The sequence below is a fragment of the Periophthalmus magnuspinnatus genome, chromosome 18, assembly GCF_009829125.3.
Source record: "Periophthalmus magnuspinnatus isolate fPerMag1 chromosome 18, fPerMag1.2.pri, whole genome shotgun sequence".
Taxonomy (NCBI): Eukaryota; Metazoa; Chordata; class Actinopteri; order Gobiiformes; family Gobiidae; genus Periophthalmus; species Periophthalmus magnuspinnatus.
In genome coordinates, this window is record NC_047143.1 from 9,852,767 (window position 1) to 9,924,855 (window position 72,089).

General features: G+C 39.0%; 3 protein-coding genes across 3 annotated transcripts in view; all 3 read right to left on the reverse strand.

The window, feature by feature from the left end:
* Positions 1-9,268: 9,268 nt before the first annotated feature.
* Positions 9,269-10,537, reverse strand: LOC129457093 (uncharacterized). Its single transcript, XM_055228958.1, has 4 exons — positions 10,015-10,537; positions 9,765-9,917; positions 9,656-9,687; positions 9,269-9,571 (listed from the first exon to the last, which is right to left on the reverse strand). The coding sequence occupies exons 1-4, from the start codon at positions 10,490-10,492 to the stop codon at positions 9,440-9,442; spliced, it is 795 nt and encodes a 264-aa protein (XP_055084933.1). The 5' UTR covers positions 10,493-10,537; the 3' UTR covers positions 9,269-9,439.
* Positions 10,538-29,966: 19,429 nt separating this feature from the next.
* On the reverse strand, positions 29,967-52,061 carry LOC117386452 (uncharacterized). Its single transcript, XM_055229250.1, has 5 exons — positions 51,991-52,061; positions 51,226-51,915; positions 49,710-49,817; positions 30,177-30,199; positions 29,967-30,077 (listed from the first exon to the last, which is right to left on the reverse strand). Exons 1-5 carry the CDS (start codon positions 52,043-52,045, stop codon positions 29,967-29,969), a joined length of 987 nt encoding a protein of 328 aa, XP_055085225.1. The 5' UTR covers positions 52,046-52,061.
* A 15,720-nt stretch (positions 52,062-67,781) lies between these two features.
* The window catches only part of LOC129457146 (uncharacterized), a 10,115-nt gene continuing 5,807 nt past the window's right edge, over positions 67,782-72,089 (reverse strand). The window contains exons 5-6 of the mRNA XM_055229251.1: positions 68,283-68,386; positions 67,782-67,901 (exon numbers count right to left, since the gene is read on the reverse strand). Of these exons, the coding sequence (XP_055085226.1) occupies positions 67,782-67,901; positions 68,283-68,386 (224 nt within the window). The remainder of the gene's footprint in view (positions 67,902-68,282; positions 68,387-72,089) is intronic.

Here is a 72,089-nt window from a genome sequence, read left to right on the forward strand (position 1 = left end):
CCATTTTTTTTTTGTTTTTCCTTGCTGAGAAGGAGGGTCTAAAAACAGGGAATGTTCTGGAAAAGTTGTCCATTTGCTTGTTTTGTCTGTTTCACAGTTGATTTTCTAACTTTCTCTTGGTTAAATAAATTATCTTGCTCAGCTCTAAGGGCCAACTGCTGTTGTGATTTTGGGCTTTACAAAATTAAATTCAATTGAATTGAACTACCCTTATATTGCACAGATTCATATTGCACTGGTTCCTGCTGCATAGTTAAGGTGCTCAAGTTGATAAATTAATAAATTGAGTGTTGCACATGTCCAGCTCGTAAACAATTTAGGTTACACATGAACATGTTTCACATGTTTCTTCAATCACAGCTGTACATGCTTTAAGCTGGGAAACTAGTGTTTTCCCTGACTGAGAGTGGAATACTATTCTAGAAGGTTACCCTAATATTAATGTCAAAAAGACTCTTTTAATGGTAAAATAAATTCATGTTAACTTGTTCTTACTGTACAGGTGGATTTTGGTTCCTCTGCCCTGCAGTGTGTGTCCACAGGCAGTCACTTCACAGAGGTAGGTCTCATCTTCAGCAGAATTGAGGTCCGTCCAGATAAGGGTCAGATCATTAACACATGAAGTTCCTCCAGTGCTGATTTGGTTCTCACAGACAATATTCTTGGTTCCATAGCCCCATGAAATAATTTTTGAAGCTGAGTTCCTTTTCTTCCATCTGACACTGATGTGGTCTTTTGCACAGTGGCTGGTGTTAAATGAACAGCTGAGAGTCACAGAATCTCCTGGCTGCACTTTGATATAGTCTGGACTCTGGAACACAGACTGAAGGAGTGAAGGAGGAACAGACGGCAGGAGTGAAGGACGAACAGACGGCAGGAGTGAAGGACGAACAGACGGCAGGAGTGAAGGAGGAGGTTTGGACTTTCCATCAACCACCACCTCAGTTCCTGGTTCAAAAATGACATCGTTCTCATTTATAACTCCACAGTGGTACATGCCAGCATCCTCCCAGGTCACATTTGACACTGTCAAAGTACTGCTACTTTCAGAAGACTTCACTAAGTATCGGGAATCTATGTAGAAAATTTGACCTTTATGGCTATTTGCCGATGCCATCAGTTGTAGTCTCCTGCTGGTGTCCAGTTTATACCAGACCAGCGTTCTGGAACCACGATAGACTTGACAGTTTATATTTAATGTGGCTCCTGGAGTTGTGGTTTGGGAGAATGCAGGTTGAGATTGTGCCTTAGCTGGAATAAAAAACGTTTATGTATTTGTATGAAGGAAAAGATAAAGACCAAATGTAGCAGTGTTGTAACTTACCCTGAGTCCAGATCAGGATCACACCTAGGACCCTCAGAATGATTGTCATTTTCTCAGCAGACATGATTATGATCTGAAGAAGGCAGGGGATGAAATTTAAGGTAGAAATCCGGAGCATCTGATTGGACAACTGCATCCACATAAATCCACCTGATTGGTGCCTTTGTTATGTCACTGACAGCTGCAGACTGTTCATTGTTTTAATGGACTGTAAAACACTTTGTTGTTGAGTTCAACAAAAGTATGTAAATACATTTTATAAAGACTAAATTCTTCTTTACTGTGCACAATACTAAGTCTGGTCACCACATACATTATGATTTAAGTCAGTGGTATGTATAAAATCAGAAAACCCCAAACTATGGACAGTTTGTTTTCAAAAGCAGTCATTTAGTATTACTCACCTTCATGCTAATCATGAGAAAAGCTTTGACCATGATGCTCTGCAGGGAGAAACATGTTGTGTGGTTTAAGACGCTGTAGCAAAGCATGCACTTGAAAAACTTTTCTTGATAGCCCTTAAAATACTTATACACATGCTTATATTACTATTTTGACTGGTATAGGTGTATTCAGGGCTGGATTAAGGGTTTTACAAGCCCTAGGCTACTCAAATTTGAGGCCCCTCTCAAACCTTCAGCACCTTTTGACATTATTACAGGCTACTCAGTAGGTTGCCGACTTTCTTTCTTAGGGCTTAAGGCAAAAAGTAAATAAATACATTAATCTATTATAAGTTGACTGAACATTTTTACAGGTAAAAATGAATCTGATGTATCACCACTTAAGAAATTACAATTGAAAAACAAAGTAAGTAGAGAGTAGTGGGTGTATAATGCTATGGAAAAGGATTGATTGGAGTAATGACGTTTTGAATACAGTATAAATATTACTCAAACATTCTTGAAACACTAAATACAACTTCAAGTGGGTAATTGAGAAGGAAAAACTATAACATGTATAAAAAGTATAACATGGTTAAATGTCTATTTCGCATAATAAGTCCACTTTAAAAGTTTGTGGGTTCTGGCCCTACAGATTTGAACTCTACAAACTGATGCGTATTAGTCCTGCACAGATCTGCCTTTTTTTTTGTTTTTTTTCCTTGCTGATAAGGATGGTCTACAGACAGAAAATGTTCTGGGACAGTTATCCATTTGCTTGTTTTGACTGTTATACTATTGATGGCTCTTTCTCTTGGTTAAATCAATTATCTTGCACAGCCCTAAGAGGTAACTGTGGTTGTGATTTTGGGTTTTATAAAAATAAAATGAATTGAAGTGTATGGCACAGACCCTTACATTGCACAGATTCATATTGCACTGATTCCTGCTGCGTTGTTAACAAGGTAATTGAGTTAATAAATTATGTGAGTGCAAGTCCAGCTCTTCAATCAGATGCCCATCTTACTGAACAAGTGCATCCTCATAACTCCACCTGATTGGCTGCCGTTGCAGACTGTTGGTCGTTTTTAAAGAAAGCTTCATGCTAACCATGAGAAGAACTTTTGCCGTGATGCTCTGCACGGGAGACAGATTGAAACCGGTTGTGTGGTTGAAGATGCTATAGTAATGCATGCACTTAAAAGGCTTTTCTTGATAGCCCTTAAAATATTTCTACTCATGCTTATACCAGTGTAGGTGTATTCAGGGACCTAGGCTACTACATTTCGAGTCTGTGTGGTTTACAGCAAGTATAACAAAACCCTCAGCCCCTTTAGACATTATTATAGGTTACTCTGTTATATTGAACCAGTTTGTTTTGTAAAGTTAGGTTTATAAAATAAAGTGATACATTGATAGAAAATTTAATTATATTCAAGCACCAAATCATGCAGTATACTATAAACCAGGTACTTCAAACTGAAAAAGTCTGGCTCATCTCATGCTACATGAAAAGGTGTCCACCATTTTTCCATTCTGAGAATCCACAGTCACATATCTGTGAAGAACCCACCCCTAACAAAAGGTTTTGTTAAGGGTAGGTTATTCAGTAGAAGTCAACTTTTTCTCCATGTGTTGAAGTTTATAAACCTGCTCTGATGCAGATAGAGACACAATTTGTACTTTTTACACTGTAGGGATGTCTCGCACACTGTCTTGCTTGCAACACCAGTAATTTCTTTTAAAAATTTATTATTATTTATTATTTATTATTTATTTTCCATTTTATATTGATGTTTCTCTGCTGATATTGCTGACTATGTGTGTACATTTCATACTTTCATACTGTGGCCATTGTGAGCAAATGTGTTTTGTTTTTGTAGGTATCGTTCTCTGATATATATACTTGAGAAAAAACGAGATATGATGATTGTATTTATCAATTATTTCAAAGAAACACAATACATAAATAGTGTCAAAAAGAATCAGAATCTTAAAATTCTCTTCCATAAAAATAATTGCTAATATACAAAGTTACAATAAAAATAATTTAAGTTCATTCACTGTGACCACGGTACCACACTTGAGAGTAAATCTCTGGGTGTCGTCTGTGTTTCATTGTTGTCAGTCGGCAAGAAGCCACCAGGCTCCCATCTGTGAGGGTGTCATCCTGAAATTAGAAAATGGAAAAAACAAAGGGAAAAAAAAAAAAAAGAAGAAATTACAAGATTTATTTAAAGCCATATTATCTTTATATTGGTTATAACATAAGTCAACTCTCATTTAAAATTTTGGTCTTTGAAAACTGCAGTATTGATCTAAAACTGCTTTATAATAGCACTGTGAAGTGTTAATCGCTTGACAGAAGCATTTCATTGTAACAAACTGCAGATATAAACATCTAGATTATTTATTTTTTCTTTTATGTGGTAATATGATGTTCACTCGAAGTTTTAGCTAAAGGTAGTCCCTCAAAATATTATATATATATATATATATATATATATATATATATATATATATATATATATATATATATATATATATATATATATATATATATATATATATATATATATATATATATATATATATATATATATTTTATTTTTTGTTCAAAAGTGCAATAATTAAACAAGAAGAAGTTCCGATTTGCTTGGTTATTTGCACAAATGAGTAGTAGAATAGTAGTCTGACCTGACTGTTGTAAGAAGATCTTCGATCATAAGAGTCCTTTTCTGTCAAAATAACATACTTTTTGTAGTAATTATTTTAAGTGTAAAAACAGGTATCTCCCTTGAAATTCTACAGGACTAAAGGGCAGTACCTTTAGTACCTTTGCTGGTTCTCCAAATCCCCCACAGAAGTGCAAACACCACCAGTCCAACCACAGTGTATGACCAAATCAGAGCGATGGCATTTGGATAGAAGGAATCTGAAAAAGTGAATGTGAAACATTTTTTATAGACTTGGAAAACAAGCATTTCTGCAAATTGGAATTATGTTGAATTTTATACACCAACAACAAAAATGTAAACAAAAAAACAAAAACAAAAAATGAGTTGAATGTTGCATTTGTGTCACTGTCTACTTCTTACCTTTACTAATCATATATCTACATAGTGAACTTACATGTTGCGATGTTGTGCAGATAAATCCTTGTCCCAGTGCCCTGCAGTGTGTGTCCACACACAGTCACCACACAGAAGTACGTCTCATCTTCAGCAGAACTGAGCTCCTTCCAGGTCAGGGTCAGGTTATGAGCACATGAAGTTTCTCCAATTTTGAGTTGGTTCTCACAGACAATATTGTTGGTTCCATTGCTCCATGAAAGTATTTCTGAAGTAAAACTCTTTTTCTTCCACCTGACACTGACGTGGTCTTTCGTACAGAGGCTGATGTGAAATGAACAGTTGAGAGTCACAGATTCATTTGGCTGCACTCTGATATAGTCTGGACTCTGGACCACAGACTGCAGGGGTGAAGGTGTAGGTTTGGACTTTCCTTCAACCACCACCTCAGTCCCTGGTCCAAAGCTGACATCGTCCTCGTTTATGACTCCACAGTAGTACGTGCCAGCATCCTCCCAGGTCACATTGGATACACTCAAAATACTACTAGTTTCAGAAGACTGCACCGAGTAGCACTCTTCAGTGTAGAGAGTTTTCCTTTTATTGGTAATTACTGATGCCATGTGTTGTAGTTTCCTGCTGTTGTCCAGTTTGTACCAGACCAGTGTTTTCAGACTGCTGAAGACTTTGCAGTTTACATATAATGTGGCCCCAGGAGTTGTTGATAGTAAGATATCCGACTGACGAGCCTTAACTGAGAAACATGTTGTCAGTAAGACAAGGTTTGTCAAAAGTATTGATTATGTTACTTACCCAAAGGCCCGAGCAGGACCACAGCTAGAAAGACAATCATCGTTTCTCAACAAGAGTCTGATCTATAATTAACTGTGGATGAAATTTAAGGTCTGGGCATAGCAATCTGATTGGCCAATACGTCCGAGTGCCATAACCTGATTGGTTCCTCATTTACAGATGGGATGCATATTTTGATGAAATATAAACCATGTCTCATACTGTGTTATATCTATATTATGAAAATAGTTTAATCCTAATTAACCATGATAAATGTTTCCATTTTACCTCCCTCCAACAAGATGTGTGTTGTATTTAATCTTTTTTACCACTAAGGTCTAGGGTTGTGAGATGGGTTGTTGAGATAAAGTGCCATTGTTTCATATCTCATTCTATGTTCATATATATTCTTGTCATAGCACAAAAATAAAGCAAACCTCACAGAGTTGATATAGTTTCAAACCCACAAAGTTTCAAGGCCCTGGCCCCAGGGTGCTCTAGTATGATATATTTGTTGGCTTGTGGTGTGTAGTATGTCACACAATGAGTGATCTTTTCCCATCATCTCAAGCTGATGAGAAACTTTCAAATGTTGATTATACCAGGAGTAGAGTACTTGTTATTACGTAAAACCATAACTAAATCACTCAAAATACATGGCAATACCATGCATGTTTCTGAGTACAAATCTGAAGTATGCTTACAGATATGGATGTTTTTATGGATATTACAGTGGTTTTGTGTTGTTTTAAATATTTATTTTCTCTGTTGGTTTAATTTGAAAAAGGTGCACTATGTAACTTTTCTTTTGTAGGGTCTGCCAATTGTTTGTCACCATGGAGATGTCATAGCTTTGTCTGGATTGCTGAACAGTGTGCATTAGTTATATATCTCCACGGAGACAAGCAGGTTACACCATTAGGCCAAATTACAGGTCAGATACGTGGAGAGGGCACCAACTACAAAAAAATGTAAAGAAAAAAAAAATTGTGCCACTGTGTAGGTACTTATTATCTTTGCTAATCATATATCTACATACTGAACTTACGTGTTGTAATGTTGTGCTGATAAATCATGGTCCCAGTGTCCTGCAGTGTGTGTCCACAGGCAGTCACCTCGGTCTCATCTTCAGCAGATATTCCAGATCAGGTTATGAACACATGGAGTTTCTCCAGTTTCGAGTTGGTTCTAACAGAAGATATTGTTGGTTTCATTGCTCCATGAAAGTATTTCTGAAGTAAAACTCTTTTTCTTCCACCTGACACTGATGTGGTATTCCCTACAGAGTCTGATGTATAATGCATAGCTGAGAGTCCTGGCTGCATATAGTCTGGACTCTGGACTATAGGCTGAATTGTCCATTCAGATGCCCACGTGATTGAACACATACTGCATCCACATAAGTCCACCTGATTGGTTGCCTTTGTAATGTCACTGACAACTGTGGACTGTTGGTCATTTTTAATGGACAGTATAGCACTTTATTGTCGAGTGATTTTTGGACAAAAGTATGTAAATAGTTAAAATTCTCCTTAACTGTGAGCAATACTAAGTGTGATCACCACATACATTATCATTTAAATCAGTAGTGTATATCAAATCAGAAAATATATCTAGACTGAAAACCCCAAACTGTAGACCAGTTGTTTTCAAAAGTAGTAGTTTAGTGGTACTCATCTTCATGCTAACCATGAGAAGAACTTTTGCCGTGATGCTCTGCAGGCGAGACAGATTGAAACTGACTGTGTGGTTGAAAATGCTCTAGCAATGCATGCACTTAAAAGGCTTTTCTTGATAGCCCTTAAAATATTTATACTCAGGCTTATATTAGTATTCTGAGTGGTGTACATGTATTTAAGGCCCTAGGCTAATACATTTTTAGACCCCTCTCTGTAGTTTAAAGCAAGTAAAACAAAACCCTCAGCACCTTTAAGCATTGTTATAGGCTACTCAATAATATTGAAGCATTTTGTTTTGTAAAGTTATGTTTATAATATAAAATTATTACATTCATAGAAAATGTTATTAAATTTAAGCACCAAATCATGCAGTCCAGTAAAAAACAAGGTAATTCAAACTGACAACGTCTGGCTCATCTCATGCTCCTTGAAAAGCTTTCCATAATTTTTCCAATCTGAGAATCCACAGTCATATCTGTGAAGAACCTACCTCTAACAAAAGGTTTTGTTAAGGGTAGGTTATTCAGTAGAAGGAGAAAAGAACATTCTCTGTTTTTCTCCATGTGTTGATTTTTACAAACCTGCTATGACGCAGATAAAGACACACTTTGTACTTTTTACACAGTAGGAATATCTCGCACATTGTCTTGTTTGCAGCACCAGCGATTTCTTATACAAGAGCAGCAGCGAAGTTTGGTCCACTAAGGTCTAGGGTTGTGAGATGGGTTGTTGAGATAAATTGTTTCATATCTCATTCTATGTTCATATATATTCTTGTCATAGCACAAAAATAAAGTAAACCTCCAAGAATTGATATAGTTTCAAACCCACAAAGTTTCAAGGCCCTGGGCCCAGGGCGCTCTAGTATGATATATTTGTTGTCTTGTGGTGTGTAGTATGTCACATAATGAGTGACCTTTTCCGACCATCTCAACAAGTTGATGAGAAACCTTCAGATGTCGATTATTTTAGTCGTAGTAACTTATTGTCACATAAAGCGTCTAAAACTAAATCACTCAAAATATACGGCAATACCATGCATGTTTCTGAGTACAGATCTGAAGTATGCTCACAGATATGAATGTTTTATGGACATCACAGCGGTTTTGTGTTATTTTTTGGTTTATTCTGCAAAAGGTACACCATGGAACTTTTCTGTTATAGGGTCTGCCAATTGTTTGTTTGTCACCATGGCGATGTCATTGCTTTGCTCGTGCTGTCCCTCTGAGCCCTCAAGAACTTTACAAACAGGCCATGAGGGGACAGACCAGGAGCATTCTTTCAGACCCGACACATGTGTTGTACCCTGAGTATGAACTGTTGAGTTCGGGGAGGAGGTACAGGGTACCACGGTGGAAATATAACAGATATAGACATTCATTTGTGCCTGTTTTGGTGGAACTGTTAAATGATAAATGAGGTAGAAATGAGTGTGTGTGTTGAGAGAGATATACAGCACCCTGGGTATGGTTTTGTTTTTGTTTTTTTGTGGTGTGAGCAGCCCATTGGTCCAAGAAAAAATTCTCCTAAGGGAGACAAATAAAGAAATCTTGAATCTTGAATCTTGAATCTTGAATCTTGATTGCTGAACAGTATGCCTTAGTTATATATCTCCATGGAGACGAGCAGGTTACACCACCAGGCCAAATTACAAGTCAGATATGTGGAGAGGGCCCTGCTCACAGCAAGAATGCACATTTTCAATATAATTTTAGTCATCTGTCAGAGCTGCTGTTACTTCCTGAAGTGTGGTCAGCCTGAGGAACTTGACAGGTTGTGCAGACTTACCATGTCCCTAGAAGTAACAACAGACATGTCACCAACAAGACAGTTACATTTTTGAAGATGGCTCGTAGCTAGCAGCTCAAAAAAGGTAAAAGAAAAGGTTAAAAAAAATAGCTGTAAATACAAGCCACTACAAGTTGTATTATGCAGTTTGGTACAGAGTCAGGTTTTTAGAGGATTGTTTATTGATAATCAAATAATAATCAACAATCAAAACATTTTATAACAGGCACTTATCATATGCAAGATAATGGTTTTCACTTAGCTCACTCGCTTTAGTACTTCTAAGAGGGAGAGAGAGAGTTTGCAACTACAGAACAAAAAAAAAGTGCATAGCATATTGGAATACATTGAGCTTCTGTAAATGTGCTGTGTAAGGCGGATGAATTATTATCTAAGTAAATTCTACTTATGTGATGTTGTATCTTTTGGACGAATCTTCACTTGAGAGTAAAGTGATGCCTCCTCGTCAGGTGTCTCTTCAGTGGCTCTGATGGGACCTACATTCACGCGTGCATACATGATTTCATCTTCACCCTATAAAGGAGCAAAAACAATCAATCCCTATACATGCAGACGAGAGTAAACAATATCAAAATATAGACCACAAATTATTTTGACCTTGATGTCCTGATTAGCTCCACGGCCAATATCTATCAGCACAAAGAATTCATTTTCACAGTGCAATTCTGAAATGATTAAAACAGGGCAACTACATTAAAGTTAATACCTGGGTCTTGTTTTCTGTGGTTGCTGCACACCACCAGCACAAGCACAAGCACAAGCACGGACACTCCGAAAGCAATGTTCAACCCCATCAGAGCTATAGCTGTTGGGCTCAGACTAAACACATCAAATGATCCTTTTGTACAAGGTTCTCCATCTACAGAAATAATATGGGTTAAATCTGCTGCTAATTACTAATATCCTCTTAATGGTAAACTAAACTACTAAAGCTGTTATTGTTAACTTGTTCTTACTGTACAGGTGGACTTTAGTTCCTCTGCCCTGCAGTGTGTGTCCACAGGCAGTCACTTCACAGAGGTAGGTCTCATCTCCAGCAGAACTGAGGTCCATCCAGATCATAGTCAGGTCAGTAACACATGAAGTTCCTCCAGTGCTCATTTGGTTCTCACAGACAATATTCTTGGTTCCATTGCCCCATGAAATAATTTTTGAAGTTGAGTTCCTTTTCTTCCATATGACACTGATGTGGTCTTTTGCACAGTGGCTGGTGTTAAATGAACAGCTGAGAGTCACAGAATCTCCTGGCTGCACTTTGATATAGTCTGGACTCTGGACCACAGACTGAAGGAGTGAAGGAGGAACAGATGGCAGGAGTGAAGGAGGAACAGATGGCAGGAGTGAAGGTGGAGGTTTGGACTTTCCATCAACCACCACCTCAGTCCCTGGTCCAAAGCTGACATCGTACTCATTCATGACTCCACAGTGGTACATGCCAGCATCCTCCCAGGTCACATTTGACACTGTCAAAGTACTGCTACCTTCAGAAGACTTCACTAAGTATCGGGAATCTTTGTAGAAAATTTGACCTTTATGGCTATTTGCCGATGCCATCAGTTGTAGTCTCCTGCTGGTGTCCAGTTTGTACCAGACCAGCGTTCTGGAACCACGATAGACTTGACAGTTTATATTTAATGTGGCTCCTGGAGTTGTGGTTTGGGAGAATGGAGGTTGAGATTGTGCCTTAGCTGGAATAAAAACGTTTATGTATTTGTATGAAGGAAAAGATAAAGACCAAATGTAGCAGTGTTGTAACTTACCCTGAGTCCAGATCAGGATCACACCTAGAACCCTCAGAATGATCGTCATTTTGTCAGCGTATATGATTATGATCTGAAGAAAGCAGGGGACAAAATTTAAGGTTGACAGCTGGAGCACCTGATTGGACAACTGCATCCACATAACTCCACTTTATTGGTTGCCTTTGTTACGTCACTGACAGCTGCAGACTGTTCATCACAGACACTCAAATAGGATGAAAGTCATATCATCATCATATTAACATTTTGTACTCAGCCTCATGTTCTTTATTTTAGCACATGTTAAAATCATGGGGGTAGAGGGGTTCAATGGAAGGGAATGTCATATTATTTTGAATAGACTGTAACGCATTTGACAAAAGTATATAAATAGATTTCAAAAAAGTTAAATTTCTCCTTAACTGTGCACAAAACTAAGTCTGGTCAAACTCCACAAACTCCAGACTATTTGTTTTCAAAAGTAGTAGTTTTGTGGTACTCACTTTCACGCTTTGTATGAGAAGAGTTTTGGATATTATTCTCTACTGAAGCGATAGATTAAAACCATTTGTGTCGGTGAGACTCTACAGCAATATATATGTAGCACTAGAAAGGTTTTTTTGATAACACTTAAAATATTTATACTCATGCTCACATTATTGATAGTGTAGGTGTACTAAACAATTTGGTGAAATTTGGTCAAAGGTTACAGCCCCTTCACCAAACAAGACATACAAATATTATGCACTTCTAAGCACTTTTTAGTACTATTAAAGAGGGTGTATTACGCTTCTATGGGGTATTAATTGCTAACACATGACATATTTTGATCACCTCACTCCCCCTTCAGAACGCTATCACATTACAGTTGGCATGAATTCCCACAAATGAAACCACTGTACTTCGCATCAATTTTGTGAAGTTATAGTGCACTGTTTTCTATTCTGCTTTTGTATATTTATAGAAAAATGCTGAGTAGGTGCATGGGTGATGTAGGTTTGTGGACTGAGGATCCCACTGCTAAGAGAGTTTGAATAGGCCCCAGCACAGACTACTCAAACATGCATGGAAAACACATAAAACCTGTTGAGACATTTTTATTTTTCATAAGGGAACAACATTATAACATGGCTGAAAGCTACAAAAAGTCCCCAAAAAAAACAAAAGTAAAATGTGAATGCACAAATACATCCTGACATACGTTATTCATAATGTCGAGTGGAATTGTAGTTGCATTATAAGAGCGTTTCTCAATGTTTAGAGGCCAGAGCACAGTTTTTTTTTTGCCAAGGCAACGCTAACAACAAGTAGCATTCTAACTGCAAGCTTTTACCGTTACTGTTGCTTGGACAATAAAACACATCCACTGTCTTGTAGCAGTTCATTTTGCTCTGGAGGTTCTCACTTCAGAGTACAAAGGGTGATCTGCTGGAGCCTGTATGGGCCCTACTTCAGAGTACAAGGGGTGAACTGCTCGAGCGTGCACAGGTCCTGTGCGGGGCCTTGTAGACACTTGTGCATATGCGACACTATCTTCAGCCTGGACACAACACAATTCATCATTTAAAAACAGTGGAGATGTCTGTTATAGCTTAGTTATTTTGTTATCAGCACATCTTACAACTTTCACACTGAAAATTTATGGGCAAATGTTTCCAAATGTTAATGAATATATTTGAATAAACTAAACAGAAAATAGTGCAATTAATTTCCAACCTGATCATCTTCAGGAGATCCGTGACTGCTTTGCTCCACTTCTGTAAATTAAACACATATGTTTCTGTTATGGAGTTGATGTTATTAAACATTTATGGCAAGATACTTCATGAGGTGATTTGAAAGAAAAAGGGTTTTTCTGTTATCAATTTTTTTAAAAAAGTATATTTTTTTATATCTTAATTAAATGTGTGCTGTATTGAAATAATGCAATATTTAAAACATTTATTTGAGCCTTTTCAGTAAATTAAGTGTCAGGTACTCTAGTCTCACAACAAGAAGGTTGCAGTGCCTCCCGGGACAGTCCGGACCCTCTGCTTTCCCCTATCAACCCAAAACATGCACAATAGTAAAAAAATCTCCAGCTATGGTCGTCCTGACCAAGGCTAGATCGAGCTCTGGAGATCCCACTGACAAGTGTCCCCAGCAGCACTGGAGGATGGGTCAAATGCAGAGCACAAATTTGTCCTATGGACCAATACAGTATACCTCAAATCTTAATATGTAAATATGTATAAGTTAAATTTTCACTTGTTCTCGGGACGCTGAAAGCATCACAAGTCAGGGTAGAATTTTTTTATGAAGAAACTTCAAACTATCCATAGAAATAAATTAAGTAAACGGAAACAGAAATATGTTATGGAATCATAAATGTGACCAGTACCTGTAGTTTGCTTCTTATTTTTTCTCATCAGTCGCACCAGGACCAGAACAGTGACGGCAAATGCGACACACACAACAATCAGGACCACACCCGCCGGGCTTAAGCTCTGTGGATCATTTCCTTAAAACAGAAAATAAATCATTCACATATTAATATGTTATTATTTAGCCAACAAAATACTTAGGATGGCAATATGTCTAATTTTACTGTTATATGAAATAACATTGCGACTATAAACATGTGGATGCCAGAACATTCCTTTACTTTTATTCACATAGCTTGATTAATGTGAATGTGACAGTAGCTGCTGCTTGATTCTATGGAGATGTTATTGTTTTGTCAGGAATGTTGTACAGTATGACATTTGATGTACACTTCCATATAGAAAAGACATTTGCGGTGCATCATTATTTTGAATGCACAAATTATGTTCAGTTTAATCAGATATTTCTCCTAGATTCTACAGTCTTTTGTGGGATGTGTAAGGTATTCAAAACTGAATTTGGCCACATGTGTACAGAGCATTTAAACTGAATTTGCCTTGCTTCTGCATACACCTGGAAAATGCATTTGACCATTCTTTACCATGTTTAATCCTGGTCCCAGTGCCCTGCAGCGTGCGTCCACACACAGTCACCACACAGAAGTAGGTCTCATCTTCAGCAGAACTGATGTCCTTCCAGATCAGGGGTAAGTTACTAACACATGAAATTTCTCCAGTGTCTCTCTTCTCACAGGACGTACTCGTAATCCCTGTGTTCCATGAAGCCATTTGAGAAGCAGAACCATTTTTAACCCAGGTGACACTGGTGTTTTCTTTAGGACAGAGGTTTGTGTTAAATGAACAGTTGAGGGTCACAGAGTCTCCTGGCTGCACTTTGATATAGTCTGGACTCTGGACCACAGACTGCATGGACCTGGACTCTCCTTCAACCACCACAACCGTCCCTGCACTAAAGTCCAAATAATGGGCATTTTTATTAATTCCACAGTAGTACGTACCGGTGTGTTCCGATGTTACATCCGGCACAGTCAAAGTACTGCCAGTATCATAAGACTCCACTTTGTATTGATTACTGTTGATTGAAAGACCTGAAGCACTAAATTCTAAGGCTAACATTTGTAGCCTCCAGTTGGTGTCTAATTTGTACCAGACCAGACTGTTCCAACCTTTGTCAACTTTACATTTCACTTGTAGTGTGTCTCCAAGTCTCACTTTTTGGTAAGATCCAAACTGAAACTGAGCTGCAACTGCAAAAACAAAACATATACATATAGTATTTTTTTCAAGTTATAGGGCAGAAATGTGTTAGTTTTCATCCTCACCCTGAGCCCAAAGAAGAATTACAGCCACAAACTTAGAGAGCATCTTGTATCTTATGATGTGAAGTGGGCTAAGGTTAAATATATAGAAGATTTGTGAGGTGCTGATTGGACAACAGCAGCCGCGTAGCTCCACCTGATTGGATGCTTTTTTAATACCACTGACAAACGCATAGAGCCCAGAGTGACGCATACACATGGTCCTAATAATGATAAAAGCAGATACCTTAAATACGTCTTTGACTTTAAATATTTTTCACTCGTGTGGTTGAATTTTTCTGACATCCAGGTTTATCCACTCGAGTGTAGTCTACTTGTAAAAGTGTCTGTGGTAACAATGAAACTGAGTTTAAAGTGACAAAGTTTTGACTTTGTCAGAGGTTCACTAATGGCATAATTTTCAAATGTTTTTATGACATTTGAACATTGTAAATTTAAAGTGTCAATGCTGATTTGTTGTGAGGCATGTTAAATTGTTTGTTAAATCTTTATAATGGGAAAACTGGCAATGCACATGAATGGAAACAGCAAAACTCAATGTCATTTATGTGTATTAAAATATGTGTAATTTAAAAGTAGCTTTGTGTGCTTTGGATACCGTCTTACTTTCTTAGCGGTTTAGGCAAAAAATAAATAAATACATTAATAAATTATAAGTTGACTGAACATTTTACAGGTAAAATGAATCCCATTGTCCTAACGACTGACAGGGGGACCAAAGATACAAAACTCAGGGAACTGTTTAAAAAATGTGACATATTGAAATGTGCAAATGAAGGTAGATGAATCAGACAATTGAGAGCAGGGTTGTTTACAGTAGTCCTTGGGCGGATCGTGGGCAGCGGGGCCAGAGACGAGGTAATCCCTACTGGTTGAAGTGAACCGGGTTGGAGGGTGTGAGGTTTGTACCCGTCGTGGAGGGCTGGGTCGCATTAGAGTGCATGGGGTGTGTGCATGGGAGGAGCCAAAATCTCCGCCCAGCTCCAGGCTCTGACACAGAAGGAAGGAGGAAAACAGCAGAAAAAAGACTGGGATCTTGACACCTACATATATATAAGAAAATAAAACTGAAAATAAAGTAAATACAGAGTAGTAGGCATGTACGGCTGTGAAATCAAGGATTGAAGCAATGACATCTTGAATATAGTATAAAGATTACTCAAACATACATGTATCACTCTACATACAACTTCAAGTGGGTAAAGGAAAAACAAGTATAACATGGTTAAAACCTCTAAAATGTTGATTTTGCATAATAGATCTGCTTTAAACATTTTTGGGCTCTGGTCCTACAGTCTTGAACTCGCTCTACAAATGGATGCGCATTAGCCCTGGACGCATCACATCCTTTTTCTTGTTTTCTCTTTTTTCACTGTTGGTTGGCTTTTTGTTGGTTAAATCAATTATCATGTTAAGCCCTAACAGGCAACTGCTGTTGTGATTTTGGGCTTCACAGAAACTACTGAATTTAACGGTACTGCACATACCCTTGTACTGCAATGTTGAGGGTAGGTTATTCAGTTTCTGTTTAAGGTCGAGAGCCGAGGCATCTGATTGAACAACTGCATCCACATAACTCCATCTTATTGCTTCCCTTCGTTACGCCACTGACATCTGCAGACTAATCATCACAGACATTCAAATAGAATGAAAGTTGACACATATTAAACATTTTGTACGTTCAGTATTTTAGCACATGTTAAAATCATGGGGGTAGGGGGTTGAGGTGAAGGGCATGTGTGATTGTTTTTAATGTAACGCATTCGACAAAAGTATATAATTGGATTTAAAAACAATTTATGTGATGTTCTGTCTTTGACAAATCTTCACTTGAGAGTAAAGTGATGCTTCCTCGACAGGTGTCTCTTGAGTGGCCCTGAAGGGACCTACATTCATTCGTGCATACATGATTTCATCTTCAGCCTATAAAGGAGCGCAAACAATCAATCCATATACATGCAGACGAGAGTAAACAATATCAAAATATGGACCAGAAATTACTTTGAACTGGAGGTCCTGATTAGCACAAAGAATTCATTTTCACAATGCAATTCTGAAATGATTGAAACAGGGCAACTAAATTCAAGTTAATACCTGGGTCTTGTTTTCTGTGGTTGCTGCACACCATTAGCACAAGCACAAGCACAGACACTCCGAGAGCAATGTTCAACCCCATCAGAGCTATAACTGTTGGGCTCAGACTAAACACATCAAATGATCCTTTTGTGCAGGAGTATCATCTACAGAAAAAAAAAAAAAAAAAGGGTTAATTCTGCTGCTAATTACTAATATCTAACTATACTTCTGATGTTCAAGTAAGACTCTTAATGGTAAAATAAACTACAGCTGTTATTGTTAACTTGTTCTTACTGTACAGGTGGACTTTGGTCCTGCAGTGTGAGTCCCCACGCAGTCACTTCACTGAGGTAGGTCTCATCTTCTGTAGAATTGAGGTCCGTCCAGATCAGGGGCAGGTCATTAACACATGGAGTTCCTCTGGTGCTGATTTGGTTCTCACACGTTATATTCTTGGTTCCATTGCTCTAGGTATTGCTCCATGGCTCCAGGTATTGTGATTTGGAACAATGCAGGTTGAAATTGTACCTTAGCTGGAATAATTTTTTTGTATAAAAGGAAAATTTAAAGATCAAATGTAGCAGTGTTGTATCTTACCCTGAATTCAGATCAGGATCACACCTAAAACCCTTAGAATGATCATCATTTTGTCAGCGTATATGATTATGATCTGAAGAAAGCAGGAGACAAAATTTAAAGTCGAGAGCCGGAGCATCTGATTGGACAACTGCATCCACATAACTCCACTTTATTGGTGCCTTTGTTACGTCACTGACAGCTGCAGACTGTTCATCACAGACATTCAAATAGGATGAAAGTTGAAGCTTATTAATATTTTGTACTCAGCCTCATGTTCTTTATTTTAGCACATGTAAAAATCATAGGGGTAAAGGGGTTGAGTGGAAGGGAATGTAGGATTGTTTTTAATAGACATTTGACACAAGTATATAAATAGATTTTTTTTTAAAGTAAAATTTCTCCTTAACTGTGCACAAAACTAAGTCTGGTCACCACATATACTGTGATTTAAGTCGATAGTGTATATAAAATCTGAAAATGTATTTAGACTGAAAACCCCAAACTCTAGACTATTTGTTTTCAAAAGTAGTAGTTTTGTGGTACTCACTTTCACGTTTCGTATGAGAAGAGCTTCGGATATGAATCTGTACTGGAGCGATGGATTAAAACCAGTTCTTTGGGTGAGGCTCTAAAGCAACATAGACTGCCTGGACAAAAAAAAAGTCTGCACCTGGATCTAACTAAGCAAATAGGTACGAGTCAGGTCTAGGTTCAGTAACAGTCTGTGCTCAAAGAATGACGTCAGCTGACACCTGAATATACTGAATGTCCAGTCTATTCCTTCAATGGATTTTTTCTTCCCTGATGGTTCAGACATATTCCAAAATGACAATGCCAGTGTAGCACACATGTAGCACACGTGACTCAGAAAGGGGTGAATTGATATTTTGGATTTGGATGTTGAGTTGGGTTCAATTCAATTCATTTTATTTTTGTAACGCCCAAAATCACAACAACAGTTGTCTCGAAGGGCGTTCATATTTTGGTTGATGGGGGAAACCGAAGTACCCGGAGGAAACCCATCCAGACACGGGGAGAAACATGAAAAACTCCACACAGAAAGGCCTGGCGACCCGGGGATCGAACCAAACCTTCTTGCTGTGAGGCATGAGTGTTGCCACTCAGCCACTGTGCTGGTTAGATCAGTAGAATTAGATATCGGCCCACTGGGAGGTGGGAGAGCAGTATAATACAAGAGGACAGAGATTTACTTTTTAGTAGCTGGTGCCATATATTGAAAGTGAAAGGACATACAAACAAATACCCAAAATGAATAGAATGCCAAGCTTGAAAAGGATTTTACCTCAATATCTGACCTTTGAGTTAAGGCAAATTAAGTGCACTTCTGGAGCTAGAGCTTGTTTCACAGCAACACAGTGCAACACTTTAAGTAATATCTCCCCAAAACAAGAGGTACACAATCGAAAATATAACAACAAACGGAAATGATTTGCCTCAGATTGTCCATGTATTGATGAAGGGGTCCTTGAGGCTATGGATGTGTGAGTGTGTTGGAGTATTTGGGAGTGACAGGCTGCAGCAGCCTCCTACCAGACCGCAGAAGTTGGGGAGTTGAATGTGTGATGTTCTGGTTCTTTGTAGGGCTCCTAGATTGCCATCGGATATGGTACCTTACCCGGGCACACCTGGCCTGCATTGGACTGACAGGACCGACTTTTAGCAGAAGGCTATTGCTAATATTTAGCATTAGCTTGCTTAGTTTAGGTTAGCAGTCAGTGTACACAAAGTTTTCAAGTAAAATACTGTTTGCATAAATATAATAATAGGCAGTTTATAATTCAACTACAGTGCATTGGATAAACTGTTGAAACAAGAATAACCACTAGGCTTTAAGTTGCTTTAGCCAAGGAATGACTACATTATCTTACAATGAATGTATAAAATGGTCACATTAGCACAACAATTCACCGCGATAAATTAACAGGTGAACCCAAGGTGTAAGAAGGCGTATTGTAATGCTAATGGTCTGTCGCAAACAAACAACAAGCAGACTCAACAAATCCCATTTGTATCGGTACCAGCAGTCTCTACTCCAGCATCAGTGGTAGTGGTAAACGCTCCTACAAGTTTAGAACACATAGCGGAGGTTTTAGGACATGGATTTCATTATTTATTGCAAAAATAGTGAACACTAAATACCTGTGTAGCTGTCCTGTTGCACTTTCCTCCCAGTTCTGGGAGGAGAGGAGCGCAGCTGCATTGTATGGAGAGCTATTAACACGCAATTGGTTGAGGTGGTCATGACATGTAAAAAATGGGAATTTATATAGATGACTATAGGTGAGTGTATTTTACACCTGGGTTACACCAGGATTCATCAGGCTCAAATTGTGAAAGAGTGGTTCAGGGAACATGAGACATCATTTTCACACATGGATTGTCCACCACAGAGTCCAGACCTTAACCCATTTGAGAATCTTTGGGATGTGCTGGAGAAGGCTTTGTGCAGCGGTCAGACTCTAACATCATCAATGCAATATCTTGATGAAAAATTTATGCAACACTGGATGGAAATAAATCTTGTGACATTGCAGAAGCAAAATCGAAACAATGCCACAGTGAATGTGTGATGTCAAAGCTAAAGGCGGTCTAATGAAATATTAGAGTGTGTGACCTTTTTTTTGGCCAAGCAGTGTATATATAGCACTAGAAAGGTTTTTTTGATAACACTGAAAATATTTCTACTTAGTGATAGTGTAGGTGTACTAAATGATTTGATGAAATCTGATGATATGGAACAGGTCAAAGGTTACAGCCTCTACACCAAACAACAAGACATACAGACGAATATTATGCATTTCTAAGCACATTTAATTTTTTTTTATTACAGTTAAAGAGGCTTTATTACACTTCTATGGGGTATTAATTGCTAACACATGACATATTTTGTTCACGACGCGCTAAAAAGCTTGTCCGTAGATGTATAATGAAAATCCTGATAGGAAATCGCCACAGAAATCTATTTGATGTAGAAACAAGTTTATTATATCTGTGATATATCTGCTCTTGTCTCCGCAATGACATATCACGTATAACACATCAGACACATCACCCAAAAGTAGAGCCACAAACGAGTGAAAATGAGCCAAAACAAAAGTCTGTGGAGAGCTTTTTAACAAAGGAGAAAAGGCCAACTGAGGAGCCAGAAGAGGAGACTACGACCTCCAAGAAAAAGGAAGATAAATTTAAGAGACAATATCAGGAGTCCTACTTAAATATGGGTTTGTCGCTACAGGTGATTCTCACGCGCAGTCCGCTCTACGTAACATGCGGAAAAAGCAAATGAGGCAATGAAACCTTCAAAACTGCTTTGGCACATGGTGACTACGGTAAGTACCTAGGATTAAAAGATAAGAAACTGTGGAGCAGACTAGACATAATCACACTGCGGGTGTCATTGTCTCTCATCACTCCTCGATGGGTCCACCTCATCCCAAAGAAACAAGTGCAGGGCTCTCTCTGATGCAACGGTTTGGTGAGTTGTATTTTTTATGCACTTAACTATATTTACCATATTTATCTGCCATGTGTAGAAGGCTGTCCGTGAAAATAAAACCTACATTATTCCGTTGCATTATTATTATAATTATATACTATGTTATCTTCATTTTAGATGTCAAAAAGTATTTGCGGCTCCCAGTGTTTTATTTTCCGTGGAAACTGGGTCCAAATGGCCTTTTTGCGTGTTAAAGGTTGCCGACCCTGTAGCGTGATGGAAATTAGGTGATGGGTGTGTGTTAAAATGTTAAAAATAATAAATAGCATAAATACAATAAGTTCATTATTGAAATACATAAGGTTAAAAATTTTAATAATTTCAGTGTGCTTAAAAAGGTCATGTCTTTGTAAAAAGGTATATATGTAATTTTTTGTGAGTTCATGCAATTTATTGGTTTTATTATTTGAACACAGTGATGTTAATGCACGGTTCATTTTGTGCACCAGTAAAACATCCACATGTCTTGAATTTGAAAAAAAAAAAAAAAAAAAAAAATATATATCTATATATATATATATATATATATATATATATATATATATATATATATATATATATATATATATATATATATACACACATTTTTCAATAAACAAGGGTTCGGTGAATGTGCATATGAAACCGGTGGGGTTCAGTACCTCCAACAAGGCTAAGAACCACTGACATAAAATGACATAAATGACATAAAACCTGTTCAGACATGTAGTTGTAGTTGCATTATAAGAGCGTTTTGCAATGTTGAGAGGTCACTGTTTAGAGGTTTGTTGCCAAAGTAAAGCTAACAACAAGTAGCATTCTAAATGCAAGCTTACTGTTACTTGGACAATAAAACACATCCACTGTCTTGTAGCAGTTCATTTTGCTCTGGAGGTTCTCACTTCAGAGTACAAGGGGTGATCTGCTGGAGCCTGTATGGGCCCTACTTCAGAGTACAAGGGGTGATCTGCTCGAGCGTGCACAGGTCCTGTGCGGGGCCTTGTAGACACTTGTGCATATGCAACACTATCTGCAGCCTGGACACAACACAAATCATCATTTAAAAACAGTGGAGACATCTGTTTTAGCTTAGTTATTTTACAACTTTCTTACAACTTTCACACTGAAAATCTGAGGGCAAATGTTAACATGTTTCCAAATGTTAATGAATATATTTGAATAAACCAAAGACAAAATAGTACTATTGATTTCCAACCTGATCATCTTCAGGAGATCCGTGACTGCCTCTCTCCACTTCTGTGAATTAAACACATATGTTTCTGTTATGGATTTGATGTTATTAATCACTTATGTCAAGATACTTCATGAGGTGATTTGAAAGAAAAAAAACGTTTTCTATTATCAAATTGAAAAAAAAATAAAATTTTTTAATCTTAATTAAAATGTGTGCTGTATTGAAATGATGCAATATTTATAATATCTACTTGAGCCTTTTCAGTAAATTAAGTGTCAGGTATTCTCGTCTCACAACAAGAAGGTTACAGTGTCTCCCGGGAAAGTCCGGACCCTCTGCTTTCCCCTATCAACCCAAAACCCGCACAATAATGCTCCTGACAGGTTGCCCCAGCAGCAAGGATGGGTCAAATGCAGAACACAAATTTGTCCTACGGGCCAATACAGTGTCCCTAAAATCTTAATATGTAAATATGTATAAGTTAAATTTTCACTTGTTCTGGGGATGTTAAAAGCATCACATGTCAGGATAGGATTTTTCATGGAGAAACTTCAAACTGTCCATAGAAATAAATGAAGCAAACAGAAATATGTTATGAAGTCATGAATGTGACCAGTACCTGTAGTTTGCTTCTTACTTTTTCTCATCAGTAGCACCAGGACCAGAACAGTGACGGCAAATGCAACACACACAACAATCAGGACCGCACCCGCCGGGCTTAAGCTCTGTGGATCATTTCCTTCAAACAGAAAATAAATCATACACATATTAAAATGTTATTATTTAGCCACAAAATACTTATGATGGCAATGTGTCTAATTTTACTGTTGCAATTATTATATGAAATAACATTGTGATTATAAACGTGTGGATGCCAGAACATTCCTTTTACTTTTATTCACATAGCTTGATTAATGTGAATGTGTCAGTAGCTGCTGCTTGATTCTATGGAGATGTTATTGTTTTGTCAGGAATGTTGTACAGTATGACATTTGACGTACATTGCCATACAGAGGTATGTCATTATTTTGAATGCACAAATTATGTTCAGTTCAATCACATATTTTTCATAAATTCTACAGCCTTTTGTGAAATGTGTAAGACATTCGAAACTGAATTTGGCCACATGTGTAAAGAGCATTTAAACTGAATTTGGCTTGCTTCTGCATACACTTGTAAAATACCTTTGACCATTTCTTACCTTGTTCAATCCTGGTCCCAGTGCCCTGCAGCGTGCGTCCACACACAGTCACCACACAGAAATAGGTCTCATCTTCAGCAGAACTGATGTCCTTCCAGATCAGGGGTAGGTTACAAACATGTGAAGTTTCTGCAGTGTCTCTCTTCTCACAGGACGTACTCGTAATCCTGGTGTTCCATGAAGCCATTTGAGAAGCAGAACCACTTTTAATCCAGGTGATACTGGGGTTTTCTTTAGGACAGAGGTTTGTGTTAAATGAACAGTTGAGGGTCACAGAGTCTCCTGGCTGCACTCTGATATAGTCTGGACTCTGGACCACAGACTGCATGGACCTGGACTCTCCTTCAACCACCACAACCGTCCCTGCACTAAAGTCCAAATAATGGGCGCCCAAATATTCATCTTTATTTTTTCCACAGTAGTACGTGCCGGCGTCTTCCCATTTTACATCCGGCACAGTCAAAGTACTGCCAGTATCATAAGACTCCACTGTGTATTGATTATCGTTGATTGAAAGACCTGAAAGACTAAATTCTAAGGCTATCTTTTGTAGCCTCCAGTTGGTGTCCAGTTTGTACCAGACCAAAGTGTTCCAACCTTCGTCGACTTTACATTTCACTTGTAGCTTGTCTCCAAGTCTCACTTTTTGGTAAGATCCAAACTGAAACTGAGCTGCAACTGCAAAAAATAAACAATAAATAAAACATATATAGTATTTTTTCTTTCAAGTTATAGGGCAGAAATGTGTTAGTTTTCATCCTCACCCTGAGCCCACAGAAGAATCACAGCCACAAACTTAGAGAGCATCTTGTATCTTATGATGTGAAGTGGGCTAAGGTTAAATATATATAAGATTTGTGAGGTGCTGATTGGACAACAGCAGCTGCGTAGCTCCACCTGATTGGATGCTTTTGTTAATACCACTGACAAACGCATAGGGCCCATAGTGAGACACACACATGGTCCTTATAATGATAATCACAGATAGGTACTTCTTTGATCCTAAATATTTCTCGCTCATGTGGTAGAACTTTTCTAACATCCAGGTTTATCCACTCGAGTGTAGTCTACTTGTAAAAGTGTCTGTGGTAACAATGAAACTGAGTTTAAAGTGACAAAGTTTTCACATTGTCAGAGGTTCACTCACGGCTGCATTTTCAAATATTTTTTATGTTGTTTGAATTTTGTCAATTTCAAGTATCCTTACTGATTTGTTGTGAAGCATCTTAAAAGGTCAGTTAAATCTTTATAATGGTAGAAGTAGAAATGCACAAGAATTGAAACTGCACAACTCAGAGACTTTTATGTGTATTGAAGTATGTGTAATTTTAAAGTAGCTTTGGGTCGGGTGCCGTCTTACTTTCTTAGGGCTTAAGGCAATAAATAAATAAATACATTAATACATTATAAGTTGACTGAACTTTTTACAGGTAAAAATGAATACTACGTGTATCAGCAATTAAGAAAATAAAATTGAAAAAAAAAAAAAAACCCAAAAAACAGTAAATACACAGTAGTGGGCGTGTACTGCTGTGAAAACAAGGACTGATTGGAGCAATGATGTCTTGAATACAGTATAAAGATAAGTCAAACTCTAAATATAACTTCAAGTGGGTAAATGACAAGGAAAAACAAGTATAACATTGTTAAAACCTTTAAAAAGTTGATTTTGCATAATAGGTCCACTTTAAAAGTTTGTGGATGCAGGTCCTACAGTCTTGAACTCTCTCTACAAATGGATGCGCATTAGCCCTGGACACATTATATCCATTTGCTCATTTTGTCTGTTTCACTGTTGATTTTCTAACTTTCTGTTGGTTAAATCAATTATCATGTTCAGCCCCAAGAGGCACCTGCTGTTGTGATTTTGGGCTTTACAGAAAAAGTTGAATTTACTTGAACTGTACTGCACATACACTATAGGGACGTCTCTCGCACACTGTCTTGCTTGCAGCACAAGTGATTTATATACAAGATAGTGGCCCTTGGCCATCAATAGGCAGCCGTCAACAGATGTTGGATCTCCTCTTCAGTCTCCGTTGTGGCCCTGAGAGCCTGGTGTCATCTTAAGGGTAATCTCTTCATTTTCTGTTTTACATTGATGTTTCTCTGCTGATATTGCTGCCTATGTGTGCAAATATTTTCATATTGTGGTCACTCTGAGCAAGTGTGTTTTGTTTTTGTAGGTATTATGCTGTTAAGAAGAAAACTTTTACATATTTGGGGAAAAAAAGAGAGTTGATCTTTTTTTTAATCAATCATTTCAAAGATACACAGAAAACAGGAATAGTTTGATTTGGAAACAAAGAATCAGAATCTTAAAATTATCTTCCATAACAACAATTTTTAATATACAATGTTACAAATAAAAATGACTTTACATTTGATCCCACTTCATTTACTGTGACCACGGTACCACACTTGAGAGTAAATCTCTGGGTCTCTGTGTTTCATTGTTGTCAGTCGGCAAAAAGCCACCAGGCTCCCATCTGTGAGGGTGTCATCCTGAAATTAGAAAATGAAAATGAGTATACTGAGGGGGAAAAAGAAATACCAAATTTATTTAAAGGCATCTTATCCTTATATTGATTATAATAAGTCACTTTTCATTTTATATTTTGTTCATTGAAAACTGCTACATTGATTTAAAATTGCTTTATAATAGCACGGTGAAGTGTTAACCACTTCACAGAGGCATTTCATTAAAAAAAAAATCCAGATATAAATATTTACATGTCTTTTTTTAAAACATGGTAATATGATGTTCTAAAACAGGGGTGGGCAAACGACGGTCCAGGGGCCACACACTGTTGGGCTTATTAATCTGGCTAGCAGAACGTAACCAAATTATACTAAAATTGGTAAGCGTAAACCCTGTTCAATTTACCTTTCTCCTGTAATGCTAATGTTTCCCCAAAAGATGACTCACTTCAGCTACATTAACCTTGTTTGTGTGTGTTACTTATTCTCTTATCAGCCTTTCTGCAAAATTTTTTTTAACAAAGAAAAGAAAAGTGCATAGTGAGCACCGGGTGTTTAATAGGGAGTGGACAACAAAATATGTTTTGACTGAAGTCTGATCAAAGGCTGTATGCCTAATATGCTACGAAACGGTTTTTAAAAGAGAACAATATTAACCGTCACTTTGTTATGAAACACGCCAACTGTGCTAGCAAGCAGTCAACACAGGAACAGGTGGTGACAGCTCAGAGGTTAGCAGCCAATTTACAGACTCAGCAACATTTTTTTCACCGACCGTCAAGTACCAAGGCTAGTTTTTTGCTGGCATTCAAATTAGCAAAAGCTAGCAAGCCTTTCTCTGAAGGCAAGTTGAAGACAGTGAAGACATCTGCAAATGTTAACATGTTCCCAAATGTTAATGAATATATTTGAATAAAACAGTACTATTAGTGTCTAACCTGATCATCTTCAGGAGATCCGTGACTGCCTCGCACCACTTCTGTGAATTAAACACATATGTTTCTGTTATGGATTTGATGTCATTAAGCAAGATATTTCATGAGGTGATTAAAAAAAAGAAAAAAAAAAGTTTTCCTGTTATCAAATTAAAAATTGTGTATTGTGTTTTACTTTTTTTTTTTTTTTTTAGCTCAAGCTCTGGAGATCCCAAAGCGTAGCACCTACTGCTCCTGACAGGTTGCCCCAGCAGCATTGAAGGATGGGTCACATGCAGAGCACAAATTTGTTCTACAGGGGCCAATACAATATACCTTAAATCTCAATATGTAAATGTAGAAGTTACATTTTCAATTGTTCTGGGGATGATGAAAGCATCACAAGTCAGGATAGGATTGTTCATGGATAAACATCAAACTGTCCATAGAAATAAATTAAGTAAACAAAAATATGTTATGAAGTAATGAATGTAACTTGTACCTCTAGTTTGCTTCTTATTTTTTCTCATCAGTCGCACCAGGACCAGAACAGTGACGACAAATGCAACAGACACAACAATCAGGACCGCACCCGCCGGGCTTAAGCTCTGTGGATCATTTCCTTCAAACAGAAAATAAATCATACACATATTTATATGTTATTATTATATCATACATTTGATTTTTAGCTCACAAAATACTTAAGTTTTCAATATGTCTAATTTTGCTGTTACAATTATAATATGAAATAACATTGTGATGATAGAAATGTGGATGGCAAATTCAAAATTGAATTTGGCCACATGTGCAAAGAGCATTAAAATTGCATTTGCCTTGCTTCTGCATACATCTGGAAAATGCATTTGACCATTCTTTGCCGTGTTTAATCCTGGTCCCAGTGCCCTGCAGCGTGCGGCCACACACAGTCACCACACAGAAGTAGGTCTCATCTTCAGCAGAACTGATGTCCTTCCAGATCAGGGGTAAGTTACTAACACATGAAATTTCTCCAGTGTCTCTCTTCTCACAGGACGTACTCATAATCCCTGTGTTCCATGAAGCCATTTGAGAAGCAGAACCATTTTTAACCCAGGTGACACTGGTGTTTTCTTTAGGACAGAGGTTTGTGTTAAATGAACAGTTGAGGGTCACAGAGTCTCCTGGCTGCACTTTGATATAGTCTGGACTCTGGACCACAGACTGCATGGACCTGGACTCTCCTTCAACCACCACAACCGTCCCTGCACTAAAGTCCAAATAATGGGCGTTTTTATTAATTCCACAGTAGTACATGCCGGTGTGTTCCGATGTTACATCCGGCACAGTCAAAGTACTGCCAGTATCATAAGACTCCACTGTGTATTGATTATTTTTGATTGAAAGACCTGAAGCACTAAATTCTAAGGCTAACATTTGTAGCCTCCAGTTGGTGTCCAGTTTGTACCAGACCAAAGTGTTCCAACCTTCGTCGACTTTACATTTCACTTGTAGCTTGTCTCCAAGTCTCACTTTTTGGTAAGATCCAAACTGAAACTGAGCTGCAACTGCAAAAAATAAACAAAAAATTAATTGTATATAGTATTTTTTTTTAAAGTTATAGAGCAGAAATGTGTTAGTTTTCATCCTCACCCTGAGCCCACAGAAGAATCACAGCCACAAACTTAGAGAACATCTTGTACCTTATGATGTGTAGTGGGCTAAGGTTAAATATATATAAGATTTGTGAGGTGCTGATTGGACAACAGCAGCTGCGTAGCTCCACCTGATTGGATGCTTTTGTTAATACCACTGACAACTGCATAGGGCCCATAATGACGCATACACATGGTCCTTATAATGATAATCGCAGATAGGTACTTCTTTGATCTTAAATATTTCTCGCTCATGTGGTTGAACTTTTCTGACATCCAGGTTTATCCACTCGAGTGTAGTCTACTTGTTAAAGTGTCTGTGGTAACAATGAAACTGAGTTTAAAGTGATAAAGTTTTGACGTTGTCAGAGATGCACTAATGGCAGCATTTTCAAATATTTTTTTATGTTGTTTGAATTTTATCACTTTAAAGTATCACTACTTTTTTTTTTTGTGCGAGGCATCTCAAATGTTTAAATAAATCTTTACAATGGGAGGACTGGCCATACACATGAATTGAAAACAGTAAAACTTTATGTGTATTGAAATATGAGTAAATTAAAAGTAGCTTTGGGTCAGATACTGTCTTACTTTCTTAGGGGTAAAGGCAAAAAATAACATTAATACATTGTAAGTTGACTGAACATTTTACAGGTAAAAATGTATCTAACGTATATCGACAATTAAGAAAATAAAATTGAAAAACAAAGTAAGTACAGAGTAGTGGGCGTGTACTACTGTGAAAACAAGGACTGATTGAATACAGTATAAAGATTAGTCAATCATGCATGTATCACTCTAAATACAACTTCAAGTGGGTAAATGAGAAGGAAAAACAAGTATAACATGGTTCAAACCTCTAAAAAGTCAAATCCACTTCTTTTTTTTGTGTGTGTGTGTGTGTTTTTGAGGAATTCGGTTTAATCTAAATGACAGTGAGTGATTACATCTTACTATTGTTACGGACTAGTCCTGTGTTGGCCTTGCCCCAATTTGTGCAGATCCACCTACTTAGATCCACCCACCGCCTAGTCGCACCTGGAGCGGCTCAACAATCAACGCTGGAATAAAAGCCCGGAGCTGCACACCGCACCAGCAACCAGTGGGTCCTCCACTGCAGCATCTTTGAGTTATTTGTATTTTATTTTTGTATTATCTAGTTGTTTGATTTGTACATCCATTTGAGCACAATTTTTTGTAACAATAAATTTACTTTATAATTTTTTGACCACGTCTCCATGCTCTCGTTTTTGTTCTACGCCCGGCTGTAACATCTTTTCGTTGCGTGCCACCACCCCTGGACCAACTGACAGGTAACACTATGATGAACCAGAGCCGTAAGGACAGGAGGAAAATACGATGTAGTCTTTTTTTTATATTTTATTTAATATCATTATGTGAAAGTGATGAGCTATTAAAATTCACCTTAGGAGCTGAATAATATTAGGCATATAGAGCTTCAATTTTAGAATATAACAATAACAATGCTACATATTCCGCTGGGGTCGCTGAGTTTGTACCAAATGCTGGTTCTCAAATTGTTTAAAATGTGGCACCTAATTTCCACTGTATCTCCAAATTCGCTTTCAAAAATATCACTTGAAAAAAACAGTTTGAATAGTTTGAAGAATGAAATATGTATTATCATTCTATTTAAAAAGAAATAACAAGGATTAGCTACTAGGAGTCAAAGCAGGACAATACTAAAAGCATTCAGGATCGGCATTGTAACAGCTAGCGAACGACAAAGATTCTTAAGTCAGTGGAGGTAATATGAAAGTGATAGAGGAGCTTTCTGATTGAATAAAAAGTTTTGTTTTATTTTTTATTTTATAGAAATGTATAGTACATAAAGATTTTGTTCACAATTATTCAGATAAGTAATGTCAGTTTCTACAGTTGAACACCAGAGTAGACACATTCAGTGTTGATGCTGTCGGCGTGACTTCTTGGTCTGCTGAAAGTGCGATGCTTTAAGGCTGCATAATGGATGACCTCTTCATTCTGACACAAATACAAATAAATAAATAAATAAATAAATAAAACTTTCATTTAAAAATAAAACAGTACTATACAAAAGTCAATCCACAACATATGTCCTACCTCTGTGGTCACTGTAGGTTGTGCTGCAAAGAAATGCATCAGAATTTAGGTATAGAACAGAAATTTTGAAATGTATTTATGAAATCACAACCACTCACATTTCCTCTTGTAAATCACCATTGAAAGTAACACAGACAAGATTAAAGTCCCCACCAAAGCTCCACTCAAGACATGTACCAGTACTGAGGGCATGTCCTTGTCTGAAATATGAAAGTAAACAATGCAGTAAGTACAAGAGCAACAGAATGAAAGTTCTTGTCTTCATGGAGACGTTATTACTTTGCCTGTGAAGTTTTGCCCTATGGCAAAAGACTTGTCCATCTCCATGAAGACAGTAATTGAACTGATGTTAGATGTGTTACATGCCATACTGAGGAACATTCCAGGCAAATACATTCATGTCTAAGTGCAGCTTTAATATGATTTCCCTAATCGGCATTGCAAATGTTACAGAAATGACTCCACAACCACATATCTCTAACCACACTAAAACAGCAATAAATGTATCTATACAGAGGGGCAAAAAAAAAAAAAAAAAATTAGTAAACTAGATCCACATTTTTGCAGGTGTGGATTCTTTGAATGTCAATGCCAAACCCTTTCAAAAGTAGTAATGTTAAATTAAAAAACTGCATTAATTCTGTGTTTAAATAGCAGAGCAAAGTGTTTAATATGTGTGTAATAATGTGAGATTAAGTATCTTGTAATTCAACTGAAGCCTAAAAATGGGCTCTGTGCACAAGGGCAGCTGGAGGGCCTGCGAAGAAATTTTATAAATCCTGACTGATTAGTGTCAGGGAGGACACATCTGTGTTTAGAAAGGAATGTCTTAGTGTTTCAATGCCAACGCTAACATCTCTTGAAAAGGTAATCTAACATAACAAAAAAATGACATTTGTGGTAAAGACTCACAAAGATGTATCTTTCTAAAAGTGCAATTGTTCTTTGGTGATGTTTTCCCTGTATTTGTAAAGTGTTTAATGTATGACATCCTCCGTGTCCACTGCCTGATCTGTCAGGACTTTATTTAATTTAGATTGACTCAAAAACCTCATAGATATTACAGTGATGGTTTTACGCACCCTCCCTCTGACCAAAAGTAGCCAATTACTGTTACACACAGAGCCACTTTATTATGTTAGATTATTTTGAGACTGTTAAACAAATTCAAATGGTATTTGGGCAAAGGTGTAAACTTAACTAAAGGTAAACAGTACACAATAAAGATTGTTATAGCTCCACTTCTTAACTATTATACATGAATGTTATTTGTATTTCAAAGCAGATCCTATAATACTACAATTATAAACTTAAAGTCCATATGACTAGTTCACATGTTTTTCTAATTATGACATTGTTTTACATCACTTAAGTAGCAGTTTATGTGGAAAAAGTTGAAGAAAAGTAAACAAAATACAGGAAGTAGCGGTGAGTTCTAAAATGGAATGAGGAAGGTATTTTTTTTGACTGTTTAAACCTTCATTTAACAAAATAACAAAACAAAATTATTTGCTTTAGTCTAATCATAACAATTGAGTAATTTAGAATTATTGTTGCTAGGTAACATTTATATAATTACCTCTGCTGCTTGTCAAAACCAAAAAATTTAAATTATTGCTCTACCCAACATAGAACATAGCATTTCATTTGATTTGCTGAGACTAACCAAACACTAGAAGAGAAAAATATGGACTTGGACTGGGCTTCAGTAGAACAGGATTTGACTGATTCTTTCAAACCTATGATATTTTAACACAAAGAGAATAAGCAACAGAATCCTACATAAAAACTTACAAAATTGGTACGGCTGGAGGTTCATAAAAATGCATCCCACGTGTCTAAAAATATGTTTATGGCGTAATACTAGAATCAAAATTGTTAAACAACCAATATTTTGGACACAATGGTTACTGAAAGGTATTTGTCGTATTGAAAGGGGCATCCTAATGTCTGATAATACTGTCAAGGAAGAAACGCATGGTCACTTTTGGATATATCTTCAGATTATGGACTGTTTAAATGGAAATGTAAAGGTGTCTGATTGAAGAAATCTGGTGAAGACATTTCTGCTACTACCTCGTTACTCAACAAAGCCTCAAAGTAGTACATTCTGTGCCCATCAGTTCTAAAACATGGCATATGGGAGTCAATTCTTACAAATAACGGTGGTTTCTCAGTGAGGCCAAGTGTCAATTTGTTCAATATGAAATTCAACCTGCAAAATGTGGGGACAGGGAACTATCTCCAGACCTTGAGGTAGACTTGGTCTGGAAGACGCTGAAATCTGGACAAAATATTGGACGTCATGCAGGGCTGGTTGCCATGTTACCTGCCCAAGTTGTTCAAGCTGTGTCTATTTGGGGACAAAAGACAGGGACCTTGTCTAAAAAAGCCTGGTGACCTGTGCAAGACTGATTTTAAGAATGCAGAAAAAATTCTGCATGCAAAAAATGAAAGTGTTAAAGGATAGAATGGAGTTAAATGTGTGTGAAGGAAAAGGAGGGATTGAGTGGTGGAAAGGGGGCCGAGCAGTGCCATAATTTTAATTCTTACATTAAGTCTACAACTGTCTGACTCTTCAGTGTTTTTTTCTTTAATTTTTATTTTGTATTTATTTTTGCAGCTTATTTTTAGTTTGTTCATTTGTTAAATTGTTAAAAGCAGCGAATATTTAAGTTGCAAAAAAGAAGAAAAAACCCTCTTCACATCATTTAATGCAAGAGTAATCAGAAATGCTTTTGGCCATCAGGTGTATGGTCAAAAACACGGGGAAGTCGGTTGATTATTTCCTTTATTTATTGGGTTAGCCTATATTGATAGTAGGTTAGGCCAAATCACCCATTTGATCTTCAATACACTTCCATAGTTCCACTTGTGTGTTAATGACAAATAAGAGACTTAACTTACTGTACATTTCTATCGTTGTTCCTGTACCAAGCACTGTGTTTCCACATGCAGTCACCACACAAAGGTAGGTCCCAGCTTCAGCAGGACCAACTTTTATCAGAGTCAGGTTATGTACACATGAAGTTTCTCCAGTGTCGTTTCTCACCTCACAGCTCATATTGGTGTTCTCAAAGATCCTTGAAAAAGCTTGAGAACCACTTTTAGTCCAAATGACACTGGTATGTTCTTGTGGACAGAGGCCGGTGTTAAATGAACAGTTGAGAGTCACAGAGTCTCCTGGCTGCACTCTGATATAGTCTGGACTCTGGAGCACAGACTGCATGGTCTTAGACTCTCCCTCAAGCTCCAGAACAGTGCCTGATGCAAATTTAATATTTTCCAGACTCAAAACTCCACAGTAGTACGTACCAGCATCCCCCCACTCTGTAGCCAATATCTTCAAAATACTGACAGCAGGGGATAGCTGAACAGAGTATCGATTTCTAAACTCATCACTGATTGTACTGTGACTCAATAAGATATCAGTTGATACAAGCAGCTCCAATCTTCTGTTCTTGCTCAGTTTGTACCACACGCTGGTTCTTAAATTGCTATAAATGTGGCACTTAATTTCCACTGTATCTCCAAATTTCACTTTTTGAAAAAAATTAGTTTGACGGACTTCACGCTCCCAAGCTGTGCCTGGGAAGGTAAAAAAAACTATGATCATTATGTTTAAAAGTGAGTCAATCTTTTAGCAACAAAATTTTAGCTAAAATTGATTAGTTACTTACATAGGGACCAAAGCAGGAAAACATTGAAAGCATTCAGAATCATCATTGTGTTTGTTGGTGACTGACAACGATTCTGACTGGCCGATGTCAGTGGAGGTTATATGAAGGGGATAGAGGGGCTTTCTGATTGGATAAGAAGACCCATCATCTGATAGGTTGACTGTAAAATTTCCACTGGTTTGCTAAAAATAGTTTCTGCAGCACACTGTGAAATGTTTGAATATAGCTACAGTTTACTGTACTGTACCTTCAATTATTTCACCATGCAACCACTTTTTTGGAGGGGTTAATGTATTTACATAGACATTTAGAAGATAATTAAAATTATGTTGAAATAGCCTGGTCATAGTTATTCATATGTTGATAACCTCTAATTAATACACTCAGGTAAGTCATGTTATGAATCAGAGAATAGAGTTTGAGTTTAATGCTCAAAACCACACAGCGTGATGTAGTCTTGGGTCTACTACACCAGACTAAGACTGTATCTAATCTTTTCTGTGAGACTAGTTGCCTGTATGACATGGACACTTTCTGTAGTTGTATGTATATATATATATATATATATATATATATATATATATATATATATATATATATATATATATATATATATATATATATATATATATATATATATATATATATATATATATATATATATATATATATGAAATATTTAAACTTCATCTTTTGCAATGCTGATTATGGCTGAAACCTCCCTTTGTTACATCTGCTAGACGAAAGAATGACCTGTGAATGACTTCGGAATTTGTTGTGAATGCTCATTAATAAGGATGCATCGATACCACTTTTTGCAAAACAAGTGCGAGTACTTCATTTTGAGTACTCTCCGATACCAAGTATTGTTACCAGACATTTTTTTTTCCAGGTGTTTGATTATGGTTGTAAATCTAATTCATTTTATGGGATTTTTATAGTATAGCCTACTTTTTTCCAATCTGCAATCTGACCAGAACTGAAACTGAAGAAGCGGCTTGGATGAGCAGTGAAATGTCTTCACTCCTTCAAAGTTTTGTCTAGTTGACAGATTTAACTTTGGCTTTTACTGCTCACTCAGTTTTAAAATATTAAAAATATTACCGTAATCTTCTTAAAATCTTAAGGGATTTGCTACTTATAAAGAGACCAAAGCAGGAACACGTTGAAAGCATTTAGAAGCATCATTGTAATAGTTGATGATCGACAAAGATTCTGACTGGGCGAAGTTAGTGGAGGCAATATGAAGAAGAGTGTTTTCCTTTTGTTTTGTTTTTACTCTGACTTAAATGTAAGCACAATGCAACCACACCACACTTTTTTTTTGTTTTGTATATACATTTTGTATAAAGTCATTTGAAAGATATTTAAACTAAAGATGTGACTGATTACAATACCTTGGGCATACTGATTTATTATAACAATAAGTATAGTATAAACAAAAGTAATAACCTTGAATTACTGCACTGATATTATGAATTAGAGAGGATGAAATAGTGTAGTGTAGGGTGCTCCAAACCACAAAGCGAGATGTAATCTTTCGTCTGCTAAACTAGACTATGTTTGTGTCAAAGCAGCTTGATCTAATCTTGTCTGTAAGACTAGTGGTCTGTATGACATGGAAACTTTCTGTAGCCATAGAAAATATTTTCATGAGACATTGCTGGGCTTATAAAAAACATTTTTCAATATGAAAAAGTCCATTCAGTGACAACGTATTGACGTTACTAAAAAACATGGCTATAACATTCAGTTCTATTGAAAAAAATGCAAGCAGCATATTGAAAAATTGATAAATTCCAAAGGGACTTAAAGCCACAAGCAGTGTTAAAAACCTTCATCTCAGCATGCACCTTTCTCCCTTGCAAACGCCTCTGCCTTGCCATCATTCCTACAACGCAACTACAAACATAGTCAGGTTTAACATGACAACACTGACAAGGATCATTCCAGGGTCATTCAGAGTTTAAGTGAATAATTTATGTCACTGACGAGGGATTTTACTTAGTGACGCCCACATTATATATTTTTTGTTCAGTTTAATGTGAAGAATGTATCTGCTAAATTAAGTGCATATCATCTAATAAACCAATTTTCAAAGTATAGGTAGGTGGCGCTATAGTAATGACTACATCATAAATATTGATGCATGTTTTTTTTGTTTTTTTTTAATAATGCTACGTAAATAACGTAAAGTGTATCGAAAAACCCACAATGATTATTAATGCTCTATGTCTCAAGATGGTGTGGACTAAGTTTGGATCAAAACCCTGGTACTAGTTTGTTAAAATATTTGCAGAGTTAAATCTGTCTTGAAATTTCAACTTGGTCAGAGGATGGAGCTACAATTATAGTTTAGGCTTGTCTCAGGGACATACCCGGAACACCTCCCTAGGGAGCCGTCCAGGAAGCATCTTGAACAGATGTCCAAGCCACCTCAGCTGGCTCCTCTCGACGTATAGGAGCAGCAGCTCTTGTCCTGTCAGTCATTACCGAAAGTTCATGACCATAGATGAGGCTAGGAACATAGACTGACCAGTAAAACAGTCCAATACAGCGACTGCATCACTGCGGACTCTGCACCGATCTGCCTGTCAAACTCACTCATCCTTCCCTCACTTGTGAACAAGACCCCAAGATACTCCTCCACTTGAGGCAGGGACTCCCCACCCACCTGGAGAGGGCAAGCCACCTTTTTCTGATCTGATCAAAATCTGAACCATGGCCTCAGATTTTGAGGAGCTGATTCACATCCCAGCCGCTTCACACTCGGCTGCAAAACACCCTACCTGCTGCAGGTCCTGCCTCGATGAAACCATTAGGACAACATCATCTGCAAACAGCAGAGAGTCCCTGGCTGCACCTAGAAATTCTGGTCATAAATACAAAGAACAGAACAAAGGGCAGCCCTGACGGAGTTCCACATGCACCGGAAACAGGCCTAACTTACTACCGGCAATGCAAACACAGCTCCTGTTCTGATCATACAGGGAGCGGACAGCCCTAGCAAAGCGCCCCCGACCCCATACTCCCGGAGCACCCCCCTAAAGGGCATCACAAGAAACTCGGTGGAATGCCTTCTTCAGATCCACAAAACACATGTGCACTAGCTGGGAAAACTTGTATGAACCCTCGAGACCCCGATGGAGAGTATAGAGCTGGTCCAGTGTTCCACGACAGGGACAAAAGTCACATTACTCCTCCTGAATCCAAGGTTCAACTACTGGTCAGATTCTCCTCTCCAGTACCCTGGAATAGACCTTACCAGGAAGGCTGAGGAGTGTGATACTAATGTAGCTGGAAGACGAGGAGGAAGCAGAGATCCTCAAAGTATTCCTTCCACCATCTGACAACATCTCCAGTTAAGGTCAAAACAGTGTTGGTGAAGCACTGCTTCCCCCTCCTGAAGTGTCGGACGGTTTGCCAGAATCTCTTTGAGGCTGACCAATACTCCTCCATGACCTCCCCAAACTCCTCCCAAACTTTGCCTCCGCACGAGCCATGGCATGTTTGGCTTGCTGGTACTCGTTAGCTGCCTCTGAAGTCCCACAACCCAACGAGGCTCGATAGAACTCCTTCTTCAGCCTGATAGCATGCCTTACTTCCAGTGTCTACCATTGGGGACGGGAATTGCCGCCCTGACAAGCACCGCAGACCTCACGGCCACAGCTACAAGCAGCCGCATTGACAATAGAGGTGGAGAACATTGCCCACGCGGAATTGATGTCTCCAGCCTCCCCGGGGATCTGAGAGAAGTTCTCCCAGAGGTGCGAATTAAAGACCCCACTGACAATGGGCTCCGCCAGATGTTCCCACAGTACGCTTGGGTCTGCCAGGTCTGTCCAGGTTCCTCCTGTGCTAGCGGATCCAACTCTTCACTAGATGATTGATTGACAGTTCTGCCCCTCTCTTCACCCGAGTGCCCAAGACATGTGGCCAGATGTCAGATGACAAGACAACAAAGTCGATCATCAACGTCTGACCCACCACAAGGTTGTCCATCAGTGCATATGGCAAGAGGACATCCTTGTGCTTGAACATGGTGTTCGTTATGAACAAACTGTGGCTAGCACAGAAGTCCAATAACAAACAACCATCTGAGTTCAGATCAGGGAGGCCTTTCTTCCCCGTCACCCTCTCCAGGTGTTACTGTCGTTGCCCATGTGGGCGTTCCCCAGTAGAACAACAAAGTCCCCAATTGGCACACTATCTAGTATCCCTCCCGGGCAATCCAAGAAGGCCGGGTACTCTGCACTGCTGTTCGGCCCAAAGGCTGACACAACAGTGAGAGACCTGTCCTGATCCCAAGGCGCAGGGACGCGACCCTCTTGTTCACCAGGGTGGCGGCTGAGCTGTGGGGTAATAAGCAAGTTTTCTGTGGGCAAAGCCAGAGAAATGGAGAGACCAGCCCCCCTCAAGGAATTGGGTTCTAGAGCCCAAGCTATGGGTGGAGGTGAGGGTCATGGGGAGCTTGCTGTTGAGCACTCACCCCAGGCCTGGCTCTTGGGTGGGGCCCCAATAACGTCTAGCCACGTGACATAATTGGCCTTGTTTTCCTCCTCACTATAAAGGGCTTCTGCATGTCATTTTTCATTTGGCAACATCTATGGAGGTTTGTCAATGTCTGAGGATCACAAACATGTGGGATAGGACAGATGGTATGTCATGGTGGTAAACATATTGACATTGGGACACACTGGAGTGTCTCTGAGCTTGTAGAGGATCCCTTATTTTTCCATTTTTGGATGTCCATTTCCTATTGTTCCTCCATCTCGTCTATTATTTCCATCCTCATCTTCAGATGAATTTGAGTTGGTCAAGCTGGTCATTCTCCAAATCCGTATCGCCATCTGTGGAATAGTCCTCATCATGCTCTCTCCCAGAATCCATGAGTATATCCAAATCCTCCTCTCTGGTGTACCTTGCCATCTCTAAAGCCTTTCTCCTACTGCCCCCTATTTACACCCTATTTTTAGAGGTGTACCTGTGTGAACAACCTCTGGGGAATTCAGAAAACCAAAACACTATGCAAATTTTGTTTACAACCGTGATTGATTGAACTAGATCATAAGACTTTAGTATGCTCCTCAATCAGGAAAGGCCTTTGATGCAACGAATCATACCTTCCGTTCTTTCCCTCACCTTTTTGCACCCCTTTTATCCCTAAAACTTTAAGAATTAAGAAGTTGTTATTGCAAAAAATGCAAAAAAAAAAAACCACAAGTTTTTCTTTGAGAAGGTGTCTTTGATCCTAATGGGAAAAACAAACAACCAAACAAACAAGCAAAAAAACAAAAAACAAAAAACAAAACCATGAATTTAGTTCATTATGTTTTCCCTATAGAGAATTGTGTTATAAACTACTACCAGTCACAGGCCCATACCAAGACCTACTAAAACTAGTTAACTCATTGCACTTCGAATGCACTTTGTGAGATATATATAGGTATTCAGAAGTTTTTGCAGCATAAGTGTAACTTGTGTGCTCACTGAGCAGTTAAAATAATAATAATGTTTAAAGTAGAGGACACAAAACTTCTAGGTATAAATGTGTGAGTTTTATGATAATCTCATACTACAGAAAAATTAAACATGAAAAAAAAAATAAACAAAAAAAATACTGTCAATCTTTAACCGAACCCAGGGGCTAATAAAAAGCGCTTAGTATGAGTTTCCAGCTGTGACTGCAGAAATTTCAACACCATTGGTCCTAAAAACAAAACAATAAAAACATAAACTTACCAGGCTGCGTGTGGTTGTGCTGCATCCACCACAGAAATGGTAACAAATAAAGCCGTCAGGGATTTAGAGAATTACTGTGTATTTCTGCCTAGTTTAATGAGGTTTTTGAAAATATTGACAAAAAGACACTACTTTGACAAGCTGATCTCAGCATTTTTTGAATATTTAATGTCTTTTAATATAAGTGAAATATAATTCACATAAAGGTTTTTTAATATTTTTGAGCAGATGAGCACTTACACAACCCTGGTGAGAACATACAAATTTACATGGACTTCAAAATGTTCCTTTACATTTACATCAAAATTTTTCAAAAACTTCACACATATTTTGTAATAAATAGCTCCAATATATAGAGCTCCCTTAGATTTATGACAATATTGTAATTGGTTGTTGAAAATATATATATTTTTTATTGATGTGTTTTAGAGGGGAAAACAGGAGCTGTTTTGTCCCGATTCTCAAGAATCACAAGACAAAGTGTGATTTTTGACAATAGCTTTATATTTCTTACACATATGCTCATAAATGTTGTGCAATTTTGCTTAGGGAAAAGTAATAATTAGAAAACCATGAAATCCTGTCATATGCTTTTAAATCATGCATCATTTAGAGGGACAGTTTGGTCTTATTAACAATTCTTCACTTGAGAGTACACATCTGTCTCCACAACAGTAGCTTTCCTAGGGGGCCTAGAGGTTGTGTCCATGGATGCATCATTCACCCGTGCATAAATGACTCCATCTTCAGTCTAAAAACAGCAGAAACTGTTATATTTAAGTAAATATTGCCAGTCAAAAGTTTGGACACACTTTTTCATTCAATGGTTTGTCATTATTTCATGCTATGTTCATTGTAAACTCATCTAGTGGTAAAGAAAAAAGTGTGACATAACTCAAAACATGTCCTTTTATAATTTAGAACGGCCACCCAATCTTGGCATTCCATTAATGAACCCTGGCACAAGTGAAAACCATTTCAGGAAACTTCATCATAAGGCTCATTGAGGGAGGGCCAAGGGGTTGCAACTCTATTAACAAAGCAAAGCATGGTTACTTTAAGGATTTTTTTATTTAATGCATAATTCCATACATCTTTCTTCATATATTTGATGTGTTCAGTATGTATCTATCAGTGTAGAAAAAGAAAAAAAAGCATTGAATGAGAAGGTGTGTCGCACCTTTTGACTGGTAATGTATATGCATGGAGCAGCAGTGAGTCTGACCTGGTGGTCCTGATGAGCTCCATGGTCGCCCGTGTGCATCTCTGACAATATTAAGAATTTATTTTCATGATATAATTCTGAACTTAATATGACATGAAAGAAAATAACTTCCATTCATACCTTTGCGTTGTTTTTGACGGTTGATGTACACCACTCGCGCTAGGACAAGCACAGACACTCCGAGAGCAATGTTCAACCCGATCAGTGCTATGGCTGTCAGACTGACACTGAATTCTGTAAAAGAAAACAGTATTACATAGTTGGTACAGACAAAATTGGTTGAGTCTTCTGCTTATACCTAGGTAGTCATATATTTGAAGCACAGGTATAGTGTGTAGTGAAAATAAGGTACAGGAAAAAACAAAAAAAAAACAACAACTCTATGACAGAATACAAGGCTGACTTTTTCTGAACAAATTGCCTAAATACCAAAATATACTTTAGATGCCAAAGAAAACACACTTACATTGCTATAATATTCCTCATATTCAATACAGATATCTCACAGCAAAATAGGCACTTATGTTCTCCAACACTGTTCCTTAAAGATCGGTATTTTAATGCTATATTCACCTAAAAAATGTATTAAAATGTTCAGTGAGTTTCACTATTGTTTTCGACGGTCTAGATCCCCCCTCTCTTTGCTCCCATGCAGTTAAGTTATTCATTTTTGTCCTGCTAATGGATCTACTACACATTGCATCAGGCTTATATCATGCTTTTGTATATTTATGGAGAATTATCACGTGGGAGCATGGGTGACGTTGGTTTGTGGGCTGAGCATTGCACAGAATCTTACTTGTATGGAGGGTTTGAATAGTGTTCAGGAGAGATAAGTAAAATGCTAAAATATTCACACACATCGATGACATCTAAAACCTCTTCAGGCATATTTTTGATGGTGGAAAAGTTACAAAAAGTCTATTTTACATAATACCCACGTTTTAATCTACCCCTAATCTTAAAAATGCACTAAGTAACTTTTAACTTTTCTTTGTCATAGGGTCTGTCTTTGTCTGACTTTACTCCTGTGCCTAAAATGTTTTCCTGTATGGCATTAAACTTGTCTTATCTCCATGGATATGAACCGGTGATGCCAGAAAGCCAAGTTACAGGACAAATCAGGACAAAAAGATAGATATGATCAAAAAAAAGAAAACAAAATAAGAATTTAATGACATATTGTGGAACATTTTAGGCAAATCAATAACATCTCCATCAGTCAAGGAGGTAACGTACCCTAAATGAGCAAAAGCACCTTTAACCATTGTACATGTTCCTGTTCAATTGAGAAATAAACTACTGTGAATACATAAATAAAGATAAGTAAACATAAATGTATGTAGCGGTTGTGGGTAATGGGGAACATAGAGTTGGCCCCGCTTTAAAGTCATACTATGTAATTTTCTGGAGGTGGAGAATTGACTGTATATCAACAAATCAACTCATGGAACTAGAAAGTTAAAAGCATATTTCGGAAAATTCTTCATGGAGATAGATAGGTTTAATGCCGCACAATGGAATAACAACATTTCCAACATTTCCATTCCAAACAAGCAGGAGATGGCCCTAGTGCTGACCAAATAACAGACAAGTTGGTGAAGATGCAACCCTGTTCACAGTATGGACGCATGTTTTTCTATGATGCTATAACTCTAAATAGTGTATTAGTTCTTACTGTACAGATAGATCCTGGTCCCAGCCCCCAGCAGTGTGAGTCCACAGGCAGTCACCACACAGAGGTAGGTACCATCTTCAGCAGAACTCACGTCTGCCATGGTCAGGTCATGAATGCACAAAGTATTGACCTGATTCTCACAGATCATACTGTCTTTACCAACATTCCTTGAAATTATGTCTGAAACAGAACCTATTTTCATCCAACTGACCCTGCTGTGGTTTGGTGGACAGAAGCTGGTGTTAAATGAACAGCTGAGAGTCACAGAGTCTCCTGGCTGCACTCTGATATAGTCTGGACTCTGGAGCACAGACTGCAGGAGTGAAGGAGGACGTCTGGACTCTCCCTCAACCACCACCATAGTCCCTGGTCCAAAACTGACATTGTACTCGTTTATGACTCCACAGTAGTACGTGCCAGCATCCTCCCAGGTTACATCAGATACATTCAAAGTAGTACTAGTTTCAGAAGACTGTACCGAGTAGCGATTATCAGTGTAGATCATTTTCTTTTTACTGGTAATTGATGCTAACAGTTGTAGTCCCCTGCTGGGATCCTGTTTGTACCAGACCAGAGATTTCCCTTCTCTGTAGTCTCTGATTTGACAGTTTACAAGTAATGTGGCTCCTTTCGTTGTTGTTTGGAACACTTCAGGTCGAGACTGTGCCTCAGCTGAAATTAAAACATCCATTAATTGTATGTACAGTATATGAAGGTAATGTAATGACGTTCAAACTCACCCTGATACCACAGCAGGCTCAGGTGCAGAACCATAAAGGCAGAAATCATGTTGGCTCTCAATGGATGGTTATGATCTGAAACGAGGAGCAGACGCAATTTAAAGTCCAGAGCAGAGCTGTTTGATTGGACGGCAGCATCCACATAACTACACCTGATTGGCTGCTTTTTTATGTCATCAACTACAGCATAGGAGGATGGACGATACATTTACCTAAAAGTAACCATGACTTCTTTCATCATCTACTCATTGCATATTCAAATAAAACAGTATGCAATAAAATTATTTTAGACTCAAATTTCAAAGACTAGACTGATTCTACAAAAGAACTACACACATTGGTGCTATTTGCAATCATGCTAATTGTGGGAAGACCTGTGGCCATGATGAGAGTTTGAAACAAAGAATGAGGTTGAAATACTGTAAAAATACAAACTCACAAGAGGTTTCTCACACTAGCACCCAAAATAATCATATGCTTATGTAAGCGAGCATGGGGCTGTGGCTACAAATGTATTATTAGACAATAAGTTACTTTGCATCAAATAAAGATGCAAATGGTAGTCAGTGAGAGACACAGTTAAAATGAATTTACTAAAGTGTAGTTAAATGAAAAACATATCTACATACTTTCCACTTGAGCCCTGACACTACTTTCTGAAGAGCGAGTGTTTCTGTCCATGTTCCAATAAAGCAGTTTTATTCTTTCAAGGTTAAAGAGTGCCTCAATAATCAAATCAAATCAGATCAAATCAAAATGACTTTATTTGTCTCAGAGGGGCAATTTGAGGACAAAGAGCAGTAAAATACACTAATGATGAGGATAATAATAATAATAATAATAATAATAATAATAATAATAAAACTAAAACAAAAGTCTTAGTGCAACTCAAGAGAGAGGGTTATGAGATCCAGTACAGGGCAGTTTGAGAAGAGTAGCAGCCCTCAGGACAAAAGTGTCCCTCCTTGGTGTCCTCTGTGTCCTGCAGCATCACAGCAGTGTCCAGATGGAGCCAGGAGAGCGGAAGGGGAGCTCAGATCTATTATTGACCAAAGTACATTCACGTTTTAGTTTTTTTTTTTTTTTTTTTTTTTTTTTTGCAAGTCTCTTTTTACAATTTTCTAACCTATTTACATACATGCAACACATTTTAAATCACAAACTTGTATGGAACATAAAGATTCAGTTCACAATTATTTGGACATCAGAGCATAGTATTCAGTCATACAATGGTAATATACACAGTAACTAAACACATAATGTCACTTTCTACAGTCGAACACCAGAGTAGACACATTCAGTGTTGGTGCTGTTGCCGTGTCTTATTGATCTGCTGGAAGTGTGATGATGGATGTCTTCTTCATTCTGACAAAATGTGAAACAACAATAAAACTTACATGTAAAACTAAAATGCAAAAGTCAATCCAAAATAAATTCCATACCTCTGTGATCACTTTACGTTGTGCTGAGAAGAAGAAATGAATCACAAGTTGGTTATTGAATATACATTTTAAAATGTATTGATCTCAATGCCACTCACATTTCTTCTTGATGATATAAGTGGTCAATGAAAGTAACACAGGAAGTATTAAAGTCCCCACCAAAGCTCCACTCAAGACATATACCAGTACTGAGGGCATATACCTGTCTGAAAAAAGAAAGTAAACAGTGCACTAAGTACCAGAGAAGCTGAATTAAAGTTTTTTATGACTAATTAAATGTGTACTTAATAACTTTTCTGGTGGGGGGCTACCACCTGCTTGTCTCCATGGAGATTTTATTGTTTTGCCTGCAATGTTTCGCACTATGGCATTAAACTCAATCTACACTCCAAGCCACCAGGCCAAGTTACACATCAGACAAGTGAAAAGGCATCCTTGGTATCAACAGCAGTGCATGTTTAGATAAAATGTAGATTAATTTAATGCCATATTGTGGAACATTCCACGCAAAGGGTGGTGGAACCTCCAGAGTTACATAGTGCACCTTTTAACATAATCTGTGTATTTGGCATTGCAAATGTTACAGACAGAATTCCACAGCCACATCACCATAGAAAACTCCACAATAGTTTTGAATGTATGCAGTAGGGATGTAAAAATAATCAATACCAAGATGCAAGTTGACACTGGCACAAAATCGGATCTCTGGACTACTTAAAAGACGTGTAAACTCTGATGTGACCAATTTTAGGGACAGTGATCCAAAAGAAACTAAATAATTTGGCTTTTTACATGTCATTTCAATACTGTGGCATTAAACTGTTTTTTATCTCCATGGATATGAACTGGTGATGTTAGAAGGTCAAGTTACAGGTCAAATCAGGTCAAAAAAAGTAAAATATATGAATTTAATCCTATACTGTGGAACATTTCAAGCAAAGCAATAACATCTCCATCAGTCAAGTAGGTAGCGTACTCTAAAAGTTGCATAAAGCACCTTTAACCATTGTACATGTTCCTGTTCCACAATTTAAAAAATAATAAACTACTGTGAATAAATAATATAATAAAAATAAGCAAACCTATATATAGCTGGTGAGTGTAGTTAGGAATATAGGGTTAACCCCGCTTTAAAATCATAGGATGTAACTTTTTGGTGGTGGAAAGTCAACTAGGTTTTATGCCACATAATTGAATAACAACAATTCTGGAAAACAAGCAGAAGGCCCTAATAAGAGTCATGTTTGTGGAGATGCAAGCCTACTCACAGTATGGACGCATGTTTTTCTATGATGCTATAACTCTAAATAGTGTATTAGTTCTTACTGTACAGATAGATCCTGGTCCCAGCCCCCAGCAGTGTGAGTCCACAGGCAGTCACCACACAGAGGTAGGTACCATCTTCAGCAGAACTCACGTCTGCCATGGTCAGGTCATGAATGCACAAAGTATTGACCTGATTCTCACAGATCATACTGTCTTTACCAACATTCCTTGAAATTATGTCTGAAACAGAACCTATTTTCATCCAACTGACCCTGCTGTGGTTTGGTGGACAGAAGCTGGTGTTAAATGAACAGCTGAGAGTCACAGAGTCTCCTGGCTGCACTCCGATATAGTCTGGACTCTGGAGCACAGACGGCAGGAGTGAAGGAGGATGTCTGGACTCTCCCTCAACCACCACCATAGTCCCTGGTCCAAAACTGACATTGTACTCATGTATGACTCCACAGTAGTACGTGCCAGCATCCTCCCAGGTTACATCAGATACATTCAAAGTAGTACTAGTTTCAGAAGACTGTATCGAGTAGCGATTATCAGTGTAGATCATTTTCTTTTTACTGGTAATTGATGCTAACAGTTGTAGTCCCCTGCTGGGATCGTGTTTGTACCAGACCAAAGTTTTCCCTTCTCTGTAGTCTCTGATTTGACAGTTTACAAGTAATGTGGCTCCTTTCGTTGTTGTTTGGAACACTTCAGGTCGAGACTGTGCCTCAGCTGAAATTAAAACATCCATTAATTGTATGTACAGTATATGAAGGTAATGTAATGACGTTCAAACTCACCCTGATACCACAGCAGGCTCAGGTGCAGAACCATAAAGGCAGAAATCATGTTGGCTCTCAATGGATGGTTATGATCTGAAACGAGGAGCAGACGCAATTTAAAGTCCAGAGCAGAGCTGTTTGATTGGACGGCAGCATCCACATAACTACACCTGATTGGCTGCTTTTTTATGTCACCAACCACAGCATAAGAGGATGGATGATACATTTACCTAAAAGTAACCACGACTTCTTTCACCATCTACCTATAACGTATTCAAATAAGACAGTATGCAATAAAAAAAATATGAAAATATTTTAGACTCAAACTTCAAAGACTAGACAGACTTTACAAAAGGACTACACGTATTGGTGCTATTTGCAGTCATGCTAATTGTGGGAAGGCCTGTGGCCATGATGAGAGTTTGAAACAAAGAATGAGGTTGAAATACTGTAAAAATACAAACACACAAGATGTTTGTCACACTAGCACTCAAAATAATCATATGCTTATGTAAGTGAGCATGGGGCTGGGGGCTACAAAAGGTATTATCAGACGATAAATTACCTTGCATCAAGTAAGGATGCAAATGGTGTTCAGTGACAGACACGATCAAAATGAATTTACAAAAGTGTAGTTAAAGGACATATACATGCTTTTATTTGATTGCTTCAACTACCACATGAAGGAGCTTGCATATCAGTGACCATAGACTGTATGTATAAATGGACATAGCTAACCCAACAGCAGCCACATTCCAAATAGGAAGTGATTATGGGCACACTTCCAGCTCCACTGATTTTGGCTTCAGTTCACTTTACATTGGAAAACTGTCACCCCTCTCTCCGTAGCAGCTCGTTATTTTGGTCTTAAAATGTTTGTATTAACCTGCTCTTCATGATCCTGGTATTTTTTATGTCACTATTGTGTCTGTAACGCAACATATGAACATCAATAACAGACAAATCAGGCACCTTCTTTCCTGAGGTCACTCCCGCTAGCTTTTCAACAGGTTTGATCAACAGTGTTGCTAAGCACCCTCCCTCTGAAATTAGCAGTGTAGGCTGGAAGGGGTGTTACCTACAACAGCTTTGCTCCATATTGGCTCTTTGGTTACTATGATACTCTTATTTAGACTTCCTAATATGGAACTCCACACTCATCCCTATAACTGTTAGCCTCGAACAAGCTTCAATTAACTTGAGCTGAATCCTATGGGTGATGTCACAATCCCTTAGTTCACTTCCTCATTGTCATGATGCCTGTTTGTTGCTGCCCTCCTGTACTCTCTCTCCCCCTCCCTCAACCTGTCTGTCTGGAGCTGGGCGGAGTCTCTGACTCCTTCTGCACGCACCTGGAGCGCATCAGCGCAATCACTCTCACCTGTGGTGGCGCATAAGAAGACTTGGCAGACTACACTCGGGGCCAGACCGTCTGCGTGTAAAACGTGAATGTTCCAGCTCTGTTTTTGCATTCCTGTTACCCGCCTGCTTGTTCTCATTTTGGATTTTGCCACCTTTCCAGACTCCTGCCCTCGCCCGCTCCTGCTCCTGCCTCTACGCTCCAGTACAGTCACCTCACTCCGCATTGCCTGTCTTGGTCTCCGGCGTCCCGCCTGCTTCTTACCCTGGGTCCCACTCCTTGGACTACGCCGGCCCTGTCTGTCCTGGTCTCGTCCCCGCTCCTGTCTTCACTCCAGCCCCGGCTTCCCGTTCCCGACCCGCTCTCCGTCTGTCCTGCCTGCCTCCTGCTTCCTGGTTCCTCGTGTGTGTCATTTGAACTATTTAAGACTTTGATTCACAGACTTGTAAATAAACACTGTCAACCTGCTCTGAGTCCGCATACTTTGGTCCTGACCCGCACCGTTACAACACACATACAGTCTATGCCAGTGACACACATACCACACATTGAGAAACACTGCCCTAGATGATTTGACATAAGTTGCACGCCTAGTATGATATCTTAAGAAAACCTAGGGTGTAGTGTATATTGAACTTGGGGTTTATACAATTATTAAATTATTTGATTTATGCATAGGTCAATGTTTACTGTGTTTTTCTTTTTCTTTAAGAAAGTCAACAACTAAACACATATCTACATACTATTATATACTGTATTTCCACTTGAGCCCTGACACTGCTTGTCGAAAAGCTTATGTTTCCATCCATGTTCCAATAAAGGAGTTTTATTCTTATAAGGTAAAAGAGTCCCTCAATAATCAAATCAGATCAAATCAAAATCACTTTATTTTTCTCAGGGAGGCAATTTGAGCAAACTGAGCAGTCAAATACAATAATAATAGAAAAACTCAAAAGTCTCAACAGAGAGGGTTAGTGAATGCAGTATCAGGGCAGTTTGAGAAGAGTAGCAGCCCTCAGGACAAAAGTGTCCCTCCTTGGTGTCCTCTGTGTCCTGCAGCATCACAGCAGTGTCCAGGTGGAGCCAGGAGAGCAGAAGGGGAGCTCAGACCCATTATGGACTGAAGTACCTTCACTTTTTAGCCTTTTTTTTTTCCAAGTCTCTTTTTACCATTTTAAAACATATTTACAAACATGGTACACATTTTAAATCACAGAATTGTATAGAGCACAAAGATTCAGTTCACAATTACTGGGAAATCAGAGCATAGTATTCAGTCATACAATGGTAATATACACAGTAACTAAACACATAATGTCACTTTCTACAGTCGAACACCAGAGTAGACACATTCAGTGTTGGTACTGTCACCGTGTCTTATTGATCTGCTGGAAGTGTGATGATTTAATGCCGCATAATGGATGTCCTCTTCATTCTGACAAAACAAAAAAGAACAATACAACTTACATGTAAAAATAGAATGCTACTTTACAAAAGTAAATCCAAAACAAATTCCCTACCTCTGGGGTCACTTTAGGTTGTGCTGAGAAGAAGAAAGGAAACACATGTTGGTTATATAATATACATTTTAAAATGTACTGATCCCAATGCCACTCACATTTCTTCTTGATGTTATAAATTGCCATTGAAAGTAACACAGACAGGATTAAAGTCCCCACCAAAGCTCCACTCAAGATAGATACCAGTACTGAGGGCATATACCTGTCTGAAATAAGAAAGTAAACAATGTAGTAAGTACAAGAGAAGCTAAATTGATGGTTTCATGATTGATTAAATGTGTACTTAATAACTTTTCTGGTTGGGGGGCTACCACCTGCTTGTCTCCATGATGATCTTATTGTTTTTGCCTGGAATGTTTCACACTATGGCATTAAACTCAATCTCCACTCCAAGCAGTTGGTGCCACTAGGCCAAATTACACATCAGACAAGTGAAAAGGCATCCTCGCTATCAGCAGCAGTTTAGATAAAATGTAGGTGAATTTAATGTCATATTGCAGAACATTCCAGGCAAAGAGACTGAGACAAGCAAGTGGTGGAACCTGCAGAGTTACATGTTGCACCTTTTAAGATAATCTGTCTGTTTGGTATTGCAAGTGTTACATACAGGATTCCACAGCCACATCACTACAGACAACCCTACAGTAGTTTTGAACATACGCAGTAGGGATGTAAAAATAATCATCAATATCCAGATATAAATTGACACTGGCCTTCACATGCAAACCAAAATCTGATTATAATCTGATTTCTGGATTTTTAAGATTACTCAAATGACACTGCACTGCAAAATCTGATGTGACTAATCTGGGGGACGATGATAAGAAAGAAATTAAATGATTTGTCTTTTTACTTGTCATTTTAATAATTGTATTGGTCAAAAAATCTGATATTAATCTGATTTTGAGTGTGCATGTAACCACAGCCAGTTACACTTGTGAACTACATATAACTAGATATCAGGACTGCAACAATTAATCGACTAACTGTGACTAGTCAACTAAAAAGAATAATCGTGTATTTTGATGGTAGAGCAGTGGTCCCCCAACCTGAAGATAAGAAAATCAATTCCTGCTTGGACCAACTTCTGTCATTGTGTCCTTAGGTAAGATACTTAACCTGCATAGCCTAGCATGAAAAAGGTGTGTGCATGAATGTGTGCTAAATACATACAAAAATAATTGTTATCTGCAGCCCTACTGGATATTTATTTGAGGAGGTGTCAATGCTTCTAGTGCTCTATCCCTTTTGGTTGTATTACCACATGTTAAATTAGTAAAATGCTTCATCTTGCATAATATTATGATTAAGTGGAGATGATAAAAGAACCAGGAAGGACTACATCATTTACACATTAATTGCCATTGGATTCAAAATGTCCACTGAGCTTCACCATTTGTTCTGAAAGTGATTTTGATTTTTTAGAATTGTGACTGCTCTACATGAAGGATGAATTCACTTAAGCACACACACCACACCAAAAATTGGGACAAAACTGGGACTAAGCCAAGATCAGAACTAAACTGGGACTAGAACCAGACCTAACCATGTCTATTAGGACAAGTGTGGCCACAATACAACCAGATAAGCAGTACACATGCTTGATAATATTACCTTCAGAGTCTGATTTGCTTTTAGTCCCGAAGAGGAGTTTTCCGCATGAGGCCACAGCACATTTCGTCCAGTTACTAGTTGCGTGGTCATCGTGCACGGGAAGGTTGTAGATACAGGACTTTGATGAAATGTCCATATTGCTTTCACACTGATTACTGCTGCCTCCATGACTGTAAATAATTCCTTTTGCAGACTCATAATTATGACTAAACCAATAGACTTGATGTTCTTTGTCACATATTCCATTGTTGAAGCTACAATCCAACGGTGCCGACTCCAAGCCTCGTTGAATGCTGGAATTCTCTGACGTTAATTCATAGTCCAAAGTTGTAAAATTAAGTCCGGCACCTTCTATGTCCAAGGTAATCGATTCTAAAAAATCTAGCTTGTACAAGTTGCTACTCATACAGAAGTAGGTGGCTGCATCAGAAACTAGCAAATCCTTAATTTCCAAGTTGTTGTAATTGTCCTTATTATTAAGTCTAAAACGTTTCTTGACTTTGAAAATATGATTCAATTCTCCTTTAGACTCATATTTGTTGTAAGAAGTTATTTTCACTGGTATTTGCCCAAAAGCTTGCTTGTACCAGTAACATATCACAATATTGACGTCTTGACAATTACACTGTAATGTTGCACTTTCTCCAACATGACGACTCAGAGTAAGATGGGATAAAGTTGGAAATGGTCCTAGAGATAAATTTCCAAAACAATTATTTACAAAGTAGTTTTTGTCAAACAGTAAGAAAATAGTTGTTTACTTACCCAAAATGATAAGGGTGAGGTACATAAGAGTCCTAGCAAAGTGATAAGGTGACATTGTGCCTGAAGTTACAGTGGTAGTACAGTGTTCAATCTATTGAGTGTTCTTATAAGGGCAGACTGTGTCAGCTCGCCCAATCAGATTTCACAAAGTGTGTCCTCACTCTACTCACAGTTTTGTAGATTCAGAGGTCACATAACTGACAACAAAGTGCTGAATGTGATGATTAACCAGTTCTGTGTTATGTATTATGCATACTTTAAGTAAGTTATTTTTGGACATTTTGACCTTTGTTTTTCATTGAGTTTAATTATATATATTTGCCTGGGATCCAATCTCCCTGTGTATGTGATTAATAGTTGGATTAGTCAATCAGGGTTACACATGGCACATAACAAACCTGATGCGATGTGCAGTAGTTACATTAGCAGTATGCACACTGATTGTGTTATGATAGCATTCTGAAGGGGGAGTGTCTTCACATGGAGAACAAAGGAAGGGGATACTCACAACTAAACCTGAAACTTATAAAATGTATTAATATGTTGTTTTTAGCTAATATAGCATTTTCAAAACAATGAGCAATAAAATGGACTATGTCTCTCAGCTGGCCTGGGAATGCCTCAGGGTCCCCCCCAGAAGAAGAAGTGTGTGATGGAAAGGGAAGTTTGGGCCTCTCTGCTCAGACTGCTGCCTCTGCAACTTGGATAAAGCAGAAGAAAATGAATCGTCAAAAGTTAACATGGTGATCTAATCATGTGTTAGCAGTTAATACCCCATATAAGTAAAATGTCACCTCTTTAAGTTCCAAATAAAACTGAGGGTACAGTGATAAATGACAAGACACTGTTCAATAACCAGACGTTCTGAGCTCTGGTTCAAGACCAAATGGACCACATCCTGAATAAAAGCCATTACAACAACTTTACTCTGGATAGGGTAAGAAGGTACACTTGCATGTTTAGACCCCAGTCCCTCAGGAGGAGCTCTGACTGTAGCCAATACATCAAAAGGAGCTGGGTGGACATTGGTTCAGCAATATCACTTAATATATGCATAAAGTCACTTCAGCTCAAGGCTATCCTTTATTATTAAGTTGTGTAACCAGGTTTCTTGTCAATCCTTTGGAAAGAGAAAGTGTCAGTAGTCACCTCCAGTCTCTGTCTCTAAAACCTTCAAATCAGGCTAGAAATCTAGGGGTAATAATGGACTCAGACTTGAACGTTAACAGCCACATCAAATCAATAACATCTGTAACGGCCTGCTCACTGGCCTCTCCAAAGGAGTGTTAAGACAGCTGTAGTACATCCAGAATGCTGCTGCTCGTGTCCTGACTAGAACCAGGAATTACAAGCACATAAATCATGTGTTCAGGTCCCTGCACTGGCTTCCTGTTGCTCAGAGAATAGACTATAAAGCAACTCTGGTTGTGTACCCGTCTCTCCATGGCCTAGCAACAAAGTACATCTCCCACATGTTAGTGCCATATGAACCTGAGGACTTCAGGGGCCGGCCTCCTGCTGGTGCCCAGAGCCAGGACTAAACATGGGGTGTCAGTGTTTCAGTTTTATGCAGCTAAAACCTGGAACAGTCTTCCTGAAGATGTGAGACAGGCCTAACTGTGCATATGACTGAATGTTTTTTTATTCTGCACTCTTCTCTTTTAATGTAAATTTTATGATGTCTGTGTAATCCCTCAGTTGTCCTGGTATGATCCATAGTAAATGTACAATTTGTCAAGAGTAGGAGTGAAGATGTTTCCCTGCTCACCCAAGTCACTTTTCAGTTCTGGTCCGATTACTGGTAAACACTGTCTTATATCTATCTGAAGGGAGGGGCTAACTGCCCTGAAACTAAAAACAGTCATTTTTTACAGTTTCTGTTTGTAGGCTAGGTCTATTGAGCTAGCCTAAGTGTGCACTGTGCCTGAGTCATACTTAACATAATCATTCAGGCCCATAATGGGCCCCCAATGGGTGCTTTCACACCTCGTAGCATCCCGGCTAGCCCTTTTATTTTCTTTGTTTTGTTATAGATGGGAGACAGATGCTTCCCCATGTTTAGTCCTGACTATGGTCACCTGAAATTCTCAGTGTGAGATGGTTCATATGGCTTTAGCATGTGGGAAATGTGCTTTGGTGCCAGGCCATGGAGAGACTTGTACACCAGCAGAGCTGCTTTAAAGTTGCTTCTCTGAGTCAAAGGAGAAACCTGAGCACGCGAGTTATGTATGCATATTTCCTGGTTCTAGTTTGGTCCTGAGGAGCAGCCTTCTGGATGTACTGCAGCTGTCTTAACGTTTGTTTGGAGAGGTCAGTGAGCAGGCTGTTGTAGTAGCCTAACCTACTACTTATCATGGATAAGTCTCTCCAAGTCTGGTTTTGACAGTATACCTTTGGTTTTGTTTTTTTAGATGGTAAAAGCTGCAGATGTTATTGTTAATTTGCAAATAGCATAAGCAATAATCATACGTTTTTCGTTTCTAATGTTCTGTCTCATACCCTATTACATATAGTACAGATAACGATCATCTAACTCGACCCCTGTCTTCTATTTCATGACATCCTGTTGAAACCACAAAGCTTACTGGTCTTCTCACAACAACAAAATCCACAACGTTACAACAAATAATGCTTTGATGCATGCAACATTTAACAAATTCACCTTTGCACTGTAATTTGCACCAAAGTCTGAGCTTGAATTTAAAATAGTGATATAGATTCTGCGAAGCGAACATTGATACTGGTATTGATGCTTGCAGGCCAGTCTTCCTGTGTTTATTTTCCGACAGTGGAAAGTTTTTTACCGTCATTCACACCTCACACCTCAGCCCAAGCGAAAGCGCCCAACCCCAACCTCACCACCGGACAGTTTGCACGCTGCAGTCAGTGTAATTATAGAAAGGAGGGGCTTTTTTCTGTCTGCATGCTCTGTTCACATTGTTTGGCTATAAATGGCAATGCTTTTGTTGATGTGTAACTTTAAGCCACCACTGTAAATGTTGCTTTTGATGTATGATGGTTACAGTGAATATAAAGGAACTATATGTGTTGATGATATCATAAACATGACCTTGCTGTGTCCTCAGATGTGAGGTTAACATGTTCAAATCAAATATGTATTTTAGTCTTAGTTACCAAAACATTGGACATTTATGAATCAGAAAGAAGAATGAGCCTCACATGAGTCTCTCATTTGGGTTGCCATTTACAATGCTGAGAGGGCTTTTTCTGATCTAAATCCTCTCTACCTAAACCCCAGCACCAGTTGCCAATCATTAATCAGAGTTAGTGCAGCCTCTGCAGCTCAGTGAGTGAATTCTGGAGGTTCTGAGCTTTCTTTAAGGCAAGGCAAGGCAAGGCAAGTTTATTTGTATAGCACAATTCGTACACAAAGTAATTCATAGACATTAAAATTGCAATACAACAAATCAAAACATAAATAATCATAAGTAATCATCATAAAATTAAGATTAAAAGAGAAGAGTGCAGAATAAAAACCTTTCAGTCATATGCACAGCTAAACAGAACTGTTTTGAGCCTGGATTTAAACATTGTCAAAGTAGAGGTCTACCTCGCATATTCAGGAGGATTTTTCCAGGTTTTAGCTGCATTTAACTTAAACAGTGATTCTCCATGTTTAGTCCCAACTCCTCAGAGTGTGAGATGGTCCATGTGGCACTAACATGTCGGAGATGTACTTTGATGCTAGGCCATGGAGAAACTTGTACACAAGCAGAGCTGCTTCATAGTCTATTCTCTGAGCCACAGGAGCCAGTGCAGAGACCTGAGCACAGGACTTATGTGCTCGTACTTCCTGGTTCTAGTCAGGGCCCGAGCAGCAGCGTTCTGGATGTACTGCAGTTGTCTTAACACTCGTTTAGCGAGGCCAGTGAGCAGGCTGTTACAGTAGTCTAACCTACTGGAGACAAATGCATGGAGTTGTCTGTTTTTGACAGTAAACCTTTGATTTTTGCCATGTTTTTAGATGGTAAAAAGCTTCAGATGTTATTGATTCGATGTGGCTGCTCTATAAGGCCCTGCTTTCTCATAACAGAATTTGACTGTAGCACTCTGAGTTTTTTTCTTTCTGTGTTTTTTTTCTTTTTGAAAAAAATGTTGGTGATTTTTATACAGATTTTCTTTTTCATAACTGCAAATAAGTTCAGGGCAGTGGGCAAAGATAGGGGGCAGGTGAGAACAGAAAACTTTGGAGTGCATAAGCCTAAAATACTCAAACAGACATGGATCAATCAAAATACAACTTCTACAGTACATTAATAAAGAGGGAATACCGTTATAACATGATTTAAAGTTAATAAAAGCTAATTTTACATAATATGTCCCCTTCAAAAAGCAGAACATTTTCCATTAAATTAAACATCCTAATCATAATTACAGCAGTGATTCCTAACCATAGGGCCCAAAGCAGGACCATGAGCACCTTAATGAGAGCCCCAGGTTACTCTGTACTTTTTCTTCTCTATTGGACATTGAAGTACACACATACACTCGTGTCGTCCCTGCGTCTTCTGGACTTGTGGCTCTCGGCTTGCTCCATGGCCACATAGTAAAGAACATCTCCTTTTTTGAAAACCTAGATGAGTAAAAGTATAATTCATGGAAATACAGTGTACACCATACATCTTTTCTGCTGTTCAGAAGGACACAGAAGAAGTTGAGATGAATCACTACTATTGTGCACCTGACCTGAATCTCCCCTCCCCTTGCTGCAGGCTAAGTCACTCCCCCTTTAGAGCCCTTGAGATTGGTATCACAACATAATCAACATGAACTCCACAAATGAATCTACAGGCCAATGTATCAGGTTTGTGAAGCTGTTATGTATTGTTTTGTATCCCGCTCTTGCATTTCCAGAAAATTGCTCAAGAAAGTTACAAAAAGGAAATTTTGTATAATATCCCCCATAATACCTACTGTCATAGAAATCAAACATACCTCTGATACAGTTTTGTATGAAGTTGATGCGATGTATGATTCTGGAAAGAAAACAGCTTAGGCTTAACAAAATCTTTATATTTTGATATTAATACATTAAATATTTAAAGGACAAACCTGTGTTATTGCTCCTGTTCAATATGCATATAATGAGGATCAGTATAACAACCACTACAGAAATGATTGCCAACACACCACTCAGGATGGTGACCTGGACAGATTCTGTTAAAACTATATGAAACAAAAAATAAAAACGCAAATCAATTTTCATCAAGGACCCATATCACGTTTTGTTTTTTGTTTTTTCTTATCTATGTTATAATGTTGTTTCATCATCAAAAACATACCCAGAGTGTTTTGTTTTTCATTCAGACATTTTTAACATACAACTCATATTTATTAGTTCTTCTTTCAAATGAATGTCCCACCTTGTGATGTCATGTGGTAATACAGGAAGTGCTTCACTGTGTTTTAAACTCCATAAACCTTCAGTAGAATCATTTGGACGATTTCAGCCCTGGAATTGCCAACCTCTACTGAACTAAAGGTAAAAGGTAGTTGTTACCTTGAAAACTATCACCTCATGACATCACAAGGTGAGACAGCATTTTGATCTTTGGGGATGTAGACAGACTAATAATCCAGGATAATTCAGACATTTGTGAATGAAACAAAACACAACTCCAGGTATGTTTTCGAGGAGCTAACAGCATTACAGCATGCCTTAAAACCCACAAGAATCTATTTTGTGTAAAGCAAAATGATATAGTTTCAAGTATTATTGGTCTATAGAATGCTGTCATGTCATCTAAAACCCATCCATTGGCTTACCATTCAGTTTGGTCCCATTCCCAAAGAGCATGTGCCCACAGGCGGCCACGGCACACCAGTAGGTCCCAGTCTTTTCTGAGCTCACATTGTGTACAGGGAGGTTGTAGACCAAGGAGTTTGTTGGACTATCCTGATTGCTCTCACACCGATCACCTCTTCCTCCATACCTGTAAACAACCCCCGCTACTGATTCCTCAAATTGCTTAAACCAGTGAACCCTGTGTTCTCCTTCACAGCTCTCAGCCTGAACGCTACAATTTAAAATCACAGAATTCTGGTTTGGTTTTACGTCCTCTCTTGGAGACTGATGAATCTCCGATTCAATGTACGAATCGATTCCTTTCACAACTACATGGATTGCCTCGGCAAAGTTAAGCTTGTACAGTTTGCTAGAGGCACAATAATACATAGCCGTGTCATTAACTTGCAAGTCCGAAATGGTCAGATTATTGTCAGAGGTCAAACTGAGGCGTGACTTATCAGAAAATTCATCATAAAACATGCTCTTCTTGTCGAATGAATAAAGAGTAGACAAAAGTGTTGGGATCTGTCCAGGATTTTGCCTAAACCAATACATGATGTCACATATTTCAGAAATGGCGCAAACTAGGGTTAACTGATCACCAATATTGTGCATCATGCAACTTCCACTTCGGTGAAAGCATGTGGATGTCAAGACAAGTCCTGGATAAATAGATAGAATAAAAAGCAGAGTTGTAAATTAAAACAGCAGTTTTAAGCTTGAAAATAGAAAAAATAAATAAATAAATAAACTTTACCCGCAATTAGGAACGTCTGTAAAAGAAACATAATGCAAAAGTTCAACCAAGTTTGTTTTCCGTGGCCAGCGTCTAAAGAAACTGATGTTATGACGGAAATGTTGACACTTAACATGGTTCACTGTCTGCTATGCCTGTTATGAATTGAAAACCACATCCTTAGGCCAACATTAGGCCAAGCAAAACCGACTATTTTTGAATACTTTCACTTAGATTATTCAAGAGGGAAAAAAAACCAATAAAACTAACTCAAATTACTGTTTTTTTTGTTTTTTGTTTTTTTAATTGTAAAAAAATGAATTTGTGTATATATCTGGTAAATCATGAACTTTGCAGGACAGGTATAGCTCAGGAAAAAAAGGCTCCACCGGAGCATGTTTGTTTTATACTTTTGCATTTTCTGGTGGAAGGTCATGACCTGTAATTTGGACTGGTGAGGTTACTTGCTTGTCTCCATGGGGGCGGCGGATCCTTAGTTTCCTTACCAGTGAAAAAAAGATAAAAACTTTTTACTTCTTCAAACTAAATCTTATTTTAAACCAGTCTGATGGAGCCGGTGAAGTATGTATTATAATAATTGTGTGGAGGTTTCAAGCTCTTGCATCCCGAGTAGAAGGCTGCTGGTTCAAATCTAGATGCATGTCCCTGGGCAAGATATGCATATTTCCCAAAACAACATGACCTGACATGTGATCATAATGTGTTAACATTTGACAAATCACTCTGCAATTGGTTTGCAAATAAAAAAAGGATTTTCCAGAACTGCATACAAAATATAGGAAGTGAATACTTCATCTATGTCATCAGCACCCAAAATTCTATCAAAAAAGAGAGGGCAGTTTATACGCAAGGAAGGCATTTCTCTGGCAGTTTAAACATTCTTTTAAAGGCTGTCAACATTATGGCTGCTAGATAATAGTTATGGAATTGGTAGTTAAATTATAAGCTAACCCTTAAGAGTTTTCCAACACCGTGAACGAGTCAGCTCTTTTGAAAGGCTCCTTAATGTGAATGGTAGGAACTGTGTAAATTTTTAAAAGAACCAAAATCACTTTTTATGCATTTTTAAACTGGTTAATGCTTAACTGACGCAAGAATTTGCACAGAAGCGGAGCAGGCGACAAGATTTGTGCCCCCCCCCCCCCTCAAATATTGTGCAATATTTGATTTAGATTTTCATAATTCCAAACGGTAAATACACTTCCACTATCATTTTGAGCCATTTTAAACAAATCTTAACCTTGGTTGTTTTAGCTCTGTGATTAGTTTGTAGATGAAATGAGTTCTCAAATTTTCATCTGTCATATAAACAAATACAAAAAGAGCCAGTCTTTTAAAAGGGATATTAGATTTATATGGGGTATTAACTGCTAACGCATGACATATTTATATCACCATGTTACCTTTTATTGTTTTGAAAATGCTACATTTGCTGAAAACAATGTATTCAGGCAAGGTAAGTTTATTTGTATAGCAAAATTTGTACACAGCGTAATGCAAAGTGCTTTAGAGAACAAGAAAGACATTAAAATCACAATACAAACAAATCAAAACATAATTAATCATCATACGATTTACATTAAAAGAGAAGAGTGCAGCCCCTCCCCGAACCGCCACCTTACCGTGGTGGAGGGGTTTGAGCACCCGAATGATCCTGGGAGCTATGTTGTCGGGGGCTTCATGCCCCTGGTAGGGTCACCCATGGCAAACAGGTCCTGGGAGACGGGTCTGACTAAGAGCGGTTCAGAAGCCCATCATGAAGAGAAATCCAACGAGGCAGTTTACGTCGCCCGGACTGGCGTTACCGGGGCCCCATCCTGGAGCCAGGCCTGGGGTGGGTGCTCGGCAGCGAGCGCCTGGTGGCCGGGCCTTTCCCCACGGGGCCCGGTCGGGCCCAGCCCGAAGAAACGACGTGGGGCCGTCCTCCCGTGGACCCACCACCTGCGGGAGGAGCCATGAGGGGCGGGTGCGGAGAGATCCGGGTAGCAGTCGAAGGCGGGGACCTCGACGACCGGATCTCCGGACATGGAGACTAGCTCTGGGGACATGGAATGTCACCTCGCTGGGGGGGAAGGAGCCTGAGCTTGTGCGGGAGGTTGAGCGTTACCGGCTAGATATAGTCGGCCTCACCTCCACACACAGCTTGGGCTCTGGAACCCATCTTCTTGAGAGGGGTTGGACTCTCCATTTCTCTGGCGTTGCCCGCGGGGAGCGGCGGCGAGCTGGTGTGGGCTTGCTCATTGCCCCACAGCTCAGCCGCTGCGTGTTGGGGTTCACTCCGGTGAACGAGAGGGTCGCGTCCCTGCGCCTTCGGGTCGGGGACAGGTCTCTCACTGTTGTGTCGGCCTACGGGCCAAACAGCAGTGCAGAGTACCCGGCCTTCTTGGAGTCCCTGGGAGGGGTACTAGACAGTGCACCAACCGGGGACTCCGTTGTTCTCCTGGGGGACTTCAACGCCCATGTGGGTAACGACAGTGACACTTGGAGGGGCGTGATTGGGAGGAACGGCCTCCCCGATCTGAACCCGAGCGGTGTTTTGTTATTGGACTTCTGTGCTAGCCACAGCTTGTCCATAACAAACACCATGTTCGAGCACAAGGGTGTCCATCGGTGCACGTGGCACCAGGACACTCTAGGTCGGAGGTCGATGATCGACTTTGTTGTCGTGTCATCTGACCTCCGACCGCGTGTCTTGGACACTCGGGTGAAGAGAGGGGCTGAGCTGTCAACTGATCACCACCTGGTGGTGAGTTGGATCCGCTGGCGGAGGAGGAAGCCAGACAGACCTGGCAGGCCCAAGCGTATTGTGAGGGTCTGCTGGGAACGTCTGGCGGAGCCCTCCGTCAGGGGAGTCTTCAACTCCCACCTCCGGGAGAGCTTCTCCCTGATCCCGGGGGAGGTTGGAGACATGGACTCCGAGTGGGCCATGTTCTCCACCTCTATTGTTGATGCGGCTGCTCGTAGCTGTGGTCGTAAGGTCTGTGGTGCTTGTCGCGGCGGCAATCCCCGAACCCGGTGGTGGACACCGGAAGTAAGGGATGCCGTCAAGCTGAAGAAGGAGTCCTACCGAGCCTTGTTGGCTCGTGGGACTCCTGAGGCAGCTGATGAGTACCGGCAGGCCAAGCGTGCCGCGGCTCGGGCGGTCACAGAGGCAAAAACTCGGGGTTGGGAGGAGTTCGGGGAGGCCATGGAGGAGGACTATCGGACGGCCTCAAAGAGATTCTGGCAAACCGTCCGACGCCTCAGGAGGGGAAAGCAGTGCTTCACCAACACTGTTTACAGTGCGGGTGGAGAGCTGCTGACCTCGACTGGGGATGTTGTCGGGCGGTGGAAGGAATACTTTGAGGATCTCCTCAATCCCACTGTCACGTCTTCCGAGGAGGAAGCAGAAACTGGGGACCCAGAGGCGGACTCGTCCATCACCCTGGCTGAAGTCACTGAGGTGGTTGGCAAGCTCCTCGGTGGCAAGGCTCCGGGGGTGGATGAGATCCGTCCTGAGTACCTCAAGTCTCTGGATGTTGTGGGACTGTCTTGGCTGACACGTCTCTGCAACATCGCGTGGCGGTCGGGGACAGTACCTGTGGAATGGCAGACCGGGGTGGTGGTCCCTCTGTATAAGAAGGGGGACCGGAGGGTGTGTTCCAATCACAGGGGAATCACACTCCTCAGCCTTCCCGGTAAGGTCTATTCCAGGGTACTGGAGAGGAGAATCCGACCGATAGTCGAACCTCGGATTCAGGAGGAGCAGTGTGGTTTTCGTCCTGGTCGTGGAACACTGGACCAGCTCTATACTCTCCATCGGGTCCTCGAGGGCTCATGGGAGTATGCCCAACCAGTCCACATGTGTTTTGTGGATCTGGAGAAGGCATTCGACCGTGTCCCTCGTGGTGTCCTTTGGGGGGTGCTCTGGGAGTATGGGGTCTGGGGCTCTTTGCTAAGGGCTGTCCGGTCCCTGTATGACCGGAGCAGGAGCTGTGTTCGCATTGCCGGCAGTAAGTCAGACCTGTTCCCAGTGCATGTTGGACTCCGCCAGGGCTGCCCTTTGTCACCGGTTCTGTTCATTATATTTATGGACAGAATTTCTAGGCGCAGCCAGGGGCCGGAGGGGGCCTGGTTTGGGAACCACAGGATTTCATCTCTGCTGTTTGCAGATGATGTTGTCCTGATGGCTTCTTCAAGCCAGGACCTGCAGCAGGCACTGGGGCGGTTTGCAGCCGAGTGTGAAGCGGCTGGGATGAGAATCAGCTCCTCCAAATCCGAGGCCATGGTTCTCGACCGGAAAAAGGTGGTTTGCTCTCTCCGGGTGGGTGGTGAGTCTCTGCCCCAAGTGGAGGAGTTCAAGTATCTCGGGGTCTTGTTCACGAGTGAGGGAAGGATGGAGCGTGAGATTGACAGGCGGATCGGTGCAGCGTCTGCAGTGATGCGGTCGCTGTATCGGTCTGTTGTGGTAAAGAAGGAGCTGAGCCGGAAGGCGAAGCTCTCGATTTACCGGTCAATCTACGTTCCTACCCTCACCTATGGTCATGAGCTTTGGGTAATGACCGAAAGGACAAGATCGCGGATACAAGCGGCTGAAATGGGCTTCCTCCGCAGAGTGGCCGGGCGCACCCTTAGGGATAGGGTGAGGAGCTCGGTCACACGGGAGGAGCTCGGAGTAGAGCCGCTGCTCCTACACGTTGAGAGGAACCAGCTGAGGTGGCTCGGGCATCTGCTCAGGATGCCTCCTGGACGCCTCCCTAGGGAGGTGTTCTGGGCATGTCCCACCGGGAGGAGGCCCCGGGGAAGACCCAGGACACGCTGGAGGGACTATGTCTCTCGGCTGGCCTGGAAACGCCTTGGGGTCCCACCGGAGGAGCTGGAGGACGTGTCCGGGGTGAGGGAAGTCTGGGAGTCCCTGCTTAGACTGCTGCCCCCGCGACCCGGCCCCGGATAAGCGGAAGAAAATGGATGGATGGATGGAGAAGAGTGCAGAATAAAATCCTTTCAGTCATATGCACAGATAAACAGAACAGTTTTGAGCCTGGATTTAAACATTGTCAAAGAAGAGTCCTGTCTCACATCTTCAGGAAGACTGTTCCAGGCACCAGCAAGAGGCTGGTCCCTGAAGTCCTCAGAGTGCGAGATGGTTCATATGGCACGGACATGTCAGAGATGTTCTTTGGTGCTAGGCCGAGCAGAGACCTGAGCACAGGATTTATGTGCTTGTACTTCCTGGTTCTAGTCAGGACCTGAGCAGCAGCATTCTGGATGTACTGCAGCTGTCTTAAGGCTCGTTTGGAGATGCCAGTGAGCAGGCCATTACAGTAGTCTAACTTACTGGAGATAAATGCATGGATAAGTCTCTACAGTTCTGGTTTAGACAGTATACAGTTTACAGTATAATAGTTTTTAGATGGTAAAAAGCTGGAGATGTTACAGATTTGATGTGGCTGTTAAAGTTCAACTCTGAGTCCATTATTTCCCTTAGATTTCTAGCTTGATTTGAAGGTTTTAGATGTTTAATAAGTTTCAGTTTTGTTTTTGACGCTCTCCCCTTACCCTTTGTTCCCCACATTCCTCACTTCAGAGTGCTGTCACAATACATGCATCCCACTAATGAATCTACTTCACATCGCATCAGGTTTGTGAAGTTGTAGTGTATTGTTTTGTATCATGCTTTTGTATATTACGTATGGGGGCACAGGTGATGAAGGATTGTGAGGTGAGCCTTGGACAGAATCGTACCACTAACTGGGCAGCTTAAGTTGTATTTTAAATGTGCTATATTGAATTGAACTGACTAACTGTAAAGAGGGTTTGAATAGTGCACGGGAGAGATTGCTAGATTAGTTAAATATTCTTGGATGATATAGGAAATCTCTTCAGGCGTGTTTTTGATAAGGACACGTTGTTATAACATGGTAGAAAGCTCCAAAAAGTCAATTTTGCCTAACCCTAACCCCTTGAAAATAGTATATCCAAGTTGAGCTACCGTACCCTGGAGTACACACAGTCAACTGGGTCAGTATTCCTCTGTCTTCTGGCCTTCCTGTTGACCCTCAAAGCAGCATAATGGAGATCTTCTGGTTGATTCTGTTCAAAACAAATTATATCAACAATATTATAACTTTCAGAACATAGTCGAGACACATTTACAGTATGTAGAGGCTCAGACTCAGAAATATCTGCCTTCTACCTCTTCTGCATTCAGACTTGGTTGTTATTACTTCATCTGTAACTCTTTATCATTTTTCTTAACTATTAAAAGTACTGTACCTGTCTTAAAATGTGAAACAAAAAAACAAATAAAAAAACAAAACACAAATTTTAAATGGTTTATTAAATTATTCCTCACTTACCTTATGCATTCCGCACATCCTAATTACTCACTGCAATGAGTTTAGTTTAGTTTTTCTCAACTTTCACAGGCTAGAGTGGAGTTGACCATAATGGTAAAGCTAACAACAACTAGCAGGCTAACAGTGCACTTACTGTTACTATGACAATACACAGCTGACCTATTTTTTATCTTTAGTGGTGTTTATATATCTGTACTGGGGCAAGACAAATTTGTGTACTGTCTGCATCTAAATTTGGACACTGTCAACATGTAATTATAAAGCATTTTATTGTCTGAGAATCAGGAATGGTGCAGTCAGCATACTAGTTGTTGCTAGGTTTACTGCCACGGCAAAACTGCTCAGCTCAACTCAACGAACAATAAGAACGCTCTGAATGCATAAGATAAGTGAGGAATAACTTTGGACCACTGCAAACCATTTAAATGAACTAGTATACAATAGTAAGTTGCAGCATTTATCCAGGTGTAGTGTCACCAGGAAAATTACATTACAAATAGTTTATAGAAATTTAAATCTGTAAAATGTACCTCTGTGTTTTCTGTTGTAGATAATGGCCCACTGTCTTCACACGCCGGTGCTGTAAGTCACATTATAACATGCTCAATAAATATATATATATATATATAGAATAACATAAAAAAAATATAAATTCATACCTGCATTCTGTGTTTTCTTTTTCTTAATTATAATGCACAGCGAGAAAGCCATCAACACAACTAAGACTGTGCTGAACGCCAGAGCTCCAGCCAATATATAGAAAACAGGGTCAGCTCTGGCTGCAAAATCATAATGAATGAGATAAAATATAGATTAGTCTTAAATAGATTTTTTTTATTACACTTTCTTCAAAAATATTTAAACGATTGTAAAGGGTCAACGAGTCTAACCCAAAATAAAAGTGCTAGCCACAATGCCGTTTATTCCTGCAGTCATTCTTCTTCAATTGGCTTAAAGGCGCACTATGTAACTTTTCTGGTGGAGGGTCTAAGAGATACCTGAAAAGTTTTACAGTATGGCATTAAATTGATCTATTTCCATGGAGACAAGCAGGAGTAAGAAAGCATATATTTTAAGGTATTTCAGGGGTAAATGTAATTGATAAAAAGCTAGATATTTCCATTTAATATCATACATTGCTAGCAAAGCAAAAACGTCTCCATGAAACAAGCAGATACAAATGTCTCCACCAGGAAAGTTGCATAATGTAATAATGCTAAAGCCTGAAATGTATACAGACAGAAGTAACTTTTCCTTAGTTTGAATCCTGCCTGTTTTTTTGCATGGAGAACGATACATTTGACTTACCCTTCACATTGACCTTGGTCCCATTCCCAAACAGGACTTGTCCACAGGCGGCCACAGCGCAGTAGTACGTCCCAGTCTGCTCTGAGCTCACATTGTGTATGGGGAGGTGGTAGACGCAGGAGTTGGTTGAACTGTCACACTGATCACTGCTCCCTCCATGGCTGTAAAGAATCCCTGTCGCAGACTCTTCAGGGTGTTTGAACAAGTGAACCGTGTATTGTTCCGCACATGTCCCTGAATGGACTTTACAGTTCAAAACCAAAGAGCCTCCTGGTTCAACTGTCTCCAACGGCATTTGATCGATCCGTAGTCCTGAGTCGAAATTCTTAACAGTCACATGAACAGTGGCCAAGAAGTTTATAAGATGGCCCACACAACTTATGCAATGATACACAGCCGAATCAGACATTTCTACATTTGTAATTTCCAAGTTATTTTTCCTGTCTTTGTTATCCAGTTTGAAGCGATTGTTGTTGTGGAACTCATTGTAAAATTCACTCTTTTCAAAGTACGATGAAGTCATGCTCAGGATATTATCCAGACTTTGCTTGTACCAGTAAAGTTTTCCGCGAATTTCGTTTTTATAGGAACATTGCAAAGTCACATTCTGTCCAACTGTGGCTGGAAGGAAAGTAGTCTTGACAATTTGAATATTCGTCGAAGGCTTGGAATCTCTGCTCTTCACTGACCCAAAAAAACAAACAACAAAAAACAAAAAAACAGGTGGAGATTAAATCTGGGTTTAGATAAAATTAAGAACATAGTATAGGTACAGACACTAACCTGCTGCATCCATGTGTAGTAGTAGGAGGACACAAAGGAGTATCTGCAAAGAAGCCATCCTCTTCATATTCTAGTCTTTAGTGAAAGTTACGGATGGGGTCTTGTCTATTTCATGAAACAAGAGTTAATCTGATTGGCCAGCCAGGAGTGACACCTCACTGTAAGCAGTAGACAACGTGGTCACACGATCTTTGCAGTATAGAGTTTGGTGTTGAAGATGTGCACTGTATTAGACTTTATATTTCTATAGTTTACAATTAAAGAAGACATATTGTGCTTTTGTCTGCTATGTAGTTATAATCTATGACACCTGTAGATCATTACGTTATATTTTGTAGAATTTAAATCGCAATATTGATCTAAAGTGTTTTTTATTAAAGAAACAAGTCTGCCGATTTCCAGGTTATGAAATTGCGGGGCCCAATGAGGTATTAGAAACATTATTTAAACATGCAAGAATCACTCTAAATACAATTTCAAGTGAGTAAATGAGAAGGGAAACTACTATAACATGGTTAAAAGCTCTTCATTTTGCACAGTACATTTCCTTTAATATGTTAATATATCTAAAAAAAAATAAATAAAATAAAAATTACCAAAAAATAACTTTAGACCTTACTAATTTAAGAGTTAAGTACAAAGAGAGATGGGCATGCATGTATAATGTTGGAGGTAGGTAACATGGCTGTTGTACGTCTTTGAAACAAAGGCAAAGGTGATGCTGAGCAGTTTAGTTTCCCCATAAAACGATCACATTTATACTTGAGGTTCATATGAGTTATGAGAAACTGTCTCTTTACTGGTGCTGCTGTACAGTGACATGCTGTCTGTATTTGCAGTCTTCCTCTGTCTTCTGGATGGAGGTTTTGACGCTCAGGGCAGCATAGTGGAGGTTGCCTACTTCTGGGTTCTGAACCTGATTAGAAAATATATGTCAAAAATCAAGTTTGAATCAAGTCATATTAAAAATATGTATAGAAATAGTAAAACTTTGCCATTTGAATTTGCTATTAAAAAACAAACAAACAAAAAAGAAGTCAAAGAACATTGCAAATTAGCCTTATACATGTTATCTTATTTTAATTTATTATTATTTATTATTATATTCTACTTATTTTTATGCAATTTCTCATTTTGTGATGGCATTTTTGGAAGCAATGGGGGTTATTTCAGAATGCAGCCAATGTGCATTATAGTATAGTATATAAAACTCATTCAAGAAAAGTGTGAAAACAACAATGACAAATAATGTAGATAACATTTTTTTTTTTTTTTTTTTGTACAAAAACTATGTTACCTGTACTAAGAATCCTGGGTTTCTTTTTAAGGACAAACAGTGAAGAAGCAGGACCAGGACAGAGGACAGTGCTAAAGTCCCACGTAGGATGTAGACAATCCAATCTGCTCCAAATACAAAAACAGAATACAAAATGAAATATGCTAGCCAAAAACATTTCTTTTGGTTTTCAAAAAGTTGGCCTCATCTTAGGGCCGGGAGATATGACAAAAAAAAACAAAAAACAATCTCACGATTTCAGTGTTATCACGATTCATGTGAACTTAATACACGTATATATATAGATCATGTTTGTTTCTGGCTCCTGATGCGATGGAGGGCATGGTGGACCAGACTGAATGATACCTCTGATCACGCATTGCTTTCCACAAATATTACTTCATGTCCTAAGTGAATGATGCAGTTGAACAGCTGAATCTGACAAAACGACCTGTCCATAAAATTTACCTTCCTGGTTCCATTTCTTTAAAGCAGTTATGTTGTTTCATGCCTATGCAATATTTGAACAAGTAAAGTTTTCCACCAGACTCGACATCATTGTGAGGACGCTTGTTTGCGTGCTTAGAAAAAATACATCATGTTAAATAACAGGAGCTGTGTTCGCATTGCTGGCAGTAAGTCAGACCTGTTCCCGGTGCGTGTTGGACTCCATCAGGGCTGCCCTCTGTGACTAATTCTATTCCGCTGACCCTGCTGTTGAGAAACCATATGTTCAAACCTACATTTACTGATCCACTTTTCACTATTTGGCATGATAAAGGATTGAAGTGGTTTAAGGATTTCTATAAGGAAGGGATTTTTTTTTTTTCATTTACAGATTTGGCTAATGAGTTCAATCTGCCACCTTCCCATCTTTTTAGGTACTTTCAGGTGAGAAATTGTGCTCTTTATTTCTTGGCTTTCCACAACTCCCACATGAACAAATCTGGACTGAGCTTTTTCAATTAAACCCCTTACAAAAGTCACTCATTTCAAAAATCTATGGCACTATTCAATCATATGATGACCATTTGACCACTAAAACAAAAGGCCTGGGAGCGTGAGTCGGGACTAGTTTTTGACAAACACTAGTGGGACTCTGTATTGCAATTTATTCATAAGAGTACCATTTGTGCCCGTTTGACACTGATAGTTTAAAAAGTTCTGTTCAGGTGTCATGACTCAAAAACAAGACTTGCACAGAGTTTTCCCTCTGTGGTGGATATTTGTGATAGGTGAGGTGGATCACCTTGTAACCTTACGCATGTTTTTTTCTCACACAGCCCTGACAACCTTTTGGCGGGTTTATTTTGATGTCCAGAGTGCTGTCAAGAGCAACTGATGTTTCTCTGTATGTGGCCGTCTTTGGTATTCCCTTGGTATTCAACATTACAGCTACAAGTTTTGGCGTTTACCTCTCTTGTTGCAAGACGCCATCTCCTCTTACATTGGAAATCAAAAAAATTCCCCATCCAGCGCTCAATGGATTAATGAGGTTATGTCCTTTGTGAAAGTGGAGAAGATCAGATATTCCAAGAAGGGTTTGTAAACAACATTTTATGGAAAGTGGCAACCATTTATTGACTTTTTTGAAGTTTAAGCCACCCCCCTTCTTATTCATCTATTCCTTCAGGATCTTCTTCTTCTTCTTCAAATGAAAAAGGTGTGTATACATTTGTTGATTTAAATGACAGTATATTGTAATGTTTGTTCAATAATGTTTGATCAATAAAAATATGAAACACAAAGTTAATATAACCTGAACCTGAAATATTAAATAATGCTCAAAATGTGGTATTTTCAAAAGAGACACAAACATGAGAAAAACTAAGGTCATTTTCACTGCCACTAGTTGCATGCAGTAAGGTTGGACCACAGTAAAAGGCAAATCGGAGAGAGCTTGTAACAGGAAGTCTCACGCGGCCGACGAATACAGTCCGTGGTGCGAGTATAGACTGTCTGTGGTGCGAACAGAAGTGCTTGGAATTGGGTTAAAATAGGTCTAGTATATTTGTATGAATTGCTGCTGCTTGTCTGACGAGGACTTTTGGATCAATTTAATTTCAGCCACAATCTCCTCCGCCCTCTGCACATGTGAGCTTGGGTGTGTTGTTCAAAAAGCTTTTTCTCCTCTGCCTCCAGTGCATACAGTCCTCACGGTGTATTTAGTCACAGGTGAAGGAAAAGACCACTGAGTATGGGGAAAGCAACGTGCACCTACTGTGTCTGCTTAAAGCCTGTTGTCATGGAAATATGTTCTTTGATCAGCTGATGGACTCTCACACGGTTCAGAGTGTGAGTTTGAGTGAATGATGCACGGTGTATGTGAACAAGGCCGACCCAAAAGTAAAGTAAACAGAAGTAAATCTAATGCACACTGGGGTCACTCCACTGAGTGTGTGCCACATTTTAGTTTTCATGTGTTTTCATGTGTTTTCTATTATTTAGGTGTAATTTTGTAAAGTGTCACTAGAGGGCGCAGTGCCGCAGTTTAAGGTCTGTGTACACGTGAAACAACGCTAGTCACGTAGAAGAAGCAATCTCCGCTAAATGAGAAAAGTAGCATGATTAAAAGCAAATAATTAAGTTGCAGTTTAAAGATACCTTTAAGAAGAAAGAAAATATCTAAGTTAATCCCTCTCGGTATACAGCTAACGAGCTTAGTTTTGTCTGTTTTATTTTCAAAAGATAATTGTCGAATGTCTTTATTGTTTATTAAGTTAATTATTGTTTTGTCTGTGTGTTTCTTTAGTTTTCACGAGTGTATTTATTTGGATTCATATGCAAGATGGATGTTAATAAATTCATCAGTAGAGGAAACCACTTGTGTCTGTAGTACCTGGAGGAATTACAGAGTGCACTAACATGTGAAAACGACCTTACTCACAATGGGAACCAAAACCTTTACTGAAGGAAGAATAATGTTACATCAAACTAATACTACTAATATTACTCAAGTAGGAGTAAATGTACGGTGTCCAAAAACTAGGTACAATTAGGTACAATTTCTGTAAAAATCATGTATGATGATGCTGCATGTCCTTTTAGAGTAGATTTTTGAACAGTGTTTTTATAATAATAATTCAATAATGCCTTTACATTTTGTTTTGGTCCAAGAAAGTGCAAAAGTATTTGGACACATGTCTACATTTGTAATTGCAAATTAATGCCCAAACAGGAAATCCCACCCCTAATAAAAGTTAAACTTAAACCACTAAAGTAGTGTTAACATCATTTTCTTTTCCTGTGGTGAGAGACCTTTAGCCCTTTATGTCAGTATGACAGAAGAGGGCATGTGTGCAAAAGAGCATATGACAGCTTTTCATGTTTTTCTAATTATTACTTTATTTGGTGGGATAATACCTGTGTAAATATGTATCGTAGTTTTACATCAGTTAAGTGGCAGTTTGTGGGAAAACGTTGTGCAGAAAAGTAACAAAATACAGGAAGTAGCGAGTTCTAATGCAGAATACCTCTACTGAACGTCAATAACACAAAAAATTCCATCCAAAATGCAGTAACAATTTGCATACAAGAAAGACATTTTTTCTGGCAGTTTAAGCATTCAGTAAACAAAATAAAGGTGTTACCATTTATTTTTATTAGTCTAAACATAAATATGATTTTAGATCAATATAGCAGATGTAAAATCATGATCCAGGTATGTAAAACGTCATTACTAAAACCAGAAACTGCATAATATATCACCTTTAAAGGGGGGTATTATACTTCTATGGGATATTTGGGGGTAATTGTTAACACATAACATATTCAGATCATCATGTTACATTTTATCATTTTGAAAGTGCTGTGTTCAACAAAAACATA

Bases quoted from the DNA above. Each gene is read 5' to 3' on its own strand.
- LOC129457093 (XM_055228958.1), bottom strand. From the start codon at position 10,492: ATGTACCACTGTGGAGTCATGAATGAGTACGATGTCAGCTTTGGACCA. The intron at 9,918-10,014 runs GTAAGAACAAGT...TTATTTCTGTAG, and splicing joins AACTAAAGTCCACCTGTACA to ATGGAGAACCTTGTACAAAA. The intron at 9,688-9,764 runs GTATTAACTTTA...TTGTGCTGATAG, and splicing joins CCACAGAAAACAAGACCCAG to ATATTGGCCGTGGAGCTAAT.
- LOC117386452 (XM_055229250.1), bottom strand. From the start codon at position 52,045: ATGTCACCTTATCACTTTGCTAGGACTCTTATGTACCTCACCCTTATC. The intron at 49,818-51,225 runs GTAATATTATCA...TTCTTATTTCAG, and splicing joins AAGCAAATCAGACTCTGAAG to ACAGGTATATGCCCTCAGTA. The intron at 30,078-30,176 runs GTAGGACATATG...TATTTGTGTCAG, and splicing joins AACCTACAGTGACCACAGAG to AATGAAGAGGTCATCCATTA.